Raw genomic sequence first — 72089 nt, 5'->3', positions numbered from 1 at the left:
ATATGTTATTGTTAATAGAAAAATGACACTAATGATTTTCGTTTTAGAGTGTCAAAGGCACTTTGAGTCTTTTATTTTTTCAAGAATGTAATAAGACTTTTTCCATTTAAAGTCAGTGTTCCCTATTACCAAACTTTATTTTATGAATATAAAGAATTGAATGTCTTTAAGACAATACTTGTGGTTAAATGTCAAACCACTATTTTCCCAAGGCGCATCCGACTGGCTGTGCATAGTCCAGGCCTCTAAAGTTGGTGTGCATACCCTAGGGAGCATGTGAGATCCATTTTGTAAATATAGTTTTAAAAATAATGCCTGGGACTTCCCTGGCGGTCCAGCAGTTAAGACTCTGTGCTCCCAATGCAGGGGGCCTGGGTTCGATCCCTGCTCAAGGAACTAGATCCCACGTGCCTGTCGTAACTAAGAGCCCACATGCCACAACTAAAATATCCGGCATGCTGCAACTAAAGACCCGGCACAGCCAAACAAACAAACAAACAAATAAATAAATATTTTTTAAAAATAAATAAAATAATGCCTTAGGAGTTAGGAAGAGAACATATTAGAACCTATTTAGCTTTGTCTCATTTAAACACTATCTGTGTGGTTTATAATGTACATACATTATATGTATAGAACTTCGTGTATATAATTTGTTAAAAAATAAGATGCATATTAAAAAGTTTTCTTATGGGTTGCCCAGTCAGGTGTTCGGAGACCATTGGAGGACAGAATGATGACATTTAGAGCCTCAGCAATGATAGAATTTAGAACCAATTCCCTGACTTAGAAGATAAGGAAAAGAATTCATAGACTGTAATTGAGTTGTCCAACTTGACATAACTGTTCAAGAGCAGGTCATCCAGTGGCTGGAATCTAATCACTGACCAACTAGAATCTGGGTCACTGGACTCCGTAAAGCAGCAGTGACTGTTTAATTTCTCAGGTTGATTCTCCTGGCATACATGCTTGATATGTGTGTGTGTAAATCTCTGACATAGTAAGCCATACTCAGTAGGCACACCCTGTTTCCTTCTTCAAGCATCTTAATTTCATCCCATTAAATCTTTGAAGTATCAGACTACCAGAAGGCATGAAGAAACCTGGGCTGAGAGTCTTCATTCCAGGAGACCTGATCTTGACTGTATGGCTGGCTTGAGGCGCATCACTCTGAACTGCAACACGTTCATTGGTGACCTGGGTGCAAGTGCTTTGGCAGAATCTCTTAGTGAGGATTTATGGCTTAGAGGTAAATTCTAAAATTGAAAATATTGAATTTTTAATATGATATATGCTTAGCTTTTGGCATGATACTGTTGTGATAGGATTTTTTTTAAAGCCTCAATTTACTGATAACTTTTATTTTGCTTTTAATCTGTCTCTGAGAGTTGCGTATATTCTTTATAGAAAATACAGAGTAACAAGAGAACAATTACCTATAATCTTAATACCCAGACATAATCACTGTTCATTTTGGTGCATACACTTTCAGTCTTCTATTTTTCTATAAATATATTTGTACACTTAGTGATTACAAAAATAGAATTGTAGTATACTTGCTATTTCATATTCCTGCTTTTTTCACTTAATGATGTATCATGTAGTATTCCATCGTATTGATGTCCCATAGTTTAATCAATTCTTTGCAATTAGATTTACACAGTTTGCTTTTCCCTGTCAGAAACAATGTGAATACGTTGTATATACGTCTCTGTGTCCACTGGGATTACTTCTGTAGAATAAGGTCCTAGAAGTGGAATAACTAAGTGTGACATGTTTTTAAGACTTTTTTTTTTTTTATACTGCAGGTTCTTATTAGTCATCAGTTTTATACACATCAGTGTATACATGTCAATCCCAATCGCCCAATTCAGCACACCACCATCCCCACGCCACCGTGGTTTTCCCCCCTTGGTGTCCATACGTTTGTTCTCTACATCTGTGTCTCAACGTCTGCCCTGCAAACCGGTTCATCTGTACCATTTTTCTAGGTTCCGCATACATGCGTGAATATACGATATTTGTTTTTCTCTTTCTGACTTACTTCACTCTGTATGACAGTCTCTAGATCCATCCACGTCTCAACAAATGACTCAATTTCATTCCTTTTTATGGCTGAGTAATATTCCATTGTATATATGTACCGTATCTTCTTTATCCATTCGTCTGTCGGTGGGCATTTAGGTTGCTTCCATGCCCTGGCTCTTGTAAATAGCGCTGCAGTGAACATTGGGGTGCATGTGTCTTTTTGAATTATGGTTTTCTCTGGGTATATGCCCAGTAGTGGGATTGCTGGATCATATGGTAATTCTATTTTTAGTTTTTTAAGGAACCTCCATACTGTTCTCCGTACTGGCTGTATCAATTTCCATTCCCACCAACAGTGCAAGAGGGTTCCCTTTTCTCCACACCCTCTCCAGCGTTTGTTGTTTGTAGATTTTCTGATGATGCCCATTCTAACTGGTGTGAGATGATACCTCATTGTAGTTTTGATTTGCATTTCTCTAATAATTAGTGATGTTGAACAGCTTTTCATGTGCTTTTTGGCCATCTGTATGTCTTCTTTGGAGAAATGTCTGTTTAGGTCTTCTGCCCATTTTTGGATTGGGTTGTTTGTTTCTTTAATATTGAGCTGCAAGAGCTGTTTGTATATTTTGGAGATTAATCCTTTGTCTGTTGATTCGTTTGGGAATATTTTCTCCCATTCTGAGGGTTGTCTTTTCGTCTTGTTTATGGTTTCCTTTGCTGTGCAAAAGCTTTGACGTTTCATTAGGTCCCATTTGCATATTTTTGTGTTTATTTCCATTACTCTAGGAGGTGGATCAAAAAAGATCTTGCTGTGATTTATGTCAAAGAGTTTTCTTCCTATGTTTTCCTCTAAGACTTTTATAGTGTCCGGTCTTACATTTAGGTATCGAATCCATTTTGAGTTTATTTTTGTGTCTGGTGTTAGGGAGTGTTCTAATTTCATTCTTTTACATGTAGCTGTCCAGTTTTCCCAGCACCACTTATTGAAGAGACTGTCTTTTCTCCATTGTCTATCTTTGCCTCCTTTGTCATCGATTAGTTGACCGTAGGTGCGTGGGTTTATCTCTGGGCTTTCTATCTTGTTCCATTGATCGATGTTTCTGTTTTTGTGCCAGTACCATATTGTCTTGATTACTGTAGCTTTGTAGTATAGTGTGAAGTCAGGGAGTCTGATGCCTCCAGCTCCATTTTTTTGCCTCAAGACTGCTTTGGCTCTTCGGGGTCTTTTGTGTTTCCATACACATTTTAAGATGATTTGTTCTAGTTCTGTAAAAAATGCTATTGGTAATTTGATAGGGATTGCATTGAATCTGTAGATTGCTTTGGGTAGTATAGTCATTTTCCCAATATTGATTCTTCTAATCCAAGAACATGGTATATCTCTCCATCTGTTGGTATCATCTTTAATTTCTTTCATCAGTGTCTTACAGTTTTCTGCATACAGGTCTTTTGTCTCCCTAGGTAGGTTTACTCCTAGGTATTTTATTCTTTTTGTTGCAGTGGTAAATGGGAGCGTTTCCATAATTTCCCTTTCAGATTTTTCATCATTAGTGTATAGGAATGCAAGAGATTTCTGTGCATTAATTGTGTATCCTGCAACTTTACCAAATTCATTGATTAGCTCTAGTAGTTTTCTGGTGGCATTTTTAGGATTCTCTATGTATAGTATCATGTTATCTGCAAACAGTGACAGTTTTACTTCTTCTTTTCCAACTTGTATTCCTTTTATTTCTTTTTCTTCTCTGATTGCCGTGGCTAGGACTTCCAAAACTGTGTTGAATAATAGTGGTGAGAGTGGACATCCTTGTCTCGTTCCTGATCTTAGAGGAAATGCTTTCAGTTTTTCACCATTGAGAATGATGTTTGCTGTGGGTTGGTCGTATATGGCCTTTATTATGTTGAGGTAGGTTACCTCTATGCCCACTTTCTGGAGAGTTTTCTCATAAATGGGTGTTGAATTTCGTCAAAAGCTTTTTCTGCCTCTATTGAGATGATCATATGGTTTTTATTTTTCAATTTGTTAATATGGTGTATCTCATTGATTGATTTGCGTATATGGAAGAATCCTTGCATCCCTGGGATAAATGCCACTTGATCGTGGTGTATGGTCCTTTTAATGTGTTGTTGGATTCTGTTTGCTAGTATTTTGTTGAGGATTTTTGCATCCATATTCATCAGTGATATTGGTCTGTAATTTTCTTTTTTTGTAGTATCTTTGTCTGGTTTGGGGATCAGAGTGATGGTGGCCTCATAGAATGAGTTTGGGAGTGTTCCTTCCTCTGCTGTTTTTTGGAAGAGTTTGAGAAAGGTGGGTGTTAGCTCTTCTCTAAATGTTTGGTAGAATTCACCTGTGAAGCTATCTGGTCCTGGACTTTTGTTTGTTGGAAGATTTTTAGTCACAGTTTCAATTTCATTCCTTGTGATTGGTCTCTTCATATTTTCTGTTTCTTCCTGGTTCAGTCTTGGAAAGTTATACCTTTCTAAGAATTTGTCCATTTCTCCCAGGTTGTCCATTTTATTGGCATAGAGTTGCTTGTAGTAGTCTCTTAGGATGCTCTGTATTTCTGCGGTGTCTGTTGTAACTTCTCCTTTTTCATTTCTAATTTTATTGATTTGAGTCCTCTCCCTCTTTTTCTTGATGAGTCTGGCTAATGGCTTATCAATTTTGTTTATCTTCTCAAAGAACCAGCTTTTAGTTTTATTGATCTTTGCTATTGTTTTCTTTGTTTCTATTTCACTTATATCTGCTCTGATCTTTATGATTTCTTTCCTTCTGCTAACTTTGGGTTTTGTTTGTTCTTCTTTCTCTAGTTCCTTTAGGTGTAAGGTTAGATTGTTTACTTGAGATGTTTCTTGTTTCTTGAGGTAGGTTTGTAGAGCTATAAACTTCCGTCTTAGAACTGCTTTTGCTGCATCCCGTAGGTTTTGGATCGTCGTGTTTTCATTGTCATTTGTCTCTAGGTATTTTTTGATTTCCTCTTTGATTTCTTCAGTGATCTCTTGGATATTTAGTAACGTATTGTTTAACCTCCATGTGTTTGTGTTTTTTACGTTTTTTTCCCTGTAATTGACTTCTAATCTCATAGCGTTGTGGTCAGAAAAGATGCTTGATATGATTTCAATTTTCTTAACTTTACTGAGGCTTGATTTGTGACAGAAAAAGAGAACTATAATTTTGGGAAGTGGTCGAAAAGGAAAAGCTACTATTAGAATTGGTTAACTATTTCTTGTTTTTAATGCTACTAGAACTTATACCCCTTATGTTTTCCGATGTGCTAAAATTACAACAGCCAGTATTAACCACATGCATATTAGGAGGCCTATATTAGGAGTCGCCAAGTGTGTCGGGTGCTGTGGACAGCTGAGGCACGTTTAGCGCAAAGGCAAGTTCCAGTGCATTGCAGAGAGCAGACGAAATACCCGGTGGTGAAAATTCACTGTTGCTAAGGGTTGAAACGAACCAATAATTCCTCCTGTTTCTCAGGGTGTTCCGTTTGGCTGTTAATGAAATGTATTTCCAAGGAAGGCAGGCATGTGGCTGAAAAGGCCAGCAGTGCCTGGGGGTCACAGCGAGACCCTCCCATCTCGCCCCCCTCGGCCATCCTGTGCTCTGGGAGCAGAGCTCTCAGCTACAAGTGAAACATAGTAGCTTCCATATCCGGATTCTAAGGTTTTCCAAAGCCCTTTAAAGGTCCCCTTCTCTGAGTGGTGCTTGACCTGCTGGTGTTTGGGGCGGGAGGGTGGGCTGGGTGGAGGGTCTGAGCGCCAGCCTGAGGGAAGGGCTTTGGAGGCCTGTGTGCGCCTGAGACCGGGGGCCCAGTGCCCGTGTCCGAGGGGAGGCTAGCGCTGACTCCAGCCTTGCCGAGCCAGATGTCGCCCTCCTTCCCGACAAGCCAGCAAAGCCTGTCGCTCACCTTCCTGGCTGTGCTGCTTACACGTGCCCTCTGGGAAGGCCAGCCTGGCAGAGCTCTGTTCCTGCCCTTTGGGCTGCTGGTAACTGAGTACCTAGCCTGGGTGCTGGAGGGGAGGATCCATAGATGGTGGAGGCCCAGTGCCTGCCCAGGGTGCTGCCCCTCTGCTGAGGGACGCTCGCCCAGCTGGTTAGACCTGTTCGCACCCAACTGCCCACAGTCAGCGCCCAGGCTAGGAACAGCAGCCTCCCCGTTTCCTCGGTGTCTCCTAGTTTTGTTCCTTTCTTCTTTTCGCTGCCTTCCTCCCCAGAGAGGCAAGATACTAATCTTCAAGAACCAAATCAGGCCATGATTTTCCAGCTAAACTCATGACAGTTCTGCACTTCTGAATGACTGGGTACAGACATTTGCAAGGATGAGCTCTTGGGTGAGGCGCCAGCCAACTTTTCTAGCTTCATCTCTCTTGCTTGGGTGTGGGCAACCCCTGCTGCCCCAGATGCCTTGACTCCTCCATTTTCGTATATTCCTCCTCAGAATGCTGCCACCACCCCATCCTGGCCTTTGGGAATGTTAGCTGGCTGTTCCCCACAGCATCCTGTCATCCTGGTCCACTCTTTCTAACCTCTGTATGCCCTTCTATGAAATCTTGTCAGGTCCAACTGGAGGAAGACCACCTATAGGTCAGTTAGCTTGGGAAGGAACCCAACTGTGTGACCTGCTTCCCCTTTCCCAGTGTCTTTAAAATAACGTTTAAAAAAAAAAAAGAAAAAATGTTGTTCTAGAGCTCCTATACCATCTCTTACCACCATCAGAAAACTACCCCCCAAAAGGGGAACCTCATTCACATGGAAAATAACTTCTTAACGTGTAGGCATTACCTTAGGGCATTCTAGACACTGGGGGAGGGAAAAGCCATTGTATTTTTTTCTAACATTCATGTTAAACTTCTTTCCAAAGTTCTTTAAACTGTGGTATTCTTACAGGTAGACAATGTTGCTGAACAAGCGTTTGTTTCTTCCCTTTTTCTTCCCCCAGGCTCAAAGATTTGGAAAGAGATAGTTTAACAGAAAAGGTAAGGTAATCTCCACCTTAACAAAATGTATGATCAAATGTGACCATTTGACCGACACTATGTAGTTCCTAAAAACAAATTTAAGTGGAATTGGCTCTCTTTTCCCTGAAATTGAGGATAACGTGGATGTTTTTGTCTAACGTGCTGGACTAATAGGCTATTATTGGTTAGCTTTTGGTAAGTCATCGAGTTTCCCAGTCTGGGTTCCGTACCATCAAGTCTGGATTATAATTTGTCCTGGTCACACTGTTTTTCAAAATCAGGTTTGTTCTAGTATGCTATTATGTGTCTGTTTCACCTTTAATCTTTCCATTTTTCACCACTCTGGAGATGGTGTGATATGAGCTTAACGAAAACAACAGGAACATGTCTTGTGAATATTTCGTTTTCTTTTTGGCCGACTCAGCATTGCCCGCCATTCAGTCATTGTTATGTGACCAGGCAGTGTAACTATTTGTGTATTAGTCCTTTGGTTCATAGCTTGGGAATGTGGAGACTTCTAAACCTATATCCTTCCCTTAGGAATGCGTGAAGGAGAAATGGAATCTCTTGCCTGAATTTCTGCAGACAGAAATAAAGAATCAGTTATGTGACTTGGAAACCAAATGACATAAAGAAGAATTATCAGAGGTTAAGTCGTCAGCATCCCAGCGGCTAGAAGACGTTTCCTCCCATGTAACTTGTCTGTGACCAGGGAGGCAGGATCATCCCACCTCTCCCTGTTACCTGATAGTTATAAAGGAAGCGCATGTGTTTCCTTATTCTCTCATGGCCACTTGTTGACATTCACTGCTACTTAAATTATCCTTTCCTGCTGTAGGAGGGCTACCTGGCTGAAGTCAAATCCCTTTTAAATACAGATTTGTCCTTGGAGAACGGAGCTCATGCTTTCAGTCGGGAAGTGAATGGATGTCTAGAAAACGGGAGCCAGACAAGTGGTGAGGAGCGCAGAGTGGAAATAGCAGAGAAAAAGAAGTCCCCCAAACCTGTTTGCAAACTTTGCATGCCCAGGAGAAGCAAGTCCGATGGAGAAACAAAATGTAAGAGCACTTGAGTCATTTGACCTCGTTGGAGTCTGGTACCGCCTAAGGGGAGGACAGACTTGGTGCCATAGGGTCTGTCTGTTCCCCCCACACACAACCCCTCCACCGGCAGTACTCGTTTTTTGTGTATCTTTTTTTATTTTCATTTTTTGGGGGGTGGGGGTTGGGGGATGGCTGTGTTGCTCGGCTTGTATGATCTTAGTTCTCCAACCGGGGATCGAACCCGGGCCCTCGGCAGTGAGAGTGCCGAGTCTTAACCACTGGACCGCCATGGAATTCCCTCTTGTGTATACTTGTAGCTAGCTTAGATATATACTTTAAATTTTTGTCTTTGACCAAGTTATAGAGCATTAGATCCCCCAATGTGGTTGAATTGATGAGGTAAAAGAAAACAGGAGCTGCTGATACTTATGACTTGTAAGTGACATGCGTGTTGAAGCTAAACATTTATTCTTAGACTCCTTCCCCGCTTGTAGTCAGAGTAACTCTTCTGGAATTTTTAAAAATAAGAGCCTGGGACTTGAGCTCAGGTCAGGTGCTTGGCCACTTCATCGTTTGACGAAATAAGCAGAGGCTCTGTTTCCTTGTCCGTCTCAGGGTTGGGCCCTTCATCCAAGAGCTTGTGTTAAAATGGCCTAGCAAACTGGCAGGTGCTAATTTGATGACTTTATGAAGACGGTGGTTGCTTAGAATAAGAAGAGAAGGATACTTAATCCTCAGAACCTGGTCTGTGCACCAGCTTGCTAATGCTGAAGAACTGTACCTTGGCTGTGAACTCTTTATGCATAGTGGCTTTTTTGTTTCTTTTCTGTAAGCAGCTGAAGTCTCATGGAGCCCCAGGATTACAAGGCAAACTACCAGGCAGACCACCATCACATCTCATTTCACAAGGGGGTCAGTATATAATGAATGGACAGCCCTCATTTTAGGGGCCAACTGTTTTTGGTAAAACACATATAGAATTAGTAGGATGTAACTTAGTAATTCTGACTTCCACATTGCTTAGGTTTTCCTTTTGATATTCTGTTTTTAGACACTCACGAACAGCATTTCTGAAGACCTCATCCATTTTTACTCTTAGCATAGGAAACTTCAAATGTACATACACAAAATACCAAGGATAGTAAAATGAGCCCCTGTGTACCTATCACCCAGTATCAACAGTTAACAGCTCCTGGCTGTTGTTTCATCTATACCGCCATATGGTCCAAGTGAAAATTATTCCAAATGGATTACAACTCCATACACCCCCATGTCCCCCCAGTTGGATTACTCTGAAACAAATCAGACATGTCATCTTATCCAAAAATACAATATTTCTAGATGACAAGGTCTCTTTCTCTGACAAGTTTTTTATTCATATTTTGCTATAATTGCTAACATCTAGCAAACAGTCTTTTGAAGAAGACAAAACATGCCTTACAAAGTGTAACAGTTCCTTACTAACAAATATATAGCAGTGTTCATACCTCCCCTTGTATAACAGGGTTTGGTTGATTTGTTCCTTAAGCCTTTCAAGTGATAGATTCCTTATTTTCTTGCCATTTATTTAAAGAAAATAGGTCTTTTGTCTAATAGCTTCTAGGTCTGGCTGACTGCATCGTTTCGGTGGTGAATGTGTTCCCTTGTCTCCAGTTTTCTGTCAACTGGTAGTTAAGTCTAGAGTCCTGATCATATTCCAGCTTTATTTTGTGCGACTTCATTGATGGTATGGGGCTGTCCATCAGAGGCATGTAATGTCTCCTTGGTGATTCTAGCAGCCGTTGATCAAAGTCTAGATCCATTATTTCTTAGGGTTTTTAAAACGGTGGTATTCTAAACCTGTCATCCAAAGAAACATTAAGCTCGAAGCTTGTTTTAATGTCCTGGCAAAAAGGGCTTCTCCTTGGAGGGAAGAGGGTGTCCATGCCCTGAATCTTTCCAAACAGAGGGTACTCTTGGTAGGGAGGAATATAAGTTGTTTTGTGCCCACTGCAAGTGTAGGGTCTGGCTGAGCTACCAGTTGGCCTTACTGTGTGTGACAGCCCTGCCAAACAGAAACCTGAGGAAGACCCTGAAAAAGCAAAATCAGGTGATTCTGTCGATGAAGAAGAAAAAGAGCAGGTAGGGCTCACGTTTCAGTTTCTTAACTCTGCCTTATTTTGGTACACTTGCTGGTAATTGTGAATTTACACTTGGTCTGTCTCTGGACCGTAAGTGACTGAGAGGGTGTTAGAACATATCCCTGGACCCAGGGTAGTACGAAGTGTATTATGGTTAGAGCCGAGGACTCAGCAGGCCCGTAACTTTGGTGTGTTCTCTCCTGTCTACCTTCCTACCTCTCCAGCTGTCAAGATTTGACAGTCAAACCAGCAGATGTGATGCGTTTAAAGCATTTCCTTCTGATGTCAGATAAGCTCCTTTCCCACATCTAATCTGTCTATAAAAGCAGAGTTGTCGTGTTATTATGTGTATTGTAATAATGCTGCTTAGACTTTTTAGGTTAGAAAACTGGTGGCTTGCCAAAGGGCTCCAATATAGAAAATGTCAGTCTCTAGCACTGTTCCATGTGACTTGAGGGGCAAACCTAGATACTACCAGATGGTCACACGCTGTCTATTTCATTCCTGCCACAGGATTAGCTGTGGAAGTCGGGAAGTCTGTAGGTTTACAGGTGGGTAGTAAATGCCCTGTTACCTGCTAAAGATGAGTATCCGTGGTTTGCTCTAAGGCAGGGTTTCTCAAGCAAGGCATTGACTTTTGGGGCCAGATAAACCTTTGCTGTGGGTGTGAGTCCTGTGCATCGTAGAGTGTTTAGCAAGGTCCCGACCTCTACTCACTAGATGCCCATAACATTCCCTCTCTCTCCTCCCAGTTGTGACCACCAAAATCACCTTCAGGCTTTCCCAGATGTCCCCTGGGGGGCACAGTTGCACTGAGCGAGAAGCACTGGACTCAAGGCTAGCAATATCATTGAGGTAGACTTGACGTCCTGTTGTAAAAGACATACTCATTCTCCTGTTTTTATTTTGGAAATTAGATGCCACTGTTCATGATCCTTATTCAGATGTCTGTAATGAAGTTGAGTCAGACTACCCAGTCACAGGTGGGACACTGAGACAGAGGGAAACAGCTTGTCCAAGTCCCATGGCCACACCCCTTGCCTCCAAAGAAACCATGTCACAAGGGAAAGCAAGCTGGCTCTTGTAATATTGACACGTGTTTTTTTTAAAACAAATGTGCCAGTTTTAGAGTTGTTCTTTGCCCTCTAACCTTTTGGAGGGCTTCCGTAGCCTTCAAGCTTCTGAAGAAACGAACTGGGGCACTCTTTCCCAAGCAGGAAGCAGTTTCGCTGGCAGTGTGTGAGAGGCCTTGGGGACTTGGAGGATGAACACTTGTCGCAACAAGGTTTATCCCGATATGCTAGAGTAAGCCGGTGTCATCAGGTAGTGTTTGTTGGTCAGATAAGTAGTACTACAGAGAGAATGCTACTTTAGTCAATTAAAATTTTGAGATCTCACTATGTTTTTTAAAACAGGTATTAAATACATGCATTTGGTAAAACAGTACAAAAGGCTGTTTGGTACATAGCAGCCAAAGAAAAACAATGTGGCTATTCCATGCTGAGCTATGTTGAGCTATGCTGTGAGCGTTATCAGATAGGTACTGGATTCTGAGGCCTTTGTTCAGGAACAAAAAAGAATATAAAATATCTGATTGCCACAACTAAGGAGCCGGCCTGTGGCAACTAAGACCCGGCACAATTAACTAAGTAGCTAACTGACTATTTTTTTAAATCTCATTAATAGGTTTTTAATAAGATTTTTAAACATTTAGTTATGTATTTTATTTATTTCTTTTATTTATTTTTGGCTGCGTTGGCTCTTCCTTGCTGTGTTGGCTCTTCCTTGCTGCATGCGTGCTTTCTCCAGTTGCGGCGAGCGGGGGCTACTCTTGGTTGCGGTGCGTGGGCTTCTCATTGCTTGCGGTGCGTGGGCTTCTCATTGTGGTGGCTTCTCTTGTTGCGGAGCACGGGCTCTAGGCACGCGGGCATCCGTAGTTGTGGCTCGCGGGCTCTAGAGTGCAGGCTCAGTAGTTGTGGCGCACGGGCTTCGTTACTCCGCAGCGTGTGAGAACTTCCCAGACCAGGGCTTGAACCCTTGTCCCCTGCATTGGGAGGCGGATTCTTAACCACTGCGCCACCAGGGAAGCCCGAGCTCTAACCTTTTAAAAAATGTGTTCCTTCCACCTTCATGGAGCCGGCGTAGGGGACGGGGAGGAGTGAGAACCCGATTGGCAGGGGTCCGGTCGCAACCCCGGAAGGGGACGGGGGAGGATCTAAGAGGTGGCACCGGGCCACAGTCGACCCCCAGTGACAGCTAACAGCTGCACTGCTGCCCCTTCCTGCCCCAGGACCTGAGCCCAGGTCCCGGGGCGGCTGGAGAAACGCACTGTTTTTGGTGAGATGCTCTTACTTACTGTGTGGAGCTGCTCCGGCTGCCCCGGCGCCCACACCCCTGCAGGGCCCTGTGCCCGTCCTCCCTGCCCCCTGCCCAGGGCTCGGGGAACAGCAGTCTCTGTGGGGCAACCTGCTTCCAAGTCCTTCAGTGACCATGGAGGAGTGGGAACGGGCTGGGCTGCCGGAGAACCTGGGCATGCAACACCTGAGCTCAGCCCTGGGGGCTCACGTGAGGGCAGGGGCTGGGTGTTGCGGGCGGTGAGCGGAGGGGCCTCCAGCCGGCATCAGTGTGGGCCCTGGACCCGGGGAAAGGCCTCACCCTCTCAGTCCTGACCTGCCGCTCGGGAACCCTGTGGCCCACCAGCCCGAGGCCTGTGGCACCCGCCACAGACTGCCCGGCACACGGCTGGGGTGCCAACGCCACACCTGGATTTTGCGCGGGGACCATCGGGGGGCTCGGTGCACGGGAAGACGAGCAGCCCCCAGGCCTCGACACGCCCCTTCCATGTCCATGGAGAAGTGCCGGATGGAAGGCCGGCTGTGCTCCTTTTCGAGCCCCAGGGAATTCGCAGGAACAGCCCTCCCGGCCACGGGGTGCCTGCCCACCGGCTCTGGGCCTGCGACCAGCCCAGAACACAGAAGGCACAGAAGTGGGTGCAGGGAGCTGAGCCGGGTCTGCAGAAGGGCAGACACCACAGCCTGGTCCACAGCCGACTGGCCCAGGGCGGGTGAGAACGGGCGGGCAGGCTGAGGGGAGGACAGAACGTGGCACAGCCTGCCCGCCTGGGCCCCGGGGAGAAGGTCGGGGCGCTGCCCGCGCCCTCGCTCCGCTGCCTGGCGTCCTTTGTGGGGGCGAAGGGCCGGAGGCAGGGCTCCCGAGGAGCTCAAAGGCCAGGGAAGGACACACGGGACGGTCCAGACCCACCCTAGCGCTCCAGTGGGGCAGCACCCTCTCTGGATTCCTACTGCCGCCAAACCGCATCCCTGAGGCCTTTGGGCAGAATTGCTAGGACGCAGGAAGGCGGCCCCTTGCTGTGGTACAGACTTCAGCAGCTGCCGATGAGCGGAGGGAGCCAGCCGGCCGGCCGTGAGCAGGAGGACAGCGCACGGGGACAGGGACAGCCACAGCCGGGCTTCCCGCAGCTGTGCCCACCGCCAGAACCAGCTCCAGCCAATCACAGCCCCCGACATGCCAAACAGTGCCGGGCAAGAGGCCGGCAGGAAACTGACACCCCCTCACTGGAGAGCCTGCCCGGCTGGGATGCGGGGCACCATCGGTGTCTGAACTCACCCCACAGCTCAGCCGTCTCCCAGTGACCCAGACGCATCACCACGGCCCCAGGGCTGATTCCCGACCAAGGTCAGAACTCCCCCCAGTGTGACGGCCCCCATGCCACTGCTGTGGTGGAAGGGACGGCAGGCAGAGACCAGGAGTAGAGTCTTTTTATTAATGGCTGCATTTTCAAAGAACAGTTTTGTTACCAGGAAAGCTCCCCAGGAAGGGATTGCATTAGTGCAACAAGGGGGAGCCTTGATGCCAGGCTCTCCAGACACGTCCAGGTGGAGACTTTTGGCCGAGGCCGGCCGCCAGGGACTCAGGGGCTGGGAGGACACGCGGCCCCTCCCCCGCCCCGGCGGGGGGGGCTAAGGCACCGGGCCCGCCTGGGTGGGCAGAACCCCGTGCCGTCAGCAGGCCGGCGGCTTGCAGCCCTCAACCTGCAGCCCTTTGCTCAGGAGGAAGGCATCCTGCGTGGGGTCGCAAGCCAGGAAGAGCTTCACCATGCCCTTGGCATCCTTGGAGCCGCCTGGCCTCAGAATGCAGCTTCTGTAGTCCATGGCAACCTGCTGAGAGGGGGCGGGGCTGCAGGAGGCTGGAGCTCCGCCTTCACTGAGGGTGTGGGGCTGCAGGAGGGTGGAGCTCCGCCTTCACTGAGGGTGTGGGTGTGGCCACCTCTGCTGTGACTGAACAAAGGGCAGGGGAGCAGGGGGTCCAGGGCAGGGCCCTCAGAGCCTGGCAGGCCCAGGCGGGCAGCACAAGCATCTAGGCCCAGGCCAAGGACCTCCGTGGTGGTCTGCACGGCAGGCCGGCCTCTCACCTTGCCACTCAGGACGCCCTCCTGCTTGAAGCCTGTGTGGAACGTGTACGCGGAGTACATCTCCCTGCACAGGTAGCCATAGGACTGGGCGTTGTATCTTCCTGCCAGGCGGCCGAAGGTCGCAGGCAGGTGGGTCCCTGGGACACAGGCGGAGAGGCTCCTGCCCGGCCCCCTGGCCGCTCCGTGCCCCTTCCCCAGAGCGCAGAGCTTGGGGCCTCAAAGCAGCCCTGTCTGAGTCCCCTGCCAGTAGAGGGAGTATTGGCCCAACACTTGTAGAAAACGGGGACCTTGTGGGCAACTCAGTGGAGGGACACAAATCAATCTTTGCCGACTTTCTGCTGAAGCTCACGAGGGTTCACCCCTAAGCCTCTTACAATGTCAGCTGCCCGAGGCTCCAAGGGATGAGTCAGGGCTCGCCCTCCAGCACAAGGAGAGCGAGAGCGCGGGTGAAAGCGCTCACGAGGGAGTGAACTGCGTCTCCGCACCGACACGCACCGGCAAACCTCGTTGACGCGTTCCGTCTGGGCTATGAAGCCCTCTCCTGCCTCTTGCAGGCTCTCCAGAAAGCACGTGCAGATACGCCCACCCCACCCTCGGACTCCGCGGGCCACAGCTGGAAGGACCAGCCCAGGAACCCAGGCAGGAGGAGGCCAGAGGTCAGCGGGCCTTGGCCAGAGCCCGTCAGCCGGTCCCCCTTCACACACCACCAGAGGATCCTCTTGACCTGGGCAGTAGCTGCCAACCGACCGCTAAGGTGGGCCCGGCGCGCGCTTGGCTACCTGGCGTAGCCTGGACCCCGAGGATCTCCTGGCAGAGGCGGGCATTCTCCTGGGCTGGGTCCGAGGGTGTCTGCGTGTGCAGGGCCTGGTCCACCTTGGCCAGGACGATCTGGCACAGGTTGAAGAGGCCTGGAGGGCGGGAGGAAGGAGACAGACGAGGGGCTGGCACTGTGTCCAGGCCGCGCTTTCAGCCGGGCGGTCCGGGAGCCCCTTTCCTTTCCCTCGGCCCGGCCGCACCGGGGTTGGCCAGCCGGGACTGGATGAGCTTGTCCAGCAGCTCCTGGGGGACGGCGCTACCCGTGTCCCGCCGAGACTGGCAGCAGCGCCAGGGCTTCACAGGGCGCGGCGCTCCCCGCCCCACAGCCTTTCCTCTGGTTCTCATCACCGGCTGTCACCAGAGTCGCAGGCAACGTGCTTTTCTTTTCGTTTGTCTTTTTTCCAGCCCTCAGCCACGCAAAGGTGTGAAGCCCTGACACTCGCTGCCACGTGGATGCACTCTGAGAACACGATGCTCAGCGAGAGAAGTCAGACACAGAAGGACACACAGGGTGTGACCCCACTGAGGGGAAACGTCCAGAACAGGTAGATCCACAGAGTCAGAGTGGGTTCCTGGTTGTCAGGGGCAGGGGAGGGGAGGGAATGATCAGTAAGGGCGTGAGGGACATTTTTGGGGTGAGGGAAATGTTCCAGAACAGGGCAGTAGTGACGGCTGCACAGCTCAGTAAAGTGTCCCCACGCACTCCGGTGCAGCCTGTGAGAGCATCGCTCTTAGTACGAAGGGCTGACCGCAGGAAGACTGAAGGAGCAGTGGGTCCTGGGCCCAGACGCTGACCTGGGGGCCCCCTCCCACCGTGGGGAAGTCACTGGGACTTGCTGAGCCTCCAGGGAGACTGGCAGCAGCCCCAGGGCCTCACAGGGCGCGGCGCTCCCGGCCCCAGAGCCTATCCTCTGGTTCTCATCACCGGCTGTCACCAGAGTCGCAGGCAACGTGCCTTTCTTGTCGTTTGTGTTTTTTGAAGGCAACTCTTGAATACATGTATTTAACATGCAGGTAATCAGTCCTGACTCCTTGATCTGGGGCTTCCAGCCTCCAGAGTCTCGAGGACATCCACTTCCGTTGTTTACGCGCCCAGTGCGTGGGGTTTGAGGAAGGAAACTGACACCGAGGGCGTCGCCACGTGCGGGGTGACATCAGTGGAAGAATCCCGTGGCGAGGGACTGCCTGAGGACCACGGGAGAGCCCGGGCCCTCCCCGCCACCTGCCTGCAGCCCCGCGCCCGCATCCTCCTGGGAGCGGAGCTGGTGCATCGCTTGCCAGAACTCATGGAAGTAGGTCTCCAGCTCATCATGCTGCAACAGGGAGGGCGGGTTGGGCACAGGCTTGGTGAAGTTGGCCACCATGGCCGCGATGGCAATCTGGCGCCTCCCATCCTGCTGCAGGCAGCTCGGCTGCAGGCCAAAGCAGGCCATGTGCCCGGACCTCCCTTCCCTGGAGAGGTACGCGGTTGAGGCCCCACTTCCACAGAGGAGCCCCGGCCCACGGCCGACAGGTTCCCCCACGCATGCACCGAGGGTAGAGGTCCAGGTAGAACTTGCCGATGGATGACCTTGCCCGAGGCCGCGTCCCGGACCGTGTAGAGCCTCACATCTTCGTTACACATGTTGGTGCCCTTCTCCAGGTCGAAGGTCAGCCCCAGCAGCTCCTGGGAGATGGCCAGCCGCCTGCGCGTGACCACCTGCATGAGGAAGGACTCATTGAGCAGGTACTGGTCCACGTGGTAGCGCGTCTCCTCCCCCTGCTTCATGTAGTAGCGCAGGTCCTAGACGTTGATGGGCCCGTCACAGTGCAGGCCCCGCCTCTGGCACTTGGCCTTCTTTAGCTCCAGGATCACGGCCGCTCCTGCTCCCCGAGGGGCTTCAGCTTCTGGGCCAGCTCATCTGCGGGCGGAGGGGAGAGGCTCGGCTATGTCCCTGTGGCAGCCCCCCCAGCCGCCCCCCACCCCACGCCCCTCGAGGCAGAATGAAGTGTTGGGGAAGGCGACCCCCAAGGGCTGACACAGTGGGGTCTCAGGCAGCACCACGTCCAGTCAAGGGCCGCCTGACCCCCGTCCTCACTGGGACTCGGGGAGGCGGGGTTACCTAGGAAAGTGGCCACCAGCTGGCTGGTCTTGGCCATGTTCATCTCCAGCACGGAGTCGGCACGCGTGCTGAACCCCAGCAGGCGGGACTTCTGAGCCTGCAGCCTTACCAGTTCCCCAAGGATCGCGCAGTTCTCCTGGAACCCAGAGATGGCCAGCGCTGGGGACCGTGGGCTACGCCCTCCCCACGGGCCCCGGGCCAGGTCTCTGCGGGCGGGCAGGGCTCTCAGGCCACTGGCAGGCACAGCCAACCCACCTCCCTCCTCCTCCTGGCCCGGATTTCTAGACACTTTGATGCTGTCCTAACACGTGGTCTTTATGAACACAGGTCCTTTTGGAAACAGAAACGGCGTGAACCGTGATGAGCTCTAAGGCCAAGGGCAGGAAGAAATGCGACCAGGCTCTCCAGGAGCCACCCAGGGGCCTCCCCGGGCTCAACAATACAAACTCGGCTGCGGTGCAGACAGCAGCTCATCCCCAAGGCGCCCGAACACCCAGCCCCTGGACGGCGAGAGGCCTGTTGCTGCAGGTGGCCCAGGGTCGGCTGGTGAGGCCCGGCCCCAGGCGTACGCCACCTTCTCTGGGGCCACCTCTCCAGGTCTGCGGTGGGGTTCTCCTGGGAGCCCCCAGTCACCACAGGACCAACGTGGCCTGTCTGCAGCCCAAGAAGGTGGGGACACAGGACTGTCCCCCGTGCCCCCCGCATCACCCGCGAGGCCGAGCAAGCACCAGTGGTGTCTGCGGGGAAGATGAAGGGCTCATGCACAGCCCCCATCTACTGAAGATGCTAAACGGGAGAAGCACAGGCTGCAGCCACACGCGGTATGGACCAAACGCAAGTGTCCTTGCAGGAACCGATGTCTGAATGTCAAGGCTGTACCCGGGCCACAGTGAGAAGGCCCAGACCCCACGCAAGGCACAGAGAGGGGATGGGGGGAACATCTGCGAATCTGAGCTCATCGGGCATCACCCCAGAGGGAGAGGGAGAGAGCCAGAAGGAGATACGGAGGGAGAGGGAGAGAGAGGGAGGGAGAGACTTCTCTCCCTTCCCTGGGGGTTCTCTAGTGCAGCCAAGGCTGAAAACCACTGCATTTCGGGAGATGGGTCCTCGTGGAAAAGCTAAATAGTAGCTCATGGCATTATCGACACATATTAAAAAAGCCCCAAATCTTGGGGAGTCAGGGAGGGGAGCTGGCGGCTGCCTCGTAAACGAGGAGAGATAGGGCGTCAGAGGAGGTGCCTGTGCAGCCCACCGCCGCCGCCCAGGGTCCCGCAGACTTCATCTCCCGGCTGTGGTCCCAGGCTGGAAGGCAGCAGGGAGGTCAGGCCGTCCAAGCATCAACGTTGACTTCAGGGCTGATCTGAAAGGCGCCTGGTGTTTGTTGAAGCAGAAGAAAGAGAAAGCAGTGGGGAGAGGATGGGAGGGGTAGGGAGCCCCCATCAGCCCTTCTCCCTGTCTGCCTCTCTGTCTCCCTGTCTCCCTCCCTCCCTCCCTCCCTCTACCTCCCTGCCTCTCTCCCTCTCCCTCCATCTCTCCCTCTGCCTCTCTCCCTCCCTCTTTCCCTGTCCCTCTTGCCCTGTCCCTCTCTCCCTCCCTCCATCCCTGTCTCTCTTTCCCTGTCCCTCTCTCCCTCTCCCTCTCTCCCTGTCCCTCTCTGCCTCCATCTCTCCCTCCCTCCATCCCTGTCTCACTTTCCCTCTCCCTCTCTCCCTGTCGCTCTTTCCCTGTACCTCTTTCCCTCTCCTTCTCTCCCTCCCTCTCTCCCTCTCGTGCTCCCTCTCCCTCTCCCTCCACCTCCTTCCCTAAGGAGGTGGAGGGAGAGGGACGGGGAGAGGGAGAGAGAGGGGGGAGAGGGAGAGAGGGATAGAGGGAGGGAGGGAAAGAGAAAGACGTCTCTCCCTCCCTCCCTCTCCTCCCTCTCCCTCTCCCTTGTCTCTCCTTCTCCCTCCGTCTCTCCATCTCCCTCACTCCCTCCCAGAGATGGAGAGATGGAGGAAGAGGCAGAGACAAGGGAGAGGGAGAGAGGGAGAGAGAGAGAGGTTTCTTCCTCCCTCCCTTTCCCTCTCTCCTCCTTCTCTCCCTCTCTCCCTCTTCCCTCTCCCCCTCTCCCTAGTCTCTGCCTCTCCCTCCATCTCTCTCTGGAAGGGAGTGAGGGAGAGACAGAGGGAGGGAGAGGGAGAGACAGAGGGAGGGAGAGAGAGGAAGGGAAAGGGCGAGGGAGGGAGAGGGAAGGAGGGCGAGACGTCTCTCCCTCTCCCTCTCCCTCCACCTCCCTCTCTCCCTCTCCCTCCCTTCCTCTCCCTCTCCTAGAGGGAGAGGGAGGGAGAGGGAGAGACAGAGGGAGAGGAGAGGGAGGGAGCGAAGAAGAGGGGGAGTCGGAGAAGGAGGTTGGGAGAGGGAGAAGGAGAGAGGGTGCCTTCTTCCCTCTCTGTCTCCCTCCCTCTCCGTGTCCCTCTCTTCCCCCTCTCCCTCTCCCTCTGTCTCTCCCTCTCTGGGAGGGAGAGAGGGAGAGGGAGAGGGAGGGAGAGTGAGAAGGAGGGAAAGTGATGGAGGGAGGGAGAGGGAGAGAGGATGAGGGAGAGAGGGAGAGAAGGAGGAGAGAGGGAGAGGGAGGGAGGAAAAGACCTCTCTCTCTCTCCCTCTCTCCCCCCTCCTTCTCCCTCTCCCTCTCTCCCTCTCCCTTGTCTCTGCCTCTCCCTCCGTCTCTCCCTCTCTGGGAGGGAGTGAGGGAGATGGAGAGACTGAGGGAGAGGGAAAGGGAGGAGAGGGAGAGAGGGAGAGACATCTTTCGCTCCCTCCGTCTATCCCTCTCTCCCTCCCTTTCTCCCTCTCCCTCCGTCCCTCTCCTCCCTCTCCTCCCTCTCCCTCTCTCTCCAACTCTCCCTCTCTCTCCGTCTCTCCATCTCCCTCACTCCCTCCCAGAGATGGAGAAACGGAGGAAGAGGCAGAGACAAGGGAGAGCGAGAGAGGGAGAAGGAGAGGGAGGGGAGAGAGAGGGAGAGAGAGAGAGGTCTCTTCCTCCCTCCCTTTCCCTCTCTCCTTCTTCTCTCCCTCTCTCCCCCCTCCCTCTCCCTCTCCCTCTCTCCCTCTTCCTCCCTCTCCCTCTCCCTCCATCTGTCCCTCTCCTCCCCTCCCTCTCCCTCGTCTCTGCCTCTTCCTCCATCTCTCCCTCTCTGGGAGGGAGTGAGGGAGAGGGAGAGACGGAGGGAGAGGGAGAGACAGAGAGAGGGAGAGGGAGGGAGGGAGAGGGAGAGAGGAAGGGAAAGGGCGAGGGAGGGAGAGGGAAGGAGGTCGAGACTTCTCTCCCTCTCCCTCTCCCTCCACCTCCCTCTCTCCCTCTCCCTCCCTTCCTCTTCCTCTCCTAGAGGGAGGGAAGGAGAGGGAGAGACGGAGGGAGAGGAGAGGGAGGGAGCGAAGGAGAGGGGGAGTCGGAGAAGGATGTGGGGAGTGGGAGAAGGAGAGAGGGTGCCTGCTTCCCTCTCTGTCTCCCTCCCTCCCTCTCCGTGTCCCTCTCTCCCCCCTCTCCCTCTCCCTCTGTCTCTCCCTCTCTGGGAGGGAGAGAGGGAGAGGGAGGGAGAGTGAGAAAAGAGGGAAAGTGATGGAGGGAGGGAGAGGGAGAGAGGGTGAGGGAGAGGGAGAGAAGGAGGAGAGAGGGAGAGGGAGGGAGGAAGAGACATCTCTCTCTCTCCCTCTCTTCCCCCTCCCTCTCCCTCTCCCTCTCTCCCTCTCCCTTGTCTCTGCCTCTCCCTCCATCTCATCTCTCCCTCTCTGGGAGGGAGTGAGGGAGATGGAGAGACGGAGGGAGAGGGAAAGTTAGAGGGAGAGGGAAGGGGGGAGGGAGCGGGAGAGAGGGAGGGAGAGGGAGAGAGGGAGGGAGAGAGAGAGAGAGGGAGGAAGGGAGAGATGTCTTTCCCTCCCTCCCTCTATCCCTCTCTCCCTCTCCCCCCCTTTCTCTCCCTCTCTCCCTCCCTCTCCTGCTCTCTCTCCCTCTCCCTCCACCTCCTTCCCTCTCCAGAGAAGGAAGGAGGTGGAGGGAGCGGGAGAGAGGGAGGGAGAGAGGAAAGGAAAGAGGGAGAGGAAAAGGAGAGGAAACAGGGAGAGGAAACGGGGAGAGGAAACAGGGAGAGGAAAGAGGCAGAGGGAGAGAGGGAGAGGGAAGAGGGAGAGGCAGAGGGAAGAGGGAGAGCGAGAGGGAAGAGGGAGAGGAAAGAGGGAGAGAGAGGGAGGGGGAGAGGGAGAGTCAGATGGAGAGAGAGAGAGGGAGAGGGAAAGAGGTAGAGGGAGAGCAGAACAGGGAAAGAGGGACAGGGAGAGAGGGAGGGAGAGAAGGAGGAGAGGAAGCAGGGAGAAAAGAGAAAGAACACACCATCTACATTTCTGTCAAATGACACCGGGGATCCTTACACAACCAGGAGAAAATAGCACAGGGAGGCTCTTTCTCAGCTGGAACTGGAACTGCAGACGGGGCCAAACACCACCAGTCTGGCCACACTTGTCCAGCCGCCGCTCCAACCCCGTCAGCCGTGAGTCCGGTCACCAGGGCTCTGAGTGTCTGCTCCAGGGAGCTGGGGTTCACCTTCTCACCCGGGAGGCCGGGCCAAGACAGCAGGGCCCCGGGCTGGACACATAGGGGGAAAAGCATCCCCACAGGACAACTTGTGTGAGCAGATTCAGCTGCCAGATTCTAGAGGCCCGGGACCACCCTGTGGCCCATGAAACCCAGGAGCCACGAGGGTCTTGCATCGTGATTCCTGTCCGTTGGACTGTAAAGTTTATGTAGGGAATCTTGGAAACAGTGGTAACAAGGCTGATTTGGAACGAGCTTTAGGCTATTATGGACCACTCTGAAGTGTGTGGGTTGCTAAAAACCCTCCCGGCTTCGCTCTTGTTGAACGTGAATATCCCCGAGATGCAGCCGATGCTGTCCGAGAACTAGATGGGAGGACGCTAGGTGGCTGCTGAGTAAGAGTGGACCTGTCGAATGGGGAAAAGAGAAGTCGAAATCGTGACCGCCTCCTTCTTGGGGTCGTCGCCCTCGAGATGATTACCGGAGGAGGAGTCCTCCACCTCCCACACACCTCTGAGATGGAGAGCCTTCTCCGTCAGCCAGAGCAGGTCCCTTTCTAGATATAGGAGAAGAGAGAGATCACTGTCCCAGGAGAGAAATCACAAGCCGTCCCGATCTTTCTCTACGTCTCCTAGCCGATCTAGGCCAAATGAAAGGAAGTAGAAGACCACTTTGCAAGAGGAGTGGTGTACAGGCAATAACTTCATTTGGCAAGAGTATGTACAGAAAATTCAAGTTGTGTTTGAGACTTGAAAAGCTTGGTGCACTTTTTAAATGTTTTAGCTGTTCACATTTGTTTGTCTCTTGACCCAGTGACACATAAAGGTGTCAATCTCTCTGGTTTGAAATGGGTCATATGAGGCATGTAATGTGAAGAATTGTTACCTTACAATGTTCCCTTAAGCAAAATTGAATTTGCTTTGAATTTTTGGTCTTGCCTAGACTGATAATAAAACTCTGACTCCTGCCCAGCTAAAGTGTGATGTTTACTATTATGGAAACAACACTGGCAAACATGGAAAAGACTTTCTGTAGCTGGGATATGGTATGCAGCTGTAGTTAAGCAAGCAGTCTTTAAAAGGTGCTGTGAACACAAGCCAGCAGGTAAAAATGAAAGCCGCACCCTTACCCTAGATTAGAGGTTTAAAAATTCCACTAGTCTTCACACTGGACAAGAGGTTGTCCAGGGAGTTTAGAATCTAAGAAGTTTCAAGGAAGTTAGTTTACCTTTGAGTTAGGTCATAAGTCCCCTCTGTGATTGCTGTACATGAATACATAGCTCTTTGTAATATTTTTTGGAAATTTGAGATTATCAAGATACCAATGTCCTGCCAGATTAAGAGTATATTGTAGAGCTGAACTTTGAGTTACTGTGCAATTTTTTTTTTCATGCTGTCATTTGTAATATGTTTTGTGAGAATCCTTGGGATTAAAGTTTGGGTTGCAAAAGAAAAAAAGAAAAGAAAAGAATCCGCCTGCCAATGCAGGGGACACAAGTTCAAGCCCTGGTCCGGGAAGATCCCAGGTGTCGCAGATCAACTAAACCCATGGGCCACAACTACGGAGCCTGCGCTCTAGATCCTGGGAGCCAGAACTACTGAGCCCCCGTGCCACAACTACAGAAGCCCGCACGCAACGAAGACCCAATGCAGCCACACACAAAAAAAGACGATACTGGCCAGGTGATCAAGGGTAAAATCGCTTGTCATAAGTCCCGTTGATGGTGTGTATCCTTGATGTAACCTGAGGAGAATGGCATTTTTATCTCTGTCTGGATCTTCCGCCCCAAACCCCATAACTCCAGACCAACCATAAGAAAAACATCAGAAAACAAACAGACAAACAAATTGAGGGACAAAATACCTGACCAGTCCTCCTCAAAACTTTCAAGGTATCAAAACCCAGGGACGTCTAAGAAATGTCACAGCCCAGAGGAGACTGGGACAGAAAAAGGATGTTAGGGGAAAACTAGGGAAATTCTAATAAAGTGTGGACTTTAGTTAATAACAATGTATCCATCTTGGTTCCTTAGTTGGATAAACATGTCGTACTAACGTACTAACGTGTTGGAAATAGGGGTACTGGGTCAGGGTCCACGGCACTCTGTACACTCTGTACAGATCTTTGCAACTTTTTTGTAACTCTAAGCTATTCTAAAATTAAGCGAGTACTGAACAGAGATAAGAATGTTATTTCCCTGATTTGAACATGCCTGAGTTTCTTTTCATGGTCACATTTTTGCTATCTGGATGTGTCTTGGAATCAGTAGCAAAGGAGAGTTGCCAGCCCCCGGGAAGATGTGGGTGGTTTGCAGGTGGCTTGCTCTGGAGCTGAAGACCACGGTGGGAAGTCTGCAGCCTCGGGCTGCACTTAGAACCATGGGAGGGGATGGGCCAGCTCAGTTAGGGATGGAACCTATAAATAAAACTTTTTTCTTTTCCATTATGGCTTATCACAGGATATTGAATATAGTTCCCTGTGCTAGACAGTAGGACGTTGTAGTTTATCCATCCTATATTTAATAGTCTGCATCTGCTAACCCCAAACTCCCAATCCATCCCTCCCTCACTCTTTCTCCCCCTTGGCAACCACAAGTCTGTTCTCCATGTCTGTGAGTCTTTTTTTGTTTCCTAGACGAGTTCGTTTGTGTCGTATTTTAGATTTCACATATAAGTGAGATCATATGATATTTGTCTTTCTCTTCTGACTTACTTCACTTAGTATGATAATCTCTAGGTCCATCCACGTTGCTGCAAATAGCATTATTTCATTCTTTTTATGGCTGAATAATATTCCATTGTATATATGTACCACATCTTCTTTATCCATTCATCCATCAGTGGACATTTAGGTAGCTTCCATGTCTTGGCTATTGTAAATAGTGCTGCAATGAACATTGGGGTGCATGTATCTTTTCTTTCTTTCTTTCTTCCTTTCTTTCTTTCTCTCTCTTTCTCTCTTTCTTTCTTTGTCTCTCTCTCTTTCTCTCTTTCTCTGTTTTTCTCTTTCTCTCTTCCTTTTTTCTTTCTTTCTTCTTTTATTGTCACACAGCATGTGAGATCTTAGTTCCCTGACCAGAGATGGAACCCATGCCCCCTGCACTGGAAGCACGGAGTCTTAACCACTGGACCACCAGGGAAATCCCAGGGGTGTATGTATAGTTTTGAATTAGAGTTTTCTCCGGATCTATGCCCAGGAGTGGAATTGCGGGACCCTATGGCAGCTGTATCTGTTCCTGCACGTCTCACATCAACCACCTGCACTCCAATCCTTGCTCTCAACGTCATCTTCGGGGAACCCAACCTGCGACAGGGACCTTGACAAGAAGAAATGGCTCAGGGAAAAGCTACCTGCACAGGGAGGAGATAGAGGCCATCGCTCCTGGGGTGCGGCGGGGAGATTGGGCACAGAGGTTTGTCATTTCACCCCCGATACTCATCTCAGCCCTCCTGGCTGCCCCACTCTAGGTCACCTCGGGATACAGAGGTGACCCGGTTAGAGTCCCTGCCTGTGCAGGAAGCTGGGGGCACCAGCGGGTCTGAATCATATTAGTGCAGGGCCTCCCCCGCGGCACTGGGGTTATTCGGGGCGGGTCATCCTCTGCTGAGGGCCCCTCCTGGGCACTGTGTGGGGTTTAGCAGCATCCCTGGCCGCACCCATTTGATTCCAGGGGCCCCTCCCCCCCAGTTGTGACAACCACAGATTTTCCCCACACATCACGGAAGAACTGGGTGAGGCACAGGATGGCCCTGGGCGAGGACAGCTGTGTTGAAGCAGCCAGCCTGGCCCAGGGCAGGGTCTGTCCCAATCCCGTCAGCGCCTGCATTTAGAACTGCCCCTTTCCTCTCCCACCTCCCCTGCCCTGCAGTGGTCTCCGAGACATCATCCCCATGTAATAAATCACACCTTCTCAGTTTACTGTTTGCTGCCCTCGCTAGAAACTCTTTGAGGACAGGGATGCTGTTATGTCCCCAGCACCTGGAAGAGTATCTGCTGTATAGTAGATGCTTCCTAAATACTTGCTGAATAAAGGAGTTGAATAAAGGGATGAGTGGATGAATGAATGAAGGTTACAATGGAAGGAGGGGGGAGATGCCCTTTCTGGCTCTCGGGGGTTGGGAGATCAAGTGAAAGATCCATCCTAAATAGGCTGACCAGCCTTCTGGGGTTCCCTGGGACTGAGGGTTTCCCCAGAGTTCCAGCGCTCAAACCTGAGCGGTCCTGGGCAAACTGGGTGCGGGTGTTGGTCACCCTATCTAAACACAGTAACAATTCCAGCTGCAATAGCAATGGCCAATGACCTCTACGGTCTTATTGACCATGCACAGTTCTTTACCTGGCGGGGAAGGGTGGGCCGGGATTGGAATTCTGGTGATCCAGGGTGGGTGAGAGCACACCCCGGGCTTGTGTAGGGGAGTCCAGGAAGGTTCTGGAGGAAGTGACAGTGGCACAGGAGGGAGGGAGGAGTCGAAGGAAGAATGTCCCACATGACAACGTGTGCCAATGGCCCTGGGCCCAAGGTCACACCTGACCAGGGCTTGCTTTTTTTTTTTTTCTAATTTACTTTTTCCCACATGGATATGCAATTGTCCTAATGCCATTTATTGAAAACTCCTTAATTTCCCCACTTTCTGTCATAGCAAGTTCTCATGTATCTGTTTCCGGACCTTTATTCTATACCATAGAGCTATACGTCCCATCCTTGCACCACTAGGGCTGTTTCATCACTATAACTTTAATTTTTATTCATTTATTTTTTTTGGCCATGCCGTGCGGCATGTGGGATCTTATTTCCCTGACCAGGGATCGAACCCGCGTCCCCTGCAGTGGAAGCTCGGAGTCTTAATCACTGGACCTCCAGGGAAGTCCCCAGGGCTTGCTTTGACATCCATCGAATGGTGGCAGGTGGGCATGGGGAGCAGCTTTCTGTGAGCCATCCTGTGTAGAAATGCAGGGTGGAGGGGAGGACAGATGGAGCGGGAGGGGAAGAAGCGGAGGAGGGAGGGCGGGCAGAGACAGACAGAGAGTTTCCGGAGACAATAGCTCTGGCCGTGTCCTAGGGCATGAAAGCTGAAAATAGCTCCTAGTGCCGGGAGCCTTGGAGCCGGAGCCTGGGAGCCAGGGTGACTGGCTCTCCTCCCTGGTGTGTGTGTGTTGGGGGTCGGGGGTGGCTCTGGGCTTCTCAAGCTGGGAGTGGGGTGCACAGAGCAGGGACGGAGCAGGGACCCTTCTCTCTGGGACCTCGTGGGCCATCCTCAGCTCACAAAGCTGAGCCACTCCTGGCCCTATGAGTGGGGGGCTTCTCCTCCGCGTCCCCTGGATCACACCCCCTCACACACAACTTCCCCGTGTGTGTTCCCAGCAACCAAGAGAATCTGTTTTTAAAAGATTTGGGGGAGGGGAGTAAACATACAAACAAGAGCAGAACGGATACTTTTTCAGCATGTGAATGGCTCTGTGTAAGCCCACCCCCAGGGTAACCACAGTCCTGACCTCTAACACCCTTGACGAGTCAGCCTTGGTCTGGGCTTGCGGACCCACGGAAGCTTCCTCATCCCCTCCTTCAGATCCCGTCTCTCCCTCGGCGTCTTTGTGAGAAGCACCCGGGGAAGTGGGACTGCTAGGCTGTACTGCTGCTAGAACTCCACCTGGGCTCCACCAGGCTCCAGCCCCCCGCCCTGTGCACCTCTCTGACCCTGAGGCACCTCCACTGGTAGGAGCCGCATCACCTTCCCTCCTGGGACTTGTGACACTTAAGGGAGACACCGAAAGACAAGCCTTTGGCTCCCTGGCTGGCAAAGAGCAGGTGCTCAATTGTCATAAGTGTCCGTATCAGTGAGGGTACTCCAGACAAACAGAATCCATAGGGTGTGTGTGTATATACACACACACGTACATATGTAAACGCATACAAAAATATACAGCTGTGTATATATGCAGTATGCATACACACATATACACATATAGTATATACAATACACACATACATATATACACACATATAAAATGCATAGTTTGTATATATACAGTATGTATACACAGATATACAGATAATATATACAATACACACAGACATATACACTATACATACACACATATAAAATGCATAGTTTGTATATATACAGTATGTACACATACGTATAACACATGCAATATACACACACCTAGGTACATATATATCATACATATATACACATACAAAGATATTTAGGTGTGTATATAGACAGTATACATACATACACATATAATATATGCAATACATACACGTACATATATATAGACACACATATACACCTACATATAAAACCATATAGCATAAAAATATATACGTACTCTATATATAAATTCATCGTATATATACATACATATATCATATATATAAGATATAGACACATACATATATACAATGTATACATACACACCTATATGTAAATATGCGCATGTACATACACATATAAATACATACGCAAGTGTGTATATAATAGTATATACATATATACATATAATACCTAGAAACATATACACATACAGGTATACAACATATATACACACCTATGTATAAATATACACTGTATACATACATACATACAGTGTACATATACTGTATATATACACACACCCATATATCAATATATGGGTGTGTGTATATATACAGCATGTTCACATTTATAATATGTATACTATATATATATACACATACATACATGTATACAATATATACACACAAATATATAGGCTTGTATGTATACTGTATATAGTACTTACACATATACTACAAACGTACGCACATATAAACATATGTGTATACATATATATAATATGTATACACACATATACAAATTAATAGGCTTGTATATATTCAGTATTTTTACATATATAGTTTTGTTTTAAGGAGTTGACTCATGTGACCGTGAGGCAGGCAAGTCAGGGCAGGACTATGGGCTGGAAACACAGGCAAGAGCTGATGTCCCAAGGCCATTGGAGGAACAGTTCCCTCTTTCTACGGAACCTCATTTTTCTCTCCGGACCTTCAACTGATGGACGAGGCCCACCCACGCCGCGGCATTGACAATCTCCTTTACGCAAAGTGGACCAATTTCAGTGTTCATCTCTTCTGAAAAATACCTTCCTGGCCACATCTGGAATAATGTTTGTGGTTGCGGGGGCCCCACGCAGTGCGCACATGAGATTAACCATCCCCGTGGCGATGATGACACTTTATTTTCTCCCTTGACCACTGTCACTACTATTCCAATTAAAATGGCAGCGCCATGAGGGCAGGGCATTTCCTTTTTTGCCAGTACTGAGCGTCCAGGGTCTGGTGCCTAGCATAGGCTAAATACACGGCATTTTTGTGACCAGAAGCCGGGATTCCGGCTGTCATATTTAATGAGGAATTATAGTCTTATTATTGGGTGGGGGAGGGTGTCACGGTACATCAAGGGCGGGAGTCGAACCCGCCACCCCAGGGCCCGAAGGGTCTCCCCGGGTCCCCACTTCGGGCCGGTGGGGGTGGCCGGGGGCAGCCGAAGACGTGCGTGCGTGCGTGCGTGAGAGGGGGCGTGTCCACGGGGCGGGCGGCGCTCGCCACGAGTGAGTGGTTCAGCCCGGCCCCGGCTCATTGTGCTGCCTCACGCCGGCCCGAGTTGGCGGCAGAGCTGGAGGCCCCGGGCCTGTGACCACAAAGAGGGAGCCAGGGGCCGGACGGGAGCGCGGCGGCGGCGGCGGCTGAGGCCCCGGCCAGGCCCCCTCCCCTCAGCCTCCCGCCCGCCCGCCTGCCCCGCCCCCGCCGGCGGCGCCCCGGCCCTCCCTTAACCGCCAGACTAGCCTGGTGCGGGGGCCGCGCGCGAAGACATGGGGGAGAAGCTGAGGCTGGAGTCGCCCGTGGGGGCCGAGCCCGCCGTCTACCCGTGGCCGCTGCCGGTCTACGTGAGTGCCGCCCGTCCCCTCTTCCCGGACCCCCGCCCCTCTTCCCCCACGGCGCGCGCTGAGCCCACTGAGAAACGGAGCGACTCGAGTCGCCAGACCCTCTTTGGAGCCCCCCTTCCCTCCCCGCCTAGGTTCTCCGCGGCCGTTTCCAGCCCCCCCGCGCAGGGTGGGCAGAGGGCAGCCGGGGCCGGCCGGGGGCGCAGACTCGGCCGCGGCGACCCTGCGCTTCCGAGGGGCGCCCGAGCCGGGCTGCCGTTGGCTCTGTAGGGCTGGGGACCCTGGTCCCCCCGGGCCTGGACTGCTGGCGGGCTTGCCCTTCCGTACTTCATGATCTGACACGTCGGGTTTCTTTTTCCTGACCAGCTTTGCCAGACTTTACCTGACCAGCTTTACCAGCGTCCCCTGATAATGTGTTACATATTCAAGTTTTAGGGCCCGGTCCCAGCCCTATGGAATCAGCAACTCTGGTGGGGCTCAGTGATCTCTGTTATAACAGGCCCTCCAGATGATTTTTATTCACCTTAAAGTTTGAAAATATCTGCATTGTCAGCTGGCCAAAGCGTCCAGCAGCAGGTGAAGGGGAGTGGTGCCTGGAAAAGATAGGGACTAGCCAAGGCAAGTACAGTATATTTGCCGTGGTAGTAATGGAGAATGCCTTTTCTCCACTGGTTGGCACAGACTAGTATCTGGGAGCAGTGGCAGGGTTATTTAGGATGCTTTACATTTCAATGTAGAGTGACCACTGTCCTGGTTTGCCAGGGACTTCCCCTGTGTGAGCACTTAAAATCTCATCCTGGCAAACCCCTTAGCCCTGGGTTTGAAAAACTTAGGGAATAACATGAAATTTAGGGGAAACAAGATGTAGGTTTTGGGCAAGTCACAAGTGCTAATTAAAGCTAAGCAAGTATGGACAACATCTAGCCTTCTTTACCCCTTTGCGGGGAGGTAAATCTGATTGGGTGAAAGGACTTACTGTTAAGAGATCTTTGTAGAAACATCCCCTTCTGCTTAGTCCGCTGGTTCTCAGTTCTGGCTAGACATTGGCATCGTCTGAGGAGATTTAAAATGAGTTTATTGGTCTAGGATGACCAGCCATCGGTGTGGGGGTTTTTAAAAAGTGCTTCAGATGATTCTAATGTGCAGCCAGATTTAGGTGCCACTGCTTAAGCGTTTGAACCGCTGCTACATATTTTCACCTCATCTTCCTATGAGAATATCCAACTGTAGTTGAGGTTTGTTTTTTTTTCTTTTTCTTTTTTTCACTGTCTTATTATAAGATTTACTGTCTTAAATAAGAATTGAATGTACAGAAAATCCTGCTAGTCCATCTGGTGTAGCTGGATACCCAGAATAATATCGTTAAGATATGTACCATTTAAGTATTGTGACTGGCCTTTTTAAAATTAACATATGCATTAAATTAGTATTGATAGTATAGATCTCTTTCGAAGTTGTCATGTTGGGGAGCTATACCTCTAATCTGCTGCCATTGCTAAATATCTGGACACCTCTTATTAGGAATTGCTTTTAAAAATCTTTAGGGATTAAAACCAAGTTTGCTGTATTATTTGTACTAGGACCACAAAAACCTCACAAAGTTCCCCCTCTGTACCTTCTACCCCCATCTCTAACCCTTCGCAACTTCTAATCTGTTCTCCATCTGCACAGTTTTGTTATTTTAAGAATAATATGTAAACATAATCATGAATTACTTCATCTTCGGAGATTGGCTTTTTAAAATTTTTCCCTCGGCATCATTCCCTTGAAGTTCATTTCAATTTTTGCATATATTAATAATTTGTTCCTTGTTGTTGCTCGGTAGTATTCTATCATAAGATTTTATCACAATTTGTTTCAACATTCACCCATTGAAAGACATTTGGGTAGTTGCCAGTTTTTGGCTATTATAAATAAAACTGCTATGAACATTTATGTGTAAGTTTCTGTGGGAACTTCATTAAGTTTTTGTTTCTTTTGGATAAATGCTCAAGAGTACAATTACTGCATTGTAGGGTGTATCTACTTTTAGCATTAAAAGAGACTGTCAAGCTGTTTCTCAGAGTGGCTAAATCATTTTATTTTCCCACCAGTGATGTGATATAATTTTTCTACGTACTCGCCAGCATTTGATGTTGTCACTATACTTTAATTTTAGTTATTCTCTGATATCTCATTATGGTCTTAATTTGCATTTCCCTAATGGCTAACGACGTTGAACATCTTTTCATGTGCTTCTTTGCCATGTGTATATTCTCTTCCATGAAATGTCTGTTCCTGTCTTCTGCCTATTTTCTAGTTGGATTTTTTAAAGTTGTTTGGAGAGTTCTCTGTATATTATAGATACAAGTCATTTGTCTCATATGGGATTTTCAAATATGTTTTCCCACTGTGTAATTTGAGTTTTCATCCACTTAAAAGGATCTTCTATGAAGCATTTTTAACTCATTTTGATGAGATCCAATTTATCAGTTTTTGCTTTTATTGATCATACTTTCGGTGTCAAGTCTAAGAATTATTCACCTAGTTCTAGATGCCAAAGATTTTCTCCTATTTTTTTTTTCTAAAAATGTCCTGCTTTTACATTTAAGATTATGATCCACTTTGATTTAATTTTTGTGTAAAGTGTGTAAGGTTTAGGTTAAGGTTCATTTTTTGTTGTTTGTTTTTGTCGAGGGATGTCCAACTGTTTCAGTACCATTTTTTGAAAAGTCTATTCTTCCTTGATAGCTTTTGCACTGCTGTCAAAAACAAGTTAAATATATTTATGTCAGTCTATTTCTGGGTTCTCTGTTCCATTCCATTGATCTATGTATCTACCCTCCATCATTACTGCAAAATCTTGAAATTGGGTAGATTAATTCCTCCCATTTTAATCTTCCTTTACAAATTGTTTTAGCTATTCTTCAGCCTCTTCTTACCATAGAAATCTTAGAATAAGCTTGTCTATATCCACAAAAACCTTGAGGGCATTTTAAGAGTAATTGTGTTAAGCCTCTTAACTTGGGGAGAATTGACATCTTTATTATGTTGTGTTTTCTAATCCATGAACAAGGTATGTCTCCCTATTTGTTTGGGACTTTTAAAATTTTCTTCATCAGCATTTTGTCATTTTCAGTGTAGAGGTCCTATAAATGTCTTATTGGGCTTATATTTAAGTATTTATTTAGGTCAGTTGTAAATGGCATCACATATTTTTATTTAAGCGTCTACACATTTGTTATTAATACATAATTTGATAAAATTGTGTTGATCTTGTACTCTAAAACATTTACAAACTAATATTATTTCTCAAGCTTTTTGTGGATTCCTTGGTATTTTCTCCATTTAGATTATCATCTCATCTTCAGATATAGACAGTTTTACTTTTCCTTATTCAATATAATAGGATATATTACTATTCAACCTTCAGTAGGATATATTCCTTCCTATTCAACATAGTAGGAATAGTCCTTTTATCTTTTAAATAAACTTTTAAAAAATTTAACTTTTAAATTTATGTATTTATTTATTTTTGCTTTATTTTCTTGCTAGAACCTCCAGTAATATATTTAATAAAAGTGGTGAGAGCAGATATCGGTGCCTTGTTTCTGATCTTACAGAGAAAGCATTCAGTCTTTCACAGTTAAATATAATGTCGGTATAGGTTGTTTGTAGATCATCTTTGTGAGTTTCAGTATGTTCCTTTTCTATTCCTAGTTTGCTTGGAGTATTTTTTCTTCTTTTTTTAAAATCATGAATGGGATTGGATTTTGTCAAATGCTTTCTCTGCATTAATGGATAGGATCACATGACTTTTCCCCCTTAATCTATTGGATATGGTGGATTACATTGTTTGATTTTCAAATATTTAACCAACTTTGCATAACTGGAATAAATACCACTTGGTCATGGTATATTATTCTTTTTATATATTTCTGGATTTAATTTGCTAATATTTGGCTGAGGATTTTTACAGCCAATTTCATAAAAAATATTGGTCTGTAGTTTTTTTCTTTCTGTACTATCCCTGTCTGGTTTTGGTATCAAGGTAATACTGGCTTCATAAAATTAATTAGGAACTATTCCCTCTACTTCTATTTCTTATCAAGTCATGTAAAATTGGTGTTAATTATTTAAGTCCTGGGTAAAAGTGAAACATCTAAGCCTGAATATTTCTTTGGGGAGTTTTTAAATGAAAAATCAGTGTTTCTAATGGTTACAGGAAAATTGAGATTATCTATTTCATCTTGGCTGAGTTTTGGTAGTTTTGGGTGTAGAAGCATGGGTCCATTTCATCTACATTTTTGAATTTATAGTGTAGACTTGTTCATAATAACTTGTCCTTTATTAACCTGCAGGATATGTCATGGTATCCCTGGTTGCATTTCTGATATCTGTGATTTGTGCCATCTCTCTTTTTATCTTTATCAGTCTTGCTACATCTTTATTGATTAGATTGTTTATTTCAAAGAACCAGCCTTTTGTTTCATTGATTTTTTTCCCCCCTGTTTTCCTGTTTTCCGTTTCATGGATTTTTGTTTCATCTTTATTATTTCCTTCTTTCTGCTTGTTTAGTGTTTTTTCCTCTTCCGTTTTTACTATTTTAATATAGAAAATTAGATTATTGCTTTGAAATATTTTCTTTCCCAGTTTAGTGCTATAAACTTCTCTTTCAGCATTGCTTTTCACTTCATTCCACAAACTTTGATCTGTTATATCTCCATTTTCTTTTAGTCTATGCATTTAAAAATTTTTCCTTGACTTTTTACCCATGAGTTATTTGGAATTGTGATGTTTAGTTTTCGTGTGATTGAAGATTTTCCTGTTGTCTTTCTGTTATTGACTTCTAGTCTGATTCCATTATGGCTAGAGAACATACTCTCTATGATTTTAGTTCTTTTAAATCTGCTAATGTTTTCTTATCACCCAGTATATGGTATACTCACCATTTTTATTAAATATATTACTGGAGGTTCTAGCAAGAAAATAAAGCAAAAATAAATAAATACATAAATTTATGGTATACTGAGTGAATGTTCCATGGACACTTGAATATGTATTGTGCTTTTATTGAGTGTGTTCTTTAAATGTCAGTTATATCCTGTTGATTGATGATGTTTTCAGTTCTTCCATATCCTTGCTGATTTTTCTCTCTGGTAGTTCTATAAATTGCTGTGTTGAAGTCTCAAATAATAATTGTGGATTTAAAAGTTTGTCCTTTTACCTTTTTCAGTGTTTGCTTCATGTGTTTTGAAGTTCTGTTGTTTGGTGCACACACATTTAGTATCACTAGGTCATCTAGGTGGATTATTCCTGTTATTTTTATGTAATGACCCTCTTTGCCCCTAATAATTTCCTTTGCTCTGAAATCTACTTTATCTGATATTAATATAGCCATTCCTGCTTTTTCTGATTAATGTTCATATGATATATCTTTTTCATCCTTTTACTTTGAACTACCTATATCATGATGTTTAAAGTAAGCTTCTTATAGACAGTATATAGTTGGATCATGCTTGTGATTTTTTCATCTAGTCTTCCAATCTCTGTCTTTGACTTGGTTATTTAGATCATTTACAGTTAATGTAATTATTGCTATGTTAAAGATTAGGTCTACCATTTTATTTTTTGTTTTGTCTTTTACCTTAGTTTCTCAATCCTGGGTTTCTCTTATTTTGCCTTCTTGTGGGTTACTTAAACATTTTTTGATAAGTCCATTTTAATCTAATTTACTTATAATCATTTGTGTATACTGTTTGTATAGTTTTCTTAGTGGTTGCTTTGGCATTACACTATACATATGTAACTTATCATAGCCTACTGGAATCAGTGTTTTATTACTTCAAGTGAAGTTTCAATACTTTACTTCCATTTAGGTCTCTTAATAGTCCCCAGTTTTAAAGTACGATTTTCTGTAGTATTTCCTTTATATACATTGAGAACCACATCAGATGGTGTCATAATTTTTGCTTTGACCATCATATAGAATTTAAGAAACTCATGAGGCTAATGATAGTCTCTTATATTTACCCCATTTGTTTTCACCCATTCCATTGTTCCCCTTTTCTTTCTGAAGTTCCCAGTCTTCTGTTATTGTTTTTTTATGTTTTCATAACAGTAGGTGATATCTGGGCTTTCCAGTGCCATTGGATATGAGTTTCAGGAAACACTGACCCTGGCTCACTTAATGCTACTGAGTTGGAGGGTTCGTATATGTTGGGCCTGTTGGCACAGCAGATGCTAGCAGATTAGACTAATGTTGATGGGACTAGTGCCACAGGAGGATGCATTCCCATTCAGGCTATGCTGCTGCTACAGTAGATCAAATCCCCCTCTACCCCAGGTGTGGGGCAGTGACCTGCTGCTGTCACTGCTTCTTTATTAGGCTGCTTTTGCCTCAGGTGTGTGGTGGGATCCCTTGGAAGCTGCTGCTGCTGTCAATCACAAGGTTAAATTCATTTTAGAAATACTTAAGTATAAATATATAGCCTGGCTCTTGTAGGACCTCTGTATTTGTTTTTTATTGCTTTCATACGAATTACCACAAATTGAGTGACTCAAAACAACGTAAATTTATTACCTTACAAGTCTGACATTGGTCTCAATTGAGTAAAGTAAACGTGTTGGCAGGATCGACAGATGAATGGATAAAGATGTGGCACATATATACAATGGAATATTACTCAGCCATAAAAAGAAATGAAATTGAGTTATTTGTAGTGAGGTGGATTGACCTAGAGACTGTCATACAGAGTGAAGTAAGTCAGAAAGAGAAAAACAAATACCATATGCTAACACATATATATGGAATCTAGAAAAAGAGAAAAAATGGTTATGAAGAACCTAGGGGCAGGACAGGAATAAAGACTCAGCCATAGAGAATGGACTTGAGGACACAGGGAGGGGGAAGGGTAATCTGGGATGAAGTGAGAGAGTGGCATGGACATATATACACTACCAAATGTAAAATAGATAGCTAGTGGGAAGCAGCCACAAAGCACAGGGAGATGAGCTCTGTGCTTTGTGTCCACCTAGAGGGGTGGGATAGGGAAAGGAGGGTGTTAGGGAGACGCAAGAGCGAGGAGATATGGGAATATATGAATATGTATAGCTGATTCACTTTGTCATGAAGCAGAAACTAACACACCATTGTAAAGCAATTATACTCCAATAAAGATGGTTAAAAAAAAAAAAGTGTTGGCAGAGCTACATTCTTTTCTGGAGGCTCTTAGGGGTGTTTCTGTTCCCTGGACTTTATCAGCTTCCAGCGGTCACTTGTAGTCCTTGACTCAGAGTCCCCTTTCTCCACCTACAAAACCCAAAATGTTGCATCTCTCTGATTCTGCTTCTATTAGGACATCTCTCTCTTTCTCTTTCTACAGTTGGGAATGGTTTTCTGCTTTTACGGACTCATGCAATTAGATTTGTTCCATGAGGTAATCCAGGATAATCTTTCTATCTCAAGGTCTATAGCTTCAGTCATATCTGCAAAGTCCTCTTTACCATGTAAGGTAACATATTAATAGGTTCTAGGGATTAGGGTGAGGGCATTTTTAGGAGCCATTATGCTGCCTACCACACCCTTAACAAGTGACCTTGAGAAAGTTACTGAGATTTTTAAAGCTTTACTTTCCTCAAACATAAAATGGAAAGAAAGATATCTAGTTAATATCATGAAAGTGAAACAGTATATATGAAATCAACTAATTCAAAAAGTAAGATTCCTTCTTTTTCTTTATGATTTACATGATTCTCAGAGTTCAGGTACTTGAAGAGTTACTTTTTTTTAAACAGAGCTAAGGAATTTCAGGGTTCAGGTGCTGTAAGATTGTCTGAATTATCTGAGTAACAATTAGCTAATAAGCACAGGTGTAAAGCATTTGATTTACTCCCTGGTGTTCTTTATCTTCTCATCCCACTAAATCCATATCCCTTGTCTAGCTCCAGCCAGTAGAGTCAGAGCTTGTTTTACTGTTTAACTAAAGTTCAATTTAAATTCTCTCTACATCTTCAGATTCTCAGCCCTGGTTGCATATTACAATCCCCTGGGAAGATTTCAAAAACTACTGATGCCACATTTCTACCTATCATGGATATTTGAGGAGGGACCTGGAATGAAATGCTCTAGCTTATGATTTGTGGAGCCAAATCATAGTCTACACTGAGCCAAATCATTTACGATATCACCTGTAAAAAGGAGTTTATCTGTGGTGACTAATGCTCTTCCTTTGTCAGTATGCTTGATTTGTCCCTCTTTGGGGGAAAAAAAGAGGGGGAAAAATAACCCAGCAGTTTGGCTCCCTGAATTACAACCTGATGCTGTGGAATTAGTGTTGGCTCAGAGCGCACATCTTCGGATACCCATTCTCTCTCCTGCTCCCTTGCATGAACTTATATCCTTGGGCAGTTTTTCATCCACCACCCTCTTTTGCTTCTAATCTTAGCAAGTAAAGTCTCCCCTTAATGAAACAGCATTTCATGAGACTTGCTGGGAGCATAGGTCTGTTCCAGACCTATCATATGTTAGCTAAAGCAGATATAAGTGATGTGTTTTTGGCATTCATCCTTGTGGGTTGGAGAGAGAAGACAGAATTTTATCCTTTTAGGTGTCATCTGACTGGGCAAATGGGCTCTTTCCCTCTGCTGCCTACCATGTAAAAAACTGAGGGTGTTACCTCTAGAAGGTATCTTCTAGGTATCAAAATAGTTCAGATAAGTCAAATTTCTCAGTAAAAGATGACAAAACTATGGCTTAGGTGGTTAATTTTACATGTCAATTTGTCTGGGCCACAATGCCCAGTTATTTGGTCAAATATTATTCTGGATATTTCTGTGATGGTGTTTTTGTGTTTTTTTTTTAATTTTAATTTTTATTTATTTATTTATTTATGTTTTTGGCTGCATTGGGTCTTTGTTGCTGCACGTGGGCTTTCTCTATTTGCAGCAAGCGAGGGCTACTCTTTGTTGCGGTGCACGGGCTTCTCATTGTGGTGGCTTCTCTTGTTGCGGAGCATGGGCTCTAGGTGCACGGGCTCAGTAGCTGTGGTGCACGGGCTTAGTTGCTCCACGGCATGTGGGATCTTCCCAGACCAGGGCTCGAACCCATGTCCCCTGTATTAGCAGGCATACTCTCAACCACTGCGCTACCAGGGAAGCCCAGGTTACTTTTGAACTGCAATCCCCACACTTGTAAAATGACATTAAAAACCACTCTTTCTGTGGGTTCTTAGAATTAATTAAGCAGGTTATGTGTGTAAAGTATCCTGGCACTTGAATGAGTTGTCAGAACCAAGGGCTGCTGGAGACGATGCTTATGCCCTAGGTACTCTCCCCTTCTACTGGGCGGCAAGTAAACACAGGCACAGTAGTCAGTGCTCTGGAAGAAGTGAGTTCTGGTGCTGCAGAGCACAGAATCTTTTTTTTTTTTAATTTAATTTTTATTTTATATTAGAGTATACTTGATTTACAATATTGTGTTAGTTTTAGGTGTACAGCAAAGTTATTCAGTTATACATGTATCCATTCTTTTTCAGATTCTTTTCCCGTGCAGGTTATTGCAGGATATGGAGTAGAGTTCCCTGTGCTATGCATTAGGTCCTTGTTGATTACCTATTTTATATATAGTCGTGTGTATATGTTAATCCCAAACTCCTAATTTATCCTCCCCCCCCCTTCCCCTTTGCAGAGCACAGACTCTTGGAAAGGAGAGTTCAGGCTTCTTGGAGGAAGTGCCATCCTTTCTAAGGATATGTAGAAGCTCCTGGGGTGACAGAAGGGAGCGGTGTGTGTCAAAGTTTGAGAAATATAAGAAAATATGGCAAAACTAAGGTACACGAGTGGAACTCCGGTTTTGGGAAAGAAATGAGAGTTGATACTGGAAACCTACTGGGGCCAAACAGAAAAGGGCCTTCTTTGTCCTGTCAGAAGTTTGGATGTTTATCCTGAAGGCTGTGGGAAACGCTAAACAACAGTGAGATGGACTTCTGGTTTAGAGACTCACTCGGACCTCCATGTGGAAAGCACTTGATTGGGTGCAGGGTGAATTGTAATCTAAGGGTCCCACTTAAGTTGTAAAAGGTTGGACTGGATTTCGGAGATCCAAGAGGGAATGGGTGGGGCCTGGTGACCAGTTAGAAAAGGGAGGGCAGCAAGCGTGGGTGACAGTTTACAGCTGCATCTTTTTGGGAGATACAGAGCACAGTAGGAAGGGATTGGGGCTGGGGAGAGGATCTTATTTCATCTTCAGTGCTTTCGAGGGGCCTGGTAGACAGGTCTGGGCCCAAGGTACAGATCTGGGCTTTTTGGGAGGACAGGTGTTTGACGGCATGGGAGAGACTTAGGTTACCCACAAGAAGATCCAAAGAGTCATAGGTGTGAGAGCTTTTTCAGTGGGTATATTGAGGATGCTTATAAGCTGAAAGAAAGTAGCCAGCAGAGGAAGGGTGTGAAGATCTAGGAGAGGAAATGATTGCTCATTTGTTTTCAAAAAGCTGAATACTTATTGTGTGCCTGGCCCTTTTCTAGGATCTGGGGTTCACACCGTGTGTTATCTCTTCTGCAAGGACAGTTCAACTCATCCCCTGGTGAAGAGAAGTCAGATTATTCTTTGCATTCCATTCAGGTGTAGGAACTGTTCTGTATCTCTGAAGGGACTTTACTTAACCAGAGTAATAAGTTAGAAATCAAAAGAAATTAGAGCTGGAAGGGACCTTAAAGGCCACTGTACTTAATGTTGCCTAATATTTTACCTTGATTGTAAGAAAAATTTATTGCAGAGCCCATTCTCTTCAGAGTTCCTTCACTGAACTTTCTTTATGTTTTTCATCCAGTGGGTCTAGCTTGTAGATTTTGGCCTCCTCCTAAATTTGCTTCTTCATCCACATTACATTTTGCCCGGACTATGGCAGAAGCTCCTGGGTGGTTTCGCGGCCCCTGGACTCAGTTCCTCTAAGTTCATCTGCCTACTCAGGTTGAGTGATCTTCTAACATGAAAAGATATGCCTAAAATAATGCTGCTAATGACTTGCCCACACAGAGTTAGTGCATACTAGCCGCCCAGCGTGTGCTCTGCCCAGAGGCGTGCAGTCTGAACTGTGCTCGGCCAAGCCTTCTGGGGCTCTTTGGCCCTGAGGAAGGAGAGCTTTTTGTGATCACTCCCTTTATCTAATCGGTCCTTCAGCAGCGGGGCACCTTTTTCTAATCAGCGGAGGCACCCTTACTCAGCCAGTGGTAGCCCCAGTCCTCATCACCTGTGGGATACAAGCCATGCTCTCTCCCAGGCTTGCTTCGGCCAACATCTCTATTTTCTGTCCCTTCTCACACTTGGACCCCTGGCCTTCAGTCATCCCCACCTGCAGTATTTACAGTGCCCAGCAGGTGTCAGGCTTGAGTGTCTTTGCACAGGTGCTCCCTCTGCAGTTACTGCACCTCCTCCTCCACCTCTGCATAGCCTCAACTTTCTCGATTGTACTTCAGGGTTATCATGAAGCGGTCACTTAGATATAACTTTTTGCCTCCATAGGAACCTCTGTGCATAAAGGTTATGGTTCTTTATCTCATGTGATTGAAATTTTGAGTTTATACATGTCCCTCCTTAATGAGGCTTTAAGGGCAGTGGTCGTTTCTAATCCTTAGCACAGAGCAGATGCTTTTTTTCTTTTTAGATGCTTTTTAATGATGATAAAATGTACGGTTTAAATCACTCATTTTACAATAATTTTGCTTTAGGTTGTGACAGAAATAAAGTTTCCAGAAGTTGTGTTCCTGCAATAAGAAATAAAGATGTGACCTTCCAGTTGTGTAAAGCTCATGAATGCTGTGTAAGTGCGTCGGGTGCAATAAGGAACCTGGAGCTAAATGGGCTAGTTCTGAGAGAGAGAGACTTAACTACGTTAACAAAGGTAAGCCTTCATTGTGTCCTGCCAACATTTGATAGTTGCTTTTGGGGCAAACTAAACGGGTAAAATTTTAAACTGTTCCTCCCCATTAAAGGGATTGAATAAATCGGCCACTTTGGTGCACCTGTGTCTTGCGAATTGTCCAATTGGAGATGGAAGTTTAGAAAGTGAGTTTCAGTCTTGTTTAAGTCTCTTCCCATCAGACTGGTCTCGTGATTTCCTACACAACATGTTACTTCCTGTCTACCTTTTCTTGGTGTTGTTCATGCCTGGATTGTCTCCTGTACCTGCTCAAACCTTGGTCCATTCTCATTTGTACCATGGAAGTTTGTCATGCTGGATGCTGTCAGAACTAATTTTACTTAAGTTTGTGTTAAGCCGCAAAGCACACATTTCGTATATTTTCTGTTTTTTGCCTTTGTTTATATTTTTATGGTTTCTCTTCAAGAAATATTATGAGAAGGGAAATAGCAAGATGTAAAGAGCAAAAAAGTCATCATTCTCTTTAAATTGTTAGAACATGTATCTGCAATCATAATTATAATGCACTGTGGTATGTGTTAAAATAGGAAATATATGTAATGTCCCGTAGGAGCAGCAAAGTCAGTGGTGTTAGTGGGAGTGTGTCATGGAAGTAATCACAAAGCAGGTGACTGTTAGTTGGGGTCCTGAAACATTAGTGTGTGTTCCCTGTGTCCAGTAGTGGTCTGGAGGGGTCAGGAAGCCTGCCTTTCTGTTTGAGGGAACAGAGGGTTTGAGGTCCTCTCTCTTCTATTGCTCCAGTATGCTGCATAGCAGCTAATAAAATACTGGGTTTGTAGTTGACATTTAAATCACTGATTGATCATCAAGATTGGGATGTATCATTGGAAATGAAAATAGGAAGAGTCTCATGCTTTTTAGGTTTTTCTTTTTTTTCCTATGTCTCAGAAGGCTCTTTGATGGGAGACTTTTTATTCTCCCATACAATTCCATGAATACTTTTACCCTGGCACTTATTTTAACGGCATTTTCAATTTATAAAAGTCTTTGAAACACATATTGTAAACTATTTGAGGGTAACGACCATGGCCATTGGTGGCACATCTTAAATGTGCATCGTGTTAATTTTTGAGTGTCATGTGGTCTACCATCAGTGCTTCCCGCTTTCACCCAGTTTTCTTCCTCATTTCCTTCTCCAAATTTGTCTCATTTTTCTACTTTCCCTTTGGTTCTCTATTCTTGCTTTCTCTTTCCCATTGCATCTGTCATTCTTCTTCTCCTTCTCCTTCTCCTTCTGACTTCATTATGGCCAACCGAAGCCTTTTCTAGTATGTTCTCTATCTTCCATGCCTGTTTATTGCCATCCACAAACTCTTACAGAATATTCTTGGTTGACTCCCTTACTTCCTAGCGTACCCATGTACTTCATGATCACTTTAGAACATTGAAAAGGGTTGGAATTTTTAAAAACAGGTAATTCTAATCAGTCTTCTTTCACCTCTGGTATAAGACCCTTCTTCCTCAATCTGACCATTCTCAAATCTAGAAGTACTCCAGCTCATTGGTCCTCCTTACCCCCATGTTTAGGCCAAAGAACTTGTGAAACCTTAGCCCTGTTTAATACTTGAATTTATCAAAACGTAAGAGAGCTAATTCTGCCTAAGGGCACCAAAGAAGAATAAAGATGCTGCAGATAAACATTTAGTCCAGATTTATAATGGACTCTAAGTGCCTAGTTGAGTGCTAACCATTAACTCACTTGAACAACAGGGAGCTCATGACAGAAACGAACATGTTAATTGTATAGACACTTCACCATTCCTCAATGTAGCTGATAAACTGCATCCAGTTAGCTTAAATAACATGAATGATGAATTTCCCTGTGTATATAAATTGGAAGTTTGTAAAGTTATCTTTTTCCCTTTGTACAACTACTGACTACCACCTCGCTTGGTCACGGCAATAGAAAGTGATGACTAAGAAACACATTGTCTCAATATCAGTGGACATAATGTCCTAGTATTCTACAAAAATCTCTAAATTCTAAATCTAAAAGATATATCTGCCAATATCTTATATCCTTATCCTTTGTTAATATAAATATCCAATCTATGAACGTCTCAGTTTCCTTACTCAGAATATGAGGTGGATAGATTTGCTAATATCTAGGGACCTTTCCAATTTTAATATTCCCTGGTTATAAGGGCTGAGCCAAATACAGTGGCTCCTTAATCATTAACCTCGCTCATGATGAAAGTTATCAGCAAGATCTACATGTAAGAGATCAAATATTCATATCCATATATACTGTAGCACATTGACTTGTACAGAACTCAAAGTAACACAACATAGTTACATTCATAGACTTAAGGTCACTGTGGTATACTTTACAATTTTTCTTTTCCCTAGGAAGGAAATGTAGATCCCTGGGAAGCGATTTCTTTCTCTGCCTTTTAGTAATGTAAGCCTTTTATTATCTCTTGGATCCTAAAAATGGGTAGGGTTTCGGCAGGTGGAGCTTAGGAGAGACCCATCAGGTGGCAGGGACAACATGAGAAAGGGCAGAAGGAAGAATGGATTTTGAGAAGGACCTGATATCTTACATGATGAGAGCAGCGTTTCACAATCTCTGTCCTGCAGAACACTGGTTTTAGATGATGTTGATGTAGTTACAAGACAGAAGCATTTGGGAAGAGCCGTACTCCACATCCCGACATGAAATTCAAGTTTCACTTTGTTACATTACATACTCTGAAAAGTTTTGGAGGAAGGAATTGATTTCATTTTTTTAATTCAGTCTTACAGTTACTTGAGAAACCTATATTCAGCTGATGGGACTGTATTTTTTGAAAGGCCAATCGGAGAAATGCTGAGATGGAGCTTAAGATATTTCTGTGTTGGGACAGGCATGTGATTATTTTTCTTATAATTCTTTACTGTTTGTCCTAACAATTGTTACTTTGCAGGATTTTTTTTTTTTTTTTTACATCTTTATTGGAGTATAATTGCTTTACAGTGTTGTGTTAGTTTCTGCTGTATAACAAAGTGTATCGGCTGTATGTATACATATATCCCCAGGTTTCAGTTTTAAGCCTTCTGTTTTTACCTGAGTCAGTGGGCCTCTTAGAAAGCTCAACAATCCTGGGGTCTTCATCTCTTATGTAGTTTCCAGAAGCTCCTGGCACTTACCAGTATTTCCTCTTGATTCTTTTCCTCTGACTTCAAACTTATTACGATTATGAGCTGATTGTTTTCTCAGCCTCTAGTGTCAAAACCAGCTACCTCGCTCATCTTCATTGTCTCAGTTACAAGGTGCAATATTTCCCACGTTTATGTGTGTCAAAATATAAGTCAGGGATTGATACATAGCATATGCTTAATAACAATTGTATTTCCTTTTTTTCTCTGTTCAAAGGTATCCAAACACTGGCCAAGTTCTTAAATTGAAAGTAGAGTGATCTAATTTATTCAGCTCATCCAACCATCAATATTGAATATTTGTCTTTTTTCTTACACATATTTCTTGTATTCCAGTCGTGACATTCTAGAGCACAGTGAGCACATGTATAACTTATTACTGCATTACTACCTTGGCTATTCCTTGACCAAAATTTACTTCATACAGCTGACAGCCTAATTAACCTACTAGAGTTTTTTTTTAATGTATGCATACAAACAATCAACACCAGTTGCATTGCTAATAACTGAATTTTTACATCTCTATGCACCCATGTATCCAACACCAGGTCAAGATATTATAAAATATTTGTAACACCCTACAAGGTTCTCTGTTACTTCTTTCTGTTCCATAATCCCCCAGGGCAACACCCAAGCTGACCTCTATCACCATATATGACATACATGGAATCACACAGTGTGTTTCTTTGGTATCTGGCCTTTGGTTACATATCATTATATCAGTAGTTTATTCTTTTATTGTGTTTTCTTGATTTTTTAAACCTAGACATTCATACAGTGTCAAAGTACCACTGATTTCGTAATATTATTATGCTGACCTCCATCTTCAGAGGCTTTCCACAGTCTTCCATCTGTCTTTCCACCTACTTTCTCTTCCGTCTAATGATGTTTCATTTAACCAACCTCAGTCAGCCTTTCCCCCATATTCCCCAACACGTAGCACTCCTGTGTTCAGCCAGTTTTGTTCCCTATTCCGTAAACCCTTTGTGCCATTGCTGACACTGTGCCTGTTCCCTGCCCGGAAGGCCTGTTCCCTACCCTCTATATACTTGTTCAAGACTCTGTTTAAATGCTGCCTGTTCTAAGAAGTCTTCTCAGAAGAAGCCAGTGCTTTTTGGAATCCTTCTTTAATGAAATCCCATAGCAAGTGTAATCTGTCCTCCCTGATCTGGTAATTAATTATCCATTGTTCCTATCATATAGTGTTTGTTTTTCTTATGTGCTGTTATTATTTATTGAAGCAGATTATAGTGACTTGAACCAGGAACTGGGTCATTTTCCTCTTCATTTTAGTGCAAGTTTCTGTGATATGAAGTTAAACTCCTTTTCCCTCACTTCCCATTCACCCTCAGCACTTGTTAAACACAAAGTACAAGTGAAACTTATTGGTTAACAGGTTTTTGTGGTCCTTGGTTCTGGTCCCTAGGTCTAAGCTGCACTTCTGTAGTGCTAATTTGACTGATTTCTTATTGTCACATAACTCAGGAATTAACTAAATCATTACAAATTTACATACATATAAGATATTATAAGAAAACCAGTGGATGTCACAAGTTTAGGCCTGGGGGAGAGTGTTGTATGAGTCCTAGTTTGGTGGGGCTCACACTGCATGATCGCACCTTCCAGTATTCCATTGTAAGTAAGAAAGAGGTATGCAAATATATGCTTAACATTTAACAGTGTTGATAAAAAGGAGAGGAGAGAAAGGGATGACAGGTACTTTGAGGGCTTTTTGGAATTCATGAACAATTATGATTGGATGGGGAAAAAGAAAAACCGAGGGCTAACCTCCCGCAAGTGAGCTCAGGAAAGAGAGAAGGGCTCATCTGGTATGCAGGTAGAGAGGTTTGACCTACAGAAACTTAGAAAACCTCAACAATCTGAGCAGTGATGGCAAGAGGCAAACTAAAGGGATAACAAAATTCTGCAAAAGTCTCACACAAAGAGCTTTGGCATGGTGTTCATCATCTAGCTAATCCTAACATGCAGACATTTATGAGAGTAAAGTCAGGTCTTTGCCAGAGTGGGTTCCTTATTTGGGCAACTGGGTCAAATGAAGAAAGGCAAATGTAGGCTGCCAGAGTAAATAAGGAGAGGAAAAACAAAACGAACGAGACCTATCAATCATCAGTGGTTTCCCCCCAATATTCTTAGTCTCCACCTTATCTCCATCTTACTGGTAACACAGGAACTAGACTGAACAATCAGGTAAAAGGTCTCTACAGAAACTGAGGTAATATAGAAAATAAGAAAATAAAACATGAAATTGTAGATTTTCTTCCTAGGGGTAATTGAGATGATAGTTGAATAATAACATAAGATCAGGTGAAGTCTAAAGACATTTTAGAAAAGCTGGATAAAGTAAGAAAACATCTGTTCGCTGGCATCTGAATGTTAGAGAGACACCAAGACATGTGGGCCAAGTTCTGGAGAGAAGGGAAGCACAGACGCAAGCTTGACATTTGGTGCAGCTTTTCTCCTTGGGGCATTTGCTGATTCAAATCTTACAGCCTAGGAGCTGAAAAGCCAAGGAGTTCAAAAGACTCTAACCACAGAAGCCAAACGGCAAGAGCTCAAGCTAAAGGCAACAACTAATGGAATGACAAGCTAAGTGTATCTTTAGTCTCACAGGGCTGCGGAAACCATTACTTTTAAAGCCTAACAAATACATGGGTAGTTGGGAATATGGAGAATCCAAACGCTCATATGGTAATCCCAAAGGGCAACACCCGTAGAGGAAGGACAAGACAGAAATAGAGCAACCTGCACACAGACTGAAAAACAGCTTTGAATGAGCTCAAACTGAGAATGGACTAAGGTTTCCAGTCCTATAGTAACTGTCTGCCATGGGCAAAAGGAAATCTTTTCAAGAGAACGATAACAACATCCAGAATGTGGAGGTATCTTTATAGTTTCCTAAAATAAGTTAAGCCCAATTTTAATATAAAAAATAATTGGACATACCAGGAAAAAGACTAAATGATCAAAAGCTCAAAAAAAAAAAAAAAAAACCAAAACAGAACAAGAAAGAAAGAAAGAAAGAAGACAATATAAATAGACACAGGAGGACAAGAGTTACCAGGCATTGGTTAAAAAAAAACAAAACAACTATGATTAAACAAAGAAAATAGACACATGGCAAATAAGCATATGAAAAGATGCTACACATTCCATGTCATCAGGGAATTTTATATTAGAACAATAATGAGATACCACTACACACCTATTCAAATGGCTAAAATCCAAATACTGAAATACCAAAGTTGTTGACGATGCAGAACAACTGGAATTCTCATTTGTTGCTAGCAGGATACTTGGCAGTTTCTTACAGAACTAAACATACTTTTACCATACAGTGATCTAGTAATCATGCTCTTTGGTATTTACCCATAGGAACTGAAAAGTTATGTCCACATAAAAACCTGCACATGGATGTTTATAACAGTTTCTTTCATAATTGCCAAAACTTGAAATCAACCAAGATGTTTTTCAATAGGTGAATGGATAAGCAAGCTATTGTATATCCGTACAAAGGAATAGCATTCAGCAATAAAAAGAAAAGGCTATGAAGCCATGAAAAGACATGGAAGAAGCTTACATGCATATTGCTAAGTGAAAAAAAGCCAATCTGCAAAGGCTACATGCATATTATATGATTGCAGCTATTTGAAATTTAGGAAAAGGCAAAGTGTGGAGACAGTCAAAAGATCAGTGGTTGCCAGAGGTTGTGGGGAGGGAGAAAAGGATGGGTGAAGCCCGGAATTGTAAAGGCAGAGAAACTCCTGTGTATGGTTCTGTAATGGTGGATGCAGGTTATTGCACATTTGTCAAAAATCATATAATGTACAAAACAAAGAGTGAAGTGTAAAGTAAAGCATGGACATTAGTTAGTAATAATGTATCAATATTGGTTCATTAACTATAACAAATATATTATGCTAATGTAAGATGTTAATAATAGGGGAAACTGGGTTGAGAGGTAAGGAAGTATGAGAACTCTGTCCTTTCTGCTTAATTTTTCTGTAAGCCAGAAACAACTCCAAAATAGTCTATTAATTAAAAAACAAATGTAGACCTGCATACAAAACTTGCACGTAAATCCAACCACAGCAGCATTATTCATAAGAGCTCCAAAGAGGAAATAACCCAAATGGCCATTTACTGTGAATGATCAATGAAACACAGTAATATCCACACCATGGAATATTATTCAGCCATAAAAAGAAATCAAGTACTGATACATGCTACAACATAGATGAACCTTGAAAACATGCTAAGTAATTGTATGATTCCATTTGTATGCAATGTCCAGACTAGGCAAATCTGTAGAGACAAAGTATATTAGTGGCTGCCTAGGGTTCGGAGAAGTGGGGGAGTGAGTGACTTATAGTAGATTATTTTTTTGGGGGGGGGGTGTGGATGAAAGTTTTACAATTGATTGTGGTGGTAGATGCATAACACATTAAATTGTACACTTTAAATAATATGGAAAGTAAATTATATCTCAATGAAACTATTATTTAAAATTATGATTTTACAGAAATTCAGTCCTTAACTATTATCTATCTATCTATCTATCTATCTATCTATCTATCTATCTATCTATCTATCTATCTATCTCTCTATCTATCCATCTATCTATCTATCTATCCATCTATCTATCTATCTGTCTATCTATGTGTCTATCTATCTCTCTATCTCTCTGTCTATCTCTATCTATCTATGTCTCTATCTATCTCTCTATCTCTCTCTCTCTTCTCTGTCTATCTGCCTATCTATCTCTCTCTCTCTCTATCTATCTCCCTATCTGTCTCTATTTGTCTCTCTGTTTATCTATCTCTCTATGTATCTATCTATCTATCTATCTATCTATCTATCTATCTATCTATCTGTCTGTCTGTCTGTCTATATATCTCTATCTCTCTATCATCTATCTATCTATCATCTCTCTATCTATGTATCTATCTATCTATGTATCTATCTATCTATATCTACCTGTCTACCCATCTATCCTTATGTATAGAACAGTAACAATGGCTTATAAGTCACTTCCCTACATTATTTTATCCTTCCAAAACTCTTGAGAGGTCAATAGGCCATAGGAAAAGCACTGAGTTCACTGGAACACTTGAAGGTTGAATTAACTGTTTGTGATCACTCAATCAGTAAATGGTGATGCAGGGAATTCCACACACATCTTCTCTGTCCTCCTTTCCTCCTTCCCTCCCTCCTACTTGCTAACTCTATTCCAGCCACATTATTTACTAATTCTTCCCTGAGGACACTGGCATCCTTCCTCTGGGCCTTGCAGAGGTTATTCCCATGATCTGGAATGCTTTTCCCTCAGACGTCTGACTCATCTGCCTCCCTCTAGACTGTTCAAATTCCACCTTCCCAGTAAGACTTATCCTGTCTACCGTTTAAGTTGAAAGCCTTGCTCCTCTCTGCCCACAATCTCACCTCACCATATACTGCTTAATCTCCGTAGCATTTATTCCTGGCGAACCTACCAGATAATGTACATGGGTTTCTGTTCTCCCCTCCAACTGGAAGATAGGCTGCACAGACTCAGGAATTTTGCCATTATTAAACCTAGTGGAGGCCCAGCAGAGCTCTAGGGTCAGCCAGAACTGGGCACAATTATAACTCTCGTGATTTGATATTTTAGTGGGTTAGCTCAGAGCCAAGCCAGTTATTAAAGAGATCTTTTCTGCTATTTTAAGCAGCATGGTACATTTGAGGTCAACTTAAGTTTTCAATAATTGCAGAGCATGTATGAACTCTTCCTTTGTTTCTCCAGACACATGAACCTGGATGCCAAACCCATCCTCTCTGGGTGTAGTGGGAATGTATGAAGATGACTGGCCTAAGTCTCAATTGAATAAAAAGATGCCCCAAAAGACATTTCAGCATTTTCGAAAAGTTCAGTCATAAAGTGTGGTTCCTTATCATACATCAGGGATTATCTAGCCTCCAGTGTGGTTTTTTTTTTTTTTGCAGTAAAAATGTGTCATTTTATATTTTAAATTTGCATTATGAAAATAAGTCTGTACGCGAAGTAATACATATTTAATGAATATGAATCATGTAAATTTGGTCATGGTATTTAAGGTTGGCTTTGGCTTTGAAGTATTTTTAAATTCATAGAAAATATTGAACTTCTAATAAAATAAATAAAACATTGTAATAATTGATATTAATAATCAACTTCAAAATTTCTTTGTCTGCATTTTCTGTTCAATTTTAAAAGAGAAGTCACTTTCAGTAGTGTTCCAAAGTGAGTGATTGCACCTTCTATGATGTGAAAAAAGATCCGATTGCCATTAGCTGTTCTTAAGTGCTGAACATAACTGAGAGAAATTGTAACAAGACACTCTCTGTCACTGGCAGGAAATCCATCTCCGTCCTTTGCGGGGGCAGTCCCGAGCTCATGTTTTAATGGACGCGAATGCAAACCGTGGTTCTCACGTGACTTTCTGAAGAGCCCCCGCAGCAGGCCCAGGTACCTTGAGTGGACTAAGTCTCACTTTATGGCAGTGGCATCAGATGGTGGCTACAGAAGGTTGCCGACGTCCCTGTGTGCTCTGACAGGCTCTGCAGACCGGGGGACGAAAGGACAAAGGAACTCTGACCGCCCTCGGGAATCCCAAGTGACTGGAGGGACACCGCGTCAGGGTCCCAGGCAGTGTCGCCCACTGTTCCGGAGGCGGGCGGAGGCTCCGCAGCCTCATTTCGTCCCGTCCCTTCCAGTATTTAAAATTATTTTCAAGATGCTGCATTAACTCAGGCAGGTCTACAAAGGCGTCCCAAGCAGCAAACATGTCTGTGATGAAATAGTCAATGAAAGAGATTTGGGATTTGGGGATGCTGCAGGTATTTCTGTCAAAAACTGCCATCATCACAGGCAAGTCCTGTCGCTTCTCTTCATCAGTCTGAGAAAAACATTCTTCTGAGATACGTGCGGCCCACTCAATGCACTGCTCCAGGGGTCGGCAGGGATTGGACACATCAGCATACTTAATCAGTCAGGGTGAGTCACCCCAACTCTCCCTCCTCTGAACCTTAGTTCCTCCTGATTGTCACTCGTTACACTGAAAACAGATTTCAGGAGTCAGCACGTGCAGCCATAATGTGTGCCTAATTCCACATCCCAGTCACTGGGACACAAAATTTTGGTGTCTTAAGTCTGGCTCCCACATCACCACTCACATATGTCAGTTCTTCCTCTACAGCTGAGTCAGTGAGTAAAGACACATAAACAGAAGTAGATTAATACGAACAAGGTTTTATTGACATATATATATGTACATAAAGCTGGGAAAGAGAAAGGCCCATTGAGGCAAATGCATAGGGGGAGAGGAAACATCTGAAAACAGCAGTGGGCATCCTGCCAGTTCCAAGTCTAGGGAAAACTTGGGTCCGCCAAGTGAACAGTCAAGCCAGGGATGGCACAGTGGATGATACAGGCAGCTCTCTTCCATTCTCCTAACTGGAGCTTCTCAAGTCTGGTGTAGTTCTGAAGTGGGCTCATATGCTCCTCACCCTCCAGCACACACACACACACACACACATGCGTGCGCGCGCACACACACACACACACACACTCTTGCACACCGCTGAGGTGTGGTCCTCCGGCTTGCTGTAGGAAGAGAGGAGGTTAAGTTTCACTTCAAGGGGCTGAGCCGCTTTCCAGTGAGGCAAAGTCCATTCATGGTTACACACAGTTTGCAGAATAAGATCTGCTCTTCATTTGTTGAGTTTCTTCATAGAAGAAAGGAATTCGCTGGTGGCTCCTATGAAGCCCTGGGCAGGTTATGCGGCTGCCAGACTCCTATGAGCACAGGCACAGCTGCCCTGACCAGGGGCCTGCAAACACAATGCTGGCTCGTCTAAGTCAGAGGGGTGTCCTGACTCGGGGATCCCAGTGTTCTTACTGAGAGTGGAGGTTCCTCTCTAAATATGGATGGTGCTATCCCCCATGGCACCACCTGGGTTTTGACCAGGGGGGGCCTCAGGTGCTTTGCATGAATGTGGCACCAGAAGTGTATCCAGTCACAGCAGGTGTGGTGCTGTCCCCCATGCCCCGCCCCCGTTCTCTGCACAGATGGGTTCCAAGTCTGATGGCAGTTATTGACACAGGGCCTCCCAGCACCGGTGAGATGTTGTGCCCTCCATCCGCACCACCTGTGTGTTGGCCAGGTGGGTCCCAGTTGTAAGCGGGAATAGCAGGTCCTCCAATCATGGGCGTGATGTTGTTCCCTCCTAGACGACCACCACCTAGATTGTGGGCAGGTGGGCCCCTTGTGCTTGGAAATAAGGTAGAACTAGAAGTGTGTTGAAACCCACGGGTGATAACCACACTTGCAACTGCAACAGATGTGGTGTGCTCTGTTAGAAGGTGGAAACTGACATGTCCCTTGACACAGATTTCTTCTCCTTGGTGATGGAACTTTTAAATGTAGATTTTCTACGTCCAGATGGGCCCTGTGTGCAGTGACGGCAAGTGGAAACACTAGGGCCTACCATCGTGGGGATGGTGTTGTCCCCTGCCATCACTGTACCACCTGTATTCAGCCCAAGTAGGCCCCAGGTATTTGGATTTAAGGTGGAATCAGGTATGTTCCCAAATGCTGGGATGGTGACTGCCCCTCCTACTGCAGCAGCCTTGCCGTGGTCAGGTAGATGGCAGGTTGTCTGGCCCGAAGTAGGAACAGAAGCGGTGCTGGGTGCCCCACTTAGTCCTGCCCCAAAGTTAAGTGGTCTGGATGCCTGTGAGTGAGTGAGGCCTGGGGCTGGCACACCGACCCCAAGGCTCCCACCGGCCGTAGGGGCTGCAGGTCCCATGAACAGTGGGCCCGGTGTGGTGTTGGCAAAGAGCGAGCTACTGTCCCCAGTACTGGGCATCCTGGTGGCAAGTCCGAAGCCAGTAGCAATGGACACAGCTCTGGGGAGAATGCCTGGGTTGTCGCCAAAGGCCGGCTGCGTGTTGCTGGTGGTGGCGAATAGGGAAGCTGGCAAAGCTGACGGCATGATGCTGACTCGCGGTGGCTAGGCTGCAGGGGCGACTAGGACTTTATCTTGTGCTGAAGCTGCTGGGTTTCCCAATAGAAAATTATCGTTAGGCCTCTGCCCATCGTTGGCCCCCAATGTGGCCTGAGACGGGAGACCTGGGTCCAAGGAAGCTTGAAGTGTTGGTCTATCTGTTGGCCGGCGTTGCAGGTAAATGAGTCGAGGCATGGGCTGAGGCATTGCTACCACTGGGTGGTGTGTTCCCAGAACTAGAAACAGCCCTGTGAAATGCCTATTGCTTCTGCCTGGAGACAGGGGCAGACTGGAAGATGACAGCCTGGGAAGGAGGTGTGGTGTCCATAGGTACAGTGTCAGAGCTGCTGCCTGCTGAAGCATTGGTGACGGCCGAAGCCGTAAATGGGGGGCTGGGGAAAACAGGAGCCGAATGGAAAATGACAGCCTGGGAAGGAGGTGTGGTGTCCATAGGTGCAGTGTCAGAGCTGCTGCCTGCTGAAGCATTGGTGACGGCCGAAGCCGTAAATGGGGGGCTGGGGAAAACAGGAGCCGAATGGAAAATGACAGCCTGGGAAGGAGGTGTGGTGTCCATAGGTACAGTGTCAGAGCTGCTGCCTGCTGAAGCACCGATGCCGGCCGAAGTCGTAAATGGGGGGCTGGGGAAAACAGGAGCTGAAGCCATAAATGGGGGGCTGGGGAAAACAGGAGCTGCAGCCGTAAATGGGGGTCTGGGGAAAACAGGAGCCAAAGCTGTAAATGGGGGGCTGGGGAAAACAGGACCTGAAGCCATAAATGGGGGGCTGGGGAAAACAGGAGCTGAAGCCGTAAATGGGCGGCTGGAGAAAACAGGAGCACCAGGGAGAAAGGCCCTCTGCTGCCCATCAGAGGTCCCAAATATGGGCTGAGGGTTGGTTTGTGGGCCAAAGGGATGGTTAAAAGTTGGGGTGGAGCAGGGGACCATCGGCACAGGTGGGGTGATGGACACTGGTACCCCTGCAGGATGCCTCTGCTCCACCCTGAAACCTGGGGGAGACCTAAAAATGACAGCTTGGGAAGGGGCAGCGGTGTCCATGTAGACGCTAGGCTGCAAGGTCACACTTCCAGATGCCGTGACCATGCTGGTGGAAGGGATTGCCACAGAAGTCATCGGCTGCCCAGTTACAATAGGGGGATCGATGGTAGGGGCTGGAAGAGGGGTAGGTGAGTATAAAGGAGGGGTAGGATCTACACAGATGGGTGTTGGGGGTTCTTTTTCATGGGACGGTGTCTGGACCTTCCTTATATTCTTGGGGATCTTTTTCCAGCGACACTGAATGTTCTTCTCCAAGGTGCCTGGGTTTTTGGCAGCAGCTAAGCACGGAAGCTTAGGAGGAGGGGGCAGCTCACCTCGATCCCACGTCAGTGCCTCGTTCCCCGACGGGGGCAACCTCAGCCCTGGCAGCGGCAGAAAAAGCAGCAGGGGAATCTTCCGCTTCCAGGGCCTACTGCTGGTAGATAGCAGGGAAGAGGAGCTTCTTGTTGGGATGCGTGAAGACTCTTCACGCTGCAGCTCCTTCCCAGACGTCAGTGAGCCTGGTGATTTGGGCCGGTGGTCTTCACCCAGCACTTTTTTTGTTGGCCTCTCCAGCAGCAGGGAGCAGCATGCGGTTGGGGCAGAGGACACCACGGCATGGGATGGGGCCTTCACCTCCCTCTTCTCACCTCCTTCCCAGGCTGTCATTTTCCATTCTGCCCCTGTTTTCCCCAGCCCCCGTCTCCTCAGTGGGAGGTGACTGGATGGTACCGGCTTCCTGACGTTGACTCCCTGCTCAGGGCAGAAGGCAGGCGCTGGAGCAGCAGGGTGGTCCCGGTCAGATGTGGCAGCCTCCCAGGAGGGCAAAACCAGCGGGTGACAGCCCACCGGGGCCCCACGGCGGGGCGGGCGGCGGGGCCGGCGGCGGTGGCGGAGCCAGGTACGAAATTTGCATAGTAAGTTGCCCATGTAGGACCGGTTGTGCGCCAAGCGATCCGAGAACAGAGTGAAACTGGGAGAGCTTCTCCTTAGCTTCACCTCCTCTCAAGGTCTAGCACGCACTGGACACTGGATGGCTCAGCCTGGCGCTTGTGACATGTCCATTGTACCCGTCACAGAGAAAGGGCGGGCGGGGCAGGGCGTGGGGCGGGGGGTGGGGGGCGCATGCAAGCCCAGCCCGTGGAGAAACCCCGGCCCAAGGGCAAAGGGCGGGGCCCCAGAGCCCGACCCCTTCTGGACTTTCTAGTGGCTGGGACTTCTCGCTGTGGGTGGCAGGTGTTTGGCACCGGATGGGCCACCATGCGGAGACTGTTGGGGACTGTGGGAGCCTTCTCCTCCAGAGCTCACCCTGCCTGGGCACCGGCTCTGCAGGCCCCTCAGCCCTGCGTTATGTATCGGCCAGCCCTTCCCCCCCAAGGGGCCCAGGGGCCAGAGCCTGTTCAGAGCTGAGTGCAGGAGGCACCCAGAGCTTGCCAGGCTGTGGCCAGCCTCCTCCAGGGACCTCCCCCGCTTCTCTGCGAGGCCTGATGACGGGAGCACCTTCTCCAGGGCTGCTCAGCTGCCAGCATCAGCATGAGCCAGGTGGCGAAGGTTTCTGAGCAGGGGATGCAGAGCCCTGACCCGACTGGGTGCTGCACCCCACGATGTCCCTTCCTGGCAGATAGGTTCTTTCTTCACTTCCTTTTCAAAATTTGGTAAAACAACATTTAAACCTTCGACTGTTCTTCAGGTTATACAGATGGTAGTGGCTTAGCTAGGATTCGAAGCAAGCCTGTGTGATTCCAGAGCTCGTGCTCTGGACTGTGGCGCCTCCTTATCATATATGCTTCATGTGTTACTTTTTTTTTTTCTTGTCGTCCTTATGGTACTTAGCCCTAAGTGCCATACGTGTGATGAACACGTACACTGCCCTGTAGGAGGTCTTCTTTTGTTCAACGCATGAATTGTTCATCCACCACACGGGGTTCTAGTCTCAGAAGATACAGGTCAGGGAGCACCAGCTGTCAGCATAGCAGCGTCCCACATTTCTAATTGAGGCTTGCAGCCCAGATTTTCCCTCTGGTCTAGTTTGAAGGATCCAGATATGTAAAGATTATATTCTAGACAAATCATGGGCTATCCGGAAAGAAATTCACCAGTAAATTATTCCAGTTTCTCTGGCCTTCCTGGAGTATATCCAGTAAGGCATCTCATTCATGTCTGGAAAGCAAATATATCATTTATTGCAACTTCATCGTGGAGTGATGTATTGGTTTAAAGTACGATCAACACAATTTGGTCATTGTGAGTATGCCAGCTGGGTCCACTGTTTACTACACATATGTAACTCTAGCGATTCTTATGCCCAAGAGAGGAGACATACTCTTGGGTGTCTAGGGCAAGGGAAACATGTGTTGTTATTCAGGAGCTGGAAGCTTCAGCATGACAGGAAAGAATTGAAAAATCCTGGTCTACACATGACTTTACCTTGTTTGAAACTTGTTTCTTTGGCTTGCTTCATTGGAGTGTTTTCTCTCTCCTGGGGCTGACATTGTGTGTTATGTATCACGCATGTGACATGTAGAAGTTTCAGAACCCAGAGTCATATAGATCAGTAAAAATGTATTTATATATTTTAGTTTAAAATCTATTGAAAATAACACTGGGCATAATTCATATATTCCAAAATTAGTTTGACCCTCTGCCCATGAGATTCTTTTTATGATATGTGACAGCTAATTTGGACTTCCATCCCCAATAAACTGAGGTTTGAGGACACAAAAGGTTTTGCTCAGACCTAAATTCTGTCTGAAAAAAAGGGCTAAATATTATAAGCCCTTTCTAACCTCTCCAGGAGCAGAAATGATTTACAGCTGTGGCATTGAACCATAATTCCTTGATCTCATTTGAGAAGAGTTCAGTAAGAAACAATGTCTTGATTTTTGTTTGTTTTGTTTGTTCCCTGTTTTCTTGTCTTGCTTACCAACAATCCATTGTAATTCATGAGTTAGTATGGCAGCAGGCTGAGTGTTCCCTGGAGCTCATTAAATGAACTTTTGTTCCTAAGATGATGTTTGTCTCCTTGTTTTCAGCCCCTCTTCTTTCCTCTGCCCTTTACTATAACCAGAGCTCAGCAAAAGCTGACTGGCTTTGTGCAGACCCTACTTACGGTAGTCTTTTCTTAATTATTTTATTCATGGCTCCTCCATTTCATTGTTTGCCTTCTCAAAATGTGTTGAAATCTTTCTGTGGTTGATGACTTCCACAATGTCTTGGCTTTTATTGGTTGCTTAATTTTGGTATTTCTACAGTTTTATTTAAATATGGTTTCAGGAGGAACAGAAAGTAAATGTTTCCTAGTCTGCCATCTTGCGCTGAAAATCCCTGTTGATTTTAGCATCCAGTGTTCCCATCGGAAAAAACCCAACCTTGGCATTAATAGATGTAACACTCAAGATTTCAGCTTTTCTTGAGCAATCACTAAGGATTTAATATGTGGTCATTTCTAATGGGAAAATAATAACTATCTCATGGAGTTGATTTGAGGATTAAATTAGATAATGAACATGAAAATGCTTTGTAAGGTTTAAAAATCTATAAAAATGTTTTGTGTTATTATTTGATTGTTTATGTTCCGTTCTGTTCATTCCACAGAATCATCTTGAGAACACATACTGTTTTTTATGTACCTGGTATATATCTCAATTAGTTTGAAGAATTTCCCAGATACCTGTGAATATGTAGTTCTCCAATTCCAATCTTGCCACATCCTGTACCAGTGACACAGCACAGAGGAATTTTATTTCTCTTTTTTTCTCTGGGTTGTTCAGAACCCCAACGAAAGAACAATGGAATGGCATCAAAGAGATCAGGGTTCTTGACCCAGGTTTACCATAAAATAATTGTGTCCTCTTGGGAAAATTATACTTATTCTAGGCCCCTTTCCTTTTCTTTACTTTGACAGAGCTGCACTAGATGACCCCAAATAACATTGCACTCTTTCAGTCGTAGCTTAGATGTGATTGGTTTTCTGAAACAAATGAAGACAATGACACATGAAGCTGTGCAACATCTCTGTCACTATGTTTTCTTAGAGTTGCCTCCATTGTACAGATGATGAGATGACTGAGCACAGAAGTAGATGTTTGGAACCAGAGGTTCCCAAGTAAATGGAGCTAAACCACAAGTTTCCTTCTTTCCTGAAGCTCACTTAGCCAAAACATAGGCTGCTGAATATTAAGCTGTAAAGCATATTATCAGCATAGTTTAAAAGAAGCTGTTCTTCTAGGATTTCCAATTAATAGCAGGAGGTTTTGAAATCCTTAAAAGATCATCTAATTTTGTGAGATTTACAGCTCTATTTTCCTGTCAAGCAAGTTGTATTAGTGCCAGACAATCATCTGAGCTTCTGGATGCTTCTCTGAACCTCTTGAATTTTTCTTCTTGCTATCTGAAATTCATGCCAGATAAGCCTTTTTGTAGAGAGTATGTAGAGACTTGTCTATTTTCATCTAAGAAAGCGATGCAGTGAGTCAGGATGGGGGTTAAGCCCTCATTCTCAGAGTGGTATTGAGCTCCTGGTGAAATATAATCATCATTTCCTCAGAATAGAAAAGCAGTTATCTCAAGTTTTTAATGCCATTAACTATTTATACATTTATGTATAATACATATATTTATTGTACCTACGAGGTGTGTTCTCTTCGGGAAGTACAAAGCTATTTGAGACATAGGTTGTTCATTTTTTTGTTTTCCCACAAATACTGTGACCCTTTGAGCAGGAAGGTCTATATTTTACTAACATCTAGAACAAGCAGCTAACACGGTATCTAAGATGTAGTCAATAAATGTGAAATAGATAAATGAACACATTTTAAAGGAAGGGCCAGGACATGAACAAATAGAAAATTTTCATGTTCAGTCACAAAGCCACAACAGATATAAAAATGATACAGACAACAAGTGCTACGGTCATTCAAAGAAGGCATAGAATAGATACAACGAGGATCTCCTCTATGGCACAGGGAACTATACTCAATATTTTGTAATAACTTCTAAGGGAAAAGAATCTGAAAACGGAATCACTGTGCTGTACACCTGAAACTGACACGACATTGTAAATCAACTATACTTCAATTAAAAAACAAACAGACAACGACAACAACAAAAAACCAAAGAGGTCGTAGAAGTTCTTATGAGATTCCATAAGAGAAGAGAAGCCAAATGAGGACAGGAGAGAAGGTTTTTGAATCAGTTCAGAGGAGAAGTCACAGAGGAACTAGTCTTTGACCTGAACTTGAGATTAAGATTAAGATGAATTAATCTTAATTAATTAAGATTGCAACACAGGGATATTACAGATGAAGGTAATCACATAAACTTACTATACTGAAACTTGCAGAGGTTATGAGTGTTGTTCAAGATCCCAACGCAAGTGCATTGTGGAATCAGAATTTTAAGTGAGGCCTAATGAACTAAAAACAAACACAAAAACAAGCCCTTCCTGTGATAACCACGTTGCCTTTGAAGTCGTTTTTTTTGGTTGGTTGGTAGAAACTGGTTCCAGGGTTTTGCACAACTGTACAGTGTTTCTTGCAGGAATGACTAGTTCTGTCCCCCCGCGGCCCCCTACCCCCGAGTTGATCCTCAAAGTTTCCTTTAGAATGGACTTGCTAAAACGCAGACATGTAAGTATTCATGACGCCTGTGTCCAATCATTTCTCCTGCCATTGCCTACTTCACTTCTGGATTATATGAACAATTCACTGTCTTCATTTATGCTTTTCTCTCCTCCAAGAATTCCTTTCTCCCTATGGGGTACCTGGGAAACCCACTTCATTTTTCAAAACTCAATTTACATATTATGTCTTTTGTGCACTCTTCTTTTTAGTGTTGTGATCACACGCTCCTTTTTGCTACCCTTGCACTTCTGCATGCCTGATTGTTGCACTCGCTACACTGTATTGTGACTGTATTTTTTACATATCTCTGTGTTCTCCTGGGCAACATTCCTTGGGGCCAGGGACTACCTTTTTTCATCTATTGATGCTGCCTTAGCATGTTACTTGTTGTGAAGTAGTTAGTTATAAAAATGAGATTTGAGTAAATTAAAAATTGTTATGTACATATTACTTATTATCACTTTACAGGTATAACAGGAAAAAATATTAATGTTGGTGCTGAAAGTTCACTTCTAGGAAACGGTGGTGGTACTTGACTCTACTTATAATATTTTTCCCATTATTTTATATCTTTCTACCTGATAGCTCTTCTTTATTTCCATGTATGTTTCTTTATTGCTAAACCAAGAAAAACAGGTATGAGGGTAGGGCTAGGCCATACTTGGCTGGAATAGTAAAGAAATTTGTGGGGTTTTGGTGAGAAAATCCTGAAGCATACAGGTCTGCATCTTCCCTTTGAGGCATGTGGAGGGGTCTGCTTCTAAAGAGTTTTATTAGCAACTAATCAAGATGCTTTTGCACAAGGCTCCTGATTAGCTGTTGGTATACTAAGAGTGAATCAGAGTTAGCGTAGTTTCTGATTTCTTTTACATTGTCAATATGGATGATCATTTTTTACTGCTGGGGGTGGCGGTGGCGGGGAGTGAGGGAGTGTTCCTTTCCTACTCCTGGTGTTTCAGTCCCGTCAAGAAAGCTCTTAGGGTCATTTCAGCCCTGCTTCTTTACTGACTCTGCCCCAGGGTGATCAAGTGACTTATATAGAAAGCTTGAAAAGAATTAAGTGAGCATGCTTGCCTTGACTAATTCTGTTCTCTCCCTTGAGAGTGTCTTCTGTTTCTCTCATTCTGTGTATTAGGAGTTAGTAAATCTGCCCAATACTGGGGTTCTGTTATGTGATCATTGCGTTCAAACTGGATTCTCAAGCCAGGGTTATCAACAGTAACAGGAATATTCGGCCCTCCATCTTTTCTCTTTTCTCTTATTTCCTAATTTATTCCAAACCAAATGGAATTAAGGCATTGTACTTGCTGGAAGGTAATGAAAAGACCCTAACATTTGGTGCATTACCTGGGAACACTGAGAGATAAAAAGAAAGGAGCAGACATTTTGGAGAGGAAAATGTCCATGTGGAAAATATTTTGGTACTGCCAAGGAAGGTAGTCTAGTGCCTTGGTCTTTAATGTATGGTGGGAAGTTGAGACCTTTGACTGTTTGAAAATATTTAGGTTTGTGCAGTATACTGCTGAAGCCTAGAAAAGGTTTAATGCATGCTGTATAAGTGTCCTCCGTGCTTGCTGGGAGACTAATAAAGTTGGAGGCTTAACACAATAGAAATTTACTATCTCACAGTTGTAGAGGCCAGAAGTGTGATATCAAGGTGTCAGCAAGGCTGCTCTCCCTACAGATGCTCTAGGGGAGATTCTATCCCTGCCTCTTTCAGCCTCTGGTGGTTGCCAGCTTCCTTGGCTTGAGGCCACATCACTCAGTTTTTGTCTCTGTCTTCACATCACCCCCTTTCTGTGTCTGTATCTTCTCTTTTGTCTGTCTCAAATGTCCCTCTGCCCTTCTTGTATAATAAGGACAATTGTCATTCTATTTAGGACCCATCCAGATAATATAGGATGGAAATCCCATCTCAAGATCCTTAATGACATTTGCAAAACCTTTTTTTTCAAACGAGGTAACAGTCAAGGATTAGGACATGGATATATCCTTTTGGGGGCCACCATCCAACCCACTATACCAGCCGTAAGGTACTTTGATTTTGGCTGATGGCTGCAGCTTATGGCGTGGGAGAGTGGCTGTTTCTTTAGAGCCACTTAAGTAAAAGTCTGACATAAAGAAAAGGGTCGTTAGGGAGTTGCAGGTGAGTGAGCAATACCTGGAGCGGAATGAGTAAGGCGCCTGGAGGGTCTTTAGTATACAGAGACCTTTACCTGGCACTTGAGAGTGTGCAGGAGTTTACAGGGCAGGAAAGTCTCAGGCAACCGTCCACCTTGCCTTACTCTTCAGGTACAGTTTTTCCCAAGCAGGCTTGACTGAGACAAAGACTCATTGTAAGGAAAACCTGTTTTGTAGAACTTGTCGGCATTGACACATATGGTCTACTGTAGGCTCAAGTGACTCCCTTTACATGTGGACCCAAGCTGACACTGGATTTGTCAGTTATGTTGGAGAAAGAAACGTTCTCTTAAAGGCAGCCGCCTTTGGTCTATGCAGTTCCATAGCAGGAGGCAGTGAAAATGGCCATGGCGGCATAGGACTGTCAAATCTACGCATCAGAACTGGAGGTGTAATGTCACTCGACAGAAGCCATAATCAGTTCAGTACTGCAGTGTGAACCACAAGGTCATCAATGAGGAAGGATAACTCAAGAGTCCACGTGTGACAGATGCTCAGGGCTGTGCACTGCACATGGCAAATTCATAGTGACAAATCAACGTGAGGCTAAAAGATTCCTCCTGGTTCGAAGTTCGCAGGTCAGAAATTTCAAATAAATGGCATAGACTAATGGACATCGTAGTGAGGCTAAAACGAAGAGACTTTATCTTTCTCTCAAATGCCATTGAGTTTCTGCTATGTACTTTGGTCAAATTCTGTACTGGATTCTGGGAACAAAAATGTGCCTAGTTTCACTCTTCTAGGAGTGGGGGATTGGCTTGCTTTTGAGATTGTTTTTAAGTTTTGGGGATAGTGCTGTAAAATCAAATTGTATCTTAGTAACTCTTTAGACTCTTTAAAAGCATGGTTCATGAGAGACTTGATAAACTGATAAAACAGCCAAGGCCCTAAGAGACCCACACCCTTGTCAGTGACAGAAGTCCAAGCTACAGATACTGAAGGAGCCCTCAGTCCCATTCAGGCAATTAAAGCCCTGTCACTGAGAATGAACCAAATGTACATTTGGGAGGATTGTTTATGGACATTTAGGACTTTGGATTTTTAACCCACAGTAACAAGGACACTTGATTTCAAAATTGGGCTTTAATACTTTGGAACCTTAATTCATAAGAGCGTTTAATGTGTGCCCTTTTAATTTCTCTGTGAAGAATTTGATACCGGCAAAGGTGTACTTTCAAATTTGCAACATTTCTATGATTTCTGAATTGTATTACTGGATGCTTTTATGTATTTAACCTTAGTGTGTCATTTAACTTCATCAGCTTTCTGTGGTTAGCTGTGCTGTGGATGGCTGGTCGAACAAAAACTTGTTTCTGATCATTGGATATGAGTAGCCCTGGAGTTAATTTAAATTAATGCAATTTCTCACCCATATCAGAGACTTCTGGGATGAAACTCGAAGTTGTCCACCAGCAGTTCCCGGAGGCCACTCAAATGAGTAGCCCCATAAAAGTGTGAGCAGGACTGTCCTGATAAAGGTCTATTCTTTTTCCTGAAGGGAGAGCGATATTCCGTTAATTACAGGCTTAAAGGCATAGTTGAGTGGGTTAAGAGATTGAAAAAAACAGGGAAGCATTAGTGACAATTTCCCTTCTCGTTCCTAATGGTACCTCCATGTGAAGGGAATTTGATTAGTATAACTTTTAGCCTCCCTGCTCTTATATTCACTGACACTGGCTGGGTGAGGTGACCTACTTGACTGGCAAAGTTAGGAAGAATAACTGGCCTTGCTTTGCTAAGCTCTTCTTTCCTTCATCTTGGGAGTGAGTCTGGTGATAGAGAGACAAAAGTTCTCTGCTCCACTGTGGACATGCCCCTTTCACATGGGTTTGCCTGGAACCAACTTGCTGCAACAAAGTGTGTAAGTCTGGATAATTCTGGAATTCAGCTGACAGACTCACTTGGCTGTCTCATGAAGCCCTTTTTTCCAACATGGGCTCTAACAGTAAAAAGTGACATAATGTGTGGGCTCCAGTGCAAAATGAAAATATAGTGCCTCTTGTTCAAACTGCAAAGAAAAAGTGTTGTTGAAAGTATTTGCACTGGGGTGCATATTGTCCTCCCCAAATTCATATTCACCTGGAACCTGTGAATGTGCCTAAGTAAATCTTTTTTCAGATAGAATCGAGATAAGATGACATCATACTAGATTAGGGTGAGCCCTATATGGGTTCTATGGGTTGTTCTCTCTTCTCTTTTTCATATATGTCATCTTTTTCAGCAGAAGTGTTTGGCTAACATTGGGAAGTAACACGAGTAAGAAAGGATATGATAAGATTCCTTGGACATTCTTGTTTCTTAAAAAACAACTGCTTTCTTTCTGTGTTAGAAGTAAGTTCAGATTCAAATGGAAAGCATGGCCTCCCGGAGCTGTTAACACCTTCACTTAGTCTTGGATGTGACCAGTAGCACAGAATTCTGGTGGAACTCAGTAAGACTCCAAATGGGTACCAAATAAGCATGTCATGGAAAGCACACCATAAGCAGGGTGAAAACTAGATGTGAATGGGGCAGCAGGAATGGTGGCAGACACACATATTGCACATGTCTCCTCTGCTCATGCGTATATTTTATTGTCCCATACATTTTACTTACAAAACGTAAGTTCAAAGATAAAATCATTAAGAATTTCAAGACAGCAATAGCAGAGCATGAAAGCAAGCAAGCGTGGGGCCCTTCTGAGCATGGTTCATGCGGGACTTGATCAACTGGTAAAAGAGCCAAGGCTCTGAGATACCCACACCATGTCAGTGACAGAAGTCCAAGCTAGAGATATTGAAGGAGCTAGAGATATTGAAGGAGCCCTCAATGCCACTCAGGCACTGAAAGCCCTGTCACTGAGAATGAACCAAAATGTAAATTTAGGAGGATAATTTATGGACATTTAGGACTTTGGATTTTTAACCCACAATAACAAGAAAACTTCATTTCAAAAGAAAGTGTGAGGTCTTCAAGTTTGCTTTGGTTATTGAGGGTCCTTTGTGGTTCCATATCAATTTTGGAGTCGTTTCTTCTATTTCTGCAAAAATAGGGGATTTTGATAGGCATTGCATTAAATCTGTAGATAGCTCTGTTTAATATGGACATTTTAACAATAGGTCATGAACATGAGATGTCTTTCCATTTATTTATGTCTTCCTTAATTTCTTTCAGTAACACTGTAGTTTTCAGTGTACAAGTCTTTCATGTCTTTGGTTAAGCTTATTCGTAAGTATTTTATTCTTTTTGTGCTATTGTAAATGGAATTGTTCTCCTAATTTCTTTTTCGGATTGTTCATTGTTAATGTGCAGAAATGCAAGTGATGCGTATATGTTGATTTCATATTCTGCAAACAAACTTTGCTAAGTTGTTTTATTAGTTCTAATAAATTTTTTGTGAAATATTTAGCATTTTCTACATCTTTTTCAATAGTTTCCCTTTCAGCCTAAGTGTATCCTTCAATCTAGGGGACATTTTGACCTCCATCTTAGGCTTTCATCTTAATTCTCAACTTATTCAGAGTCTTAGTTGGTTAGTGTTCTCCTTATTGTTTGCTACTTTGGAGAATCCAACAAAATGTTCTACTCAAGGTGAGACCTCTTTTCTCTTCCACCTCTGGACCTGAATATCACTTATTACTTACTTCATTCTCTTAGAACTTAGCATTCGAAGTTTCAATGGTGATCTTTCTTAAAGGAGGTCAATATGCTCACCGAATTCAAGACCACTGGTGAGTTGTGTCAAGTGTGTAGGAATCATATTAACTTGTTGGCTGTTAGCACCCCTGGAAACATTTCTAAAGTGGCATTTGAGCTTGATATTCAGGTTTATTGGACACCGCATTAAAGAGTTTAACAGAATAAGAGTAGGCTGGTCTTTCCTAAAGCAGAGTTTATCCAAGGGTGACCTTGTAGCCACCTGCATCAGGCTCATCCCCGTTGAGTCATTGAGTGCCCTCAACCCCCCTAAACTGTAAACTCCTTATAGACAAGAATTATGTTTTATAGCTCTTGTTCCCCTTCCCTCTACTTAAACATGCCTGGAATAGAAGGTGCCTCTACGAACAGGTGTTGCTTTATTTTAAACTACATTAAGTACATGTATATGTTCATTTCCCTGTGGGAAAGGAGGCTACATTCCACAGGATTCAAATATCAAGCCTTTAAACTTCCTTGAACCCATAGATATATAAATACTTGCATAACTATCCTCCCTCTATACAACTCTAAGATGATCATATCAAAGTGTGGTCATTAATTGTTTTTCATTGCAAACAGATAATAAGCAAAGTGAAAGGAACTTCTTCCACCAAAGTAAAGGCCAAAGTTCAAAAAGTCAAATGAATATGGGATTTGTTACTATTCTAAATAGTAAAGAACACTGACAAGAAATATCACAGTGCTGGTTGCTATTATCATCTTTTCATTTTCCATTCCAGTTGTTTATATTATCTTCATGGGATTTCACTGAAGTTATCAAGGTTTTTTAATAGTCAAATTAAAAAACGAAATCCCTTGAAATGCCAATACAAAGAAAAATGAGTCAGAACATGAAAAAATGTTTTAGACAAGTTGACAACATATGTTCTTTGCTCATTTCTCTTTTTGAGACAAGTTCCATCTTATTCACACCCACATGTACAATACACTGAATAAAATACAACCCCATCACTCGATGGTGATAAAAAAAGGAAAGACAAGCTGGTTCCAGAAAATTCCTCTACTTATTCCTAGTGTCTTGTTGCATCTGGCAAAAAAGAGCATTTTGAAATATTCTCTAAAGTTTTGTATTGTATTTTATAATAATTTGCTTATTTATCTCAATGTAAATATTAAAAACGCATGAGAAATATTTTAACATTTGGCATTTGACTCTTCCTATCTATTTCCTTAATGTTTCCTTTGCCTCGTATGACGATCTTTTGGGATAGACAGCACATACCACTCTCATACTCCCCAGACTCTACAGCCCCATACACATGCAAAATAGCTCGTGGGGATGTGTTAACATACACTTGGTTGAGGCAGGAAGGCTGTAGAATACATCGTTTTTACACCTCAACATTTTAAGTGTTTTTGGAAAGTAACCCTAGTTTGAGTGCAAGATCCATCGATTTATCAAATGCATTTCAGGTATACCTAGGTATGTCCAGTCAAGTGGTAAGGCTATATTACTGGGAGACTATTTACATGAGCAAGTGAAAAGACATCAGTGAAAGAATATATTATAACCAAGAGTCAGATATAATACGTCAGTCAAATAGAATGTAGATCCCAGAAACATAGCCACACATATAAGGACAACTGATTTTTCAACAGAGCTGCAAAGCCAATTTTGAGGAGAAAGGATAGTCTTCTTGCATATGGTGCTGGAAGCATATAGCACACGGATATAGTGCCTAGATAGCCATATGCAAATGTATGACCTTTGATCCCTACTTCACACCATATAAAGAATAAGCTAAATGTAGATCAAAACATAAATCTCTAAAACTTGGACAAAATCTTTTTGACCTTGCGTTAAGCAAAGATTTCCTAGAGATGACACCAAAAACAAGATCCATAAAAGAAAAAAAGTGATAAATTGGGTTTCATCTTTGGAAGCCATTATTAATAAAAGAAAAGCCACAGGTTGGAAGAAAATATTTACAAATTATATACCTGAAAAGACTTGTGTCTCTAACACGTATAGAACTCTCAAAACTCAGTAATCAGAAAAATTTTTAAAAATTAACAATATGGGTAACAATATATAAAAAGAGATCCTGCCAAGGAGGTGTACGGATGCAAATAAGCACATGAAGTTGCTCAATGTAATGAATTATTATCTAAATGAAAATGAAAGCCCCAGGAGATACCACTACACACCTATTGAATGGCTAAAGTTGGAAAAGTCCAAGCACACCAAGTATTGGTGAGGCAGTGTAGGAACTGGAAGTCTTGCACTGCTAGTGGGAAGGAAAATGGTACAGTCACTTCAGTCAACAGTTTGGCTGTTTCATTATAAGTTGAACATACACCGACCGTATGATCCAGGCTTTCTGCACCTAGATATTTATGCAAGAAAAATGAAAGCATATTTTCATACAAAGACTTGTACGTGGATCATCATAGCATGTTTATTTTTAATAGACAGAATTGTAACAACCTCGAGCACCCATCAACAGGCGAATGAATAAACATACTGTGGTATACTCATACAGTGAAACACTACTCAGCAAAACAAAGTGATAAACTATTGATACCCACAAAAATATGAGTTACTCTCAAAATAATTACATTGAGTGAAAGAAGCCAGGTAAAAGAGTCCTCACTGTGTGAACCCATTTATATAAATTTCTAGAAAACTGCGAACACATCTCTAACGACAGAAAGCATATCAGTGGTCACTTGGGGATGTGGAGGGGTGGAATGTGAGGGACAAAAAGGGGCTTCATGAATGAGGCATAAAAACACTTGCAAGTGATGGATATGTTCCTTTTCTTGATTGTGTTGGCAGTTCCATGGGTATATGCATGTTTCAGAACTTAAATTGTGTTCTTTAAGTATGTGCAGTGTACTGTGTGTGTCTGTTCTATTTAACAGAGCCATTACAAAAAGACTAAGAACAGACGTTTGTCTCAACAAATAAATGTAACAAAGAACAGAAAAGTCAAGTACAGTATGATCTCTGTCAGTTGAATTTTCCTATAGTTGATTTCCCTCAAAAAATATATCCCAGTTCTTAAAAGAGGTGGGACTCTTAATAAAAGGTAAGAAACACCGGAAAAGCCATCAGCAGGGTGAGCTCCAGCTACTTTTCAATTGTGAGACACGAGGTGCACGGTGCAGACATGCTAGGATGTTTGTTCTTCCTGCCCAATAATTTAGAGAGGATATTAAACACCGCCGTTAAATGCCTGCAAGTGATGGCCAGAGTGGAGTTTGGAGAATGATGGCTGTGATCTTTAATATGGTTGTGCCTTTGTAAAAGAGTCTCACTCAGAATTTCCAGGGTAATTTTGGAGTCAACTTTTTTTTGTTTTTTGGATGATATATATGTCTAACTCACCTCAAGAATATATCCACGTAGACTTGAAGTTAGGGACCAGCTGGTGTAAATTTGTGTGGTTATCTCCTGACCTAACCTTTTAGCTTCTCTTTGTTCCTTAATTGTAGTTAAGCTTCATCTTGCCTCAGGGCCTTTGTATTTGCTGTTCCCATGTTTTGGAAATATTATTTCCAGAAAAATTGTCCATAAATGATTCCTTTCTATTCTTTGGCACTCATCTCTTAAAGATATTTTTTCCTTGATTGTCCTACTAGCCTAACTCAGTCCCAATTTATCAGATTACCTTACTTCTTTCACAGAATAATAATCAAAACAAATATTATCTTTGGTGTCTCTTTGTATTTAGGTTAACTTTTTCCCAAAGAACTCAAGCCCCACAGTGACAGAGGTTGTTACCTTTCTTATCCCTTATTCTGTGTCTTAGAACTGTGTCTGGCATGTAGTAATCACTCAAGGCCTGTTGACTGTGTAAAGAATATGTGAGTAGATGAACAGATTTGGAGTTACTTGAGGTCGCTCTTAATGATGGCTGGTGTTGGTTATTAAATAAAACTGTAGGTTTTAGAGTTGGAAGTGATCTTGCTGAGTCTCACAGCTACGGCAAAACTCTCCCTACTGTAGCATCCCTGACAGATGATCAAGTCTGAGCTTGAATAACTGTATATGAAAGACCCTAGCCAGGGCAACCTCCTAGCTTTCTTCAAGCAGATCACAACCTTCCATGGGAGTTTGCTCCCTATTATTCAGCTGTAATTAGGAGAAAACGGTTTGATTTACCCAGAATCATCTTCTCTCAGTCTCCTTGTTCTAGTTCCTAGAGAATAGACAGGACAGAGTTTCCTCTAAATTACATCCTTTGGGTTTGCATTCCTGCTTGTAACAAAATAAGCACCGTGCTATGGCAAAATTCCCCTTGATTGTCTGCCACTTGTTGCTACATTGTTTGTTAGTATTTAGAAATAATTTGTGTTAATGTTCCACATTATAATTGATGAAGTACAGAAATAAAAGAGATCTCGGGGTTATGTCAGAAGCAATCAGACAGATATTTTAACTTACGCTTTTAATGTATTTAATGCTGACACTGTGAGGAATTGAGCAGTATAGTCACCGCGTTATTGCCATTGCTGAAAAAATGTATTTATGGTGAAATTTATGGTAACTTTGAAAGCATTAGCTGATGGGGGAATTGTCAGCTACATCTTAGAGCTCTGAGCATTTCTCAAAAAGTTGTGATACGAAACACCTCTGCCTTTTCTTGTGTTTCTGTTATGTTCAGCTACTTCATAAAAAGCATTCTTCATATTCCTGAAATAATGATGGGCTTAGTTGAGATTCTTTTGGGTCCTAAGGGAACAACATGTGTGCATAATAGTGTCGAGTTACACAGAGCCTGGATGTTTGGCTCCAGACTGAAAGCCCCATGGAGTCGTTTTTTCACATCTGTTCACCAATGTGTATGACTGGGAGAAAACCAAAGTTCTGGTTTGTTCGATCAAGGGGAGCCACACTCCTTTTACTTTTGCTGTGACAAACAAGTAAAGAGGTGTAAAATATCTGAAAAGAGCCTCTTAGGGTTTGGTAGAACGCTTAAGTGGGATGTAGAGAATATACAACAAAAAGAAAAGCAAGTGAGTACTGCTGTCAAACTTTATCAAGGACAGCTGACAAAATAATAATAGTAGTAACAACAATAGTAAGATTGATTTTAAAAGACTTAAGAGTGGCATGGATTCCTAAGCACTCTGCCTGTATTAACTCCACGCCACAGCTCTGTAAAATGGGTGAGGTTATTAAGAGGAGATTGTTTTTCAAAGAGGAAGTGAAACACAAAGAAGTAACACTCCTGAAGTCCCACCACTAATAAGTGGTGGAGCTGGGGAAAAAAGATCCAGGCAAATTAATTTCAGAGTTAGTGCTCTTAACCAGTAGGTTATGTCCCACAGGTAATATTTGCACATTTTGAAATCACTTTACAAATACTATTTTTACCCCTAAAGTACACAGGGAATACCCAGGGAAATTGGCATTATAATTATTTTTATCTCTTCGCCACTAATCTGTTAACTTTTGGCAGTTCAGTATCCTTCCCCAACTTCTTAAAAATTCAGCCTACAGGGCTTC

General features: G+C 44.7%; 1 long non-coding RNA gene across 1 annotated transcript; it reads left to right on the top strand.

Moving 5' to 3' along the window:
• The first annotated feature begins 29659 nt into the window (after positions 1-29659).
• LOC137772336 (uncharacterized) lies at positions 29660-52841 on the top strand. The gene is made up of 3 exons (XR_011075466.1): positions 29660-30002; positions 41709-41881; positions 51449-52841. It is a non-coding gene; the product is annotated as an uncharacterized lncRNA (long non-coding RNA).
• The last annotated feature ends 19248 nt before the right edge of the window (positions 52842-72089 follow it).

The sequence above is a fragment of the Eschrichtius robustus genome, chromosome 11 (assembly GCF_028021215.1).
Source record: "Eschrichtius robustus isolate mEscRob2 chromosome 11, mEscRob2.pri, whole genome shotgun sequence".
Lineage (NCBI taxonomy): Eukaryota > Metazoa > Chordata > Mammalia > Artiodactyla > Eschrichtiidae > Eschrichtius > Eschrichtius robustus.
The sequence above is the reverse complement of the archived record's forward strand: the minus strand, read 5'-3'. Positions and strand labels throughout refer to the sequence as shown.